Source organism: Leuresthes tenuis, unplaced genomic scaffold (assembly GCF_036924035.1).
Source record: "Leuresthes tenuis unplaced genomic scaffold, fLeuTen1.0.hap1 SCAF_9, whole genome shotgun sequence".
Taxonomy (NCBI): domain Eukaryota; kingdom Metazoa; phylum Chordata; class Actinopteri; order Atheriniformes; family Atherinopsidae; genus Leuresthes; species Leuresthes tenuis.
Genome location: NW_027325363.1, coordinates 13,609,375 through 13,681,463, shown reverse-complemented (window position 1 = coordinate 13,681,463; position 72,089 = coordinate 13,609,375). Strand labels below are relative to the sequence as shown.

General features: G+C 41.6%; 3 protein-coding genes across 3 annotated transcripts in view; 1 reads left to right on the top strand and 2 right to left on the bottom strand.

Moving 5' to 3' along the window:
* egln2 (egl-9 family hypoxia-inducible factor 2) overlaps nucleotides 1-3,792 on the bottom strand; it is a 13,982-nt gene extending 10,190 nt beyond the window's left edge. The window contains exons 1-2 of the mRNA XM_072392434.1: nucleotides 3,495-3,792; nucleotides 1,368-2,820 (exon numbers count right to left, since the gene is read on the bottom strand). Coding sequence (XP_072248535.1) covers nucleotides 1,368-2,591 — 1,224 coding nt within the window. The 5' untranslated portion in view covers nucleotides 2,592-2,820; nucleotides 3,495-3,792. The remainder of the gene's footprint in view (nucleotides 1-1,367; nucleotides 2,821-3,494) is intronic.
* An 11,271-nt stretch (nucleotides 3,793-15,063) lies between these two features.
* Nucleotides 15,064-21,622, top strand: tmem160 (transmembrane protein 160). Its single transcript, XM_072392433.1, has 4 exons — nucleotides 15,064-15,376; nucleotides 15,525-15,549; nucleotides 19,139-19,231; nucleotides 20,406-21,622. The coding sequence occupies exons 1-4, from the start codon at nucleotides 15,152-15,154 to the stop codon at nucleotides 20,720-20,722; spliced, it is 660 nt and encodes a 219-aa protein (XP_072248534.1). The 5' UTR covers nucleotides 15,064-15,151; the 3' UTR covers nucleotides 20,723-21,622.
* A 4,872-nt stretch (nucleotides 21,623-26,494) lies between these two features.
* npas1 (neuronal PAS domain protein 1) lies at nucleotides 26,495-69,265 on the bottom strand. Its single transcript, XM_072392432.1, has 12 exons — nucleotides 69,120-69,265; nucleotides 58,777-58,944; nucleotides 57,162-57,400; nucleotides 43,042-43,109; nucleotides 41,468-41,557; nucleotides 32,719-32,893; nucleotides 32,504-32,619; nucleotides 31,868-32,064; nucleotides 31,585-31,691; nucleotides 31,187-31,334; nucleotides 29,899-30,011; nucleotides 26,495-29,790 (listed from the first exon to the last, which is right to left on the bottom strand). Exons 2-12 carry the CDS (start codon nucleotides 58,869-58,871, stop codon nucleotides 28,691-28,693), a joined length of 2,448 nt encoding a protein of 815 aa, XP_072248533.1. The 5' UTR covers nucleotides 58,872-58,944; nucleotides 69,120-69,265; the 3' UTR covers nucleotides 26,495-28,690.
* Between the last annotated feature and the right edge of the window lie 2,824 nt (nucleotides 69,266-72,089).

The following is a 72,089-nucleotide window of genomic DNA, read 5'->3' as shown; positions in this document are numbered from 1 at the left end:
ATTCAAGAGCAGGCAGAGGTTTTTGACCTTTTTTGCAACATGAAGCACATACTGGCAAAGAAACTAGATCCTTACACCACTCTGCTCAGCCGCTGCGTTTGAGTGCTTCGACTTTTATGTTCTTTCAGACCTAGCATGACTCAGGTCTGGAATTAGCACAGTCATCCTAATTCAAAGAGAGCAAAGGCCGCTGATGTGCCTGTGTCTAAACGCTGCCCCGGGCTTATGTAAATGACTGGATGTGTGCACGGAGGGCAAGATGCCATGTGTGGCGTTGAACAAATGGGGTGAATGAGGATGTGGAGCAATCGCTTTAAAAAGAAAAAAGGGAAACATTTATATAATGAAAACAAGGGAGGGGTTTGTTTAGTTTAAACAGTGACGGGTGTCCAACATATAGCTCCTAACATTACTTTAAAATTCACATTCATAGCTTTGCTGATTAAGCAAAGACTGCAGCAGTAGACCTGTGGCTGCCTACTTGCAGGTGACAGCTTTTGCCAAATCTTTCCTTGGGGAGCAGTAACTGCTTAAATCAGACCTGACATGCATCAAGGGCTCTCCTGGATCTGTTTTCCCTCATGGGATGTCACATTTTACACAGTTTAAGAGATTAAAGGCCACCGAGACCGTTTCCTGTCCTGAGTTTCTAAGCAGCCCCCGCCCAATTGAAACTGTTTTTAAAGTGCCTGACAGAGAGATCAATCAGACAAAAAAAAAAAGAGTCAATTTACAACACGACACGAGACCCTTAAAAAAAAAAGAAACAAGCATTCTGACAGAACGCACAGCTAACACAGACTGAGATTGATACATAAATGGAAAGTGTGTGGACATCGATTCTTGAGTGTTTTAACTCTACTGTGATGTTTTCCACGTTACATTCACCTCACGTGGCATGAAATATCAGATAAAGGAAAGAAAAATAAACAAGAAGAACTCCCCCCTGCCATGCTAGCGTCATGTTTGTGTGGTCAAAGTGATGGTAGAAAATGCTGGCAGAGATAAAGTGATGGCAGGGGAGATACACCCTCAGAGTTTTCTCTTTTTTTTCCTTCCAGGTACCAGAGTTATGAAGGCAGGAACAGGGTTGGCAACCTTCCCCCTCCATGTGCCAGAAGCTCACATGGCTCATCTTGAGGGCGTGTTTGTCTGCATGTGTACGTTTGCCTGCCCACATGTTGGCCTTATAGACGCAAAGATAAAGCAGAGCAGACAAGACACAGCGTATAACCCGCCACCTTAATGATGTCATCAGACTGACGCTCCCTCATTGGCTTATTTGTCGGCTCTGTTTTGCCTGAGACGGAGCTTGAAAAACATCACTCATCACTCACAAACCCTCCCCACCCTGCGCCTGCTCTCACCTTAGTGCGTCCATTGATGACACAGTTCCCCAGCTGTCCGCTGGCGGAGCTGTACATGACGGCCTCGTCGATGCGAGCCATCAATGTCCCGATGTTCTTGCACCCGGGCTCTTGTCCCTCCACCCAGGCGATCTGGTCACCCCGGATGTTCCGAGAGGGAATGCTCTTCTGGCTCACCAGCTGCCCACCCCGAAATTTCCCACTGTGATTCAGCATCTCCACTTCCTCCAGAATCTTGTCGCCCAACTGGGGTCCCAGGAAGTCATCCTTCACACAAATACCATAATACTTCATGCAGGGGATGATGTACTGCTGGGCTATGCGCTCTCCTGACCAGCCGGTACCTGCAGGAGGTTGTGGGGTTAGCATGGAGTTTATCCCGAGGGGGGAGATCAGGCTGGGTGCACCCGGTGACTCTGATGATGGAATATGATGTCCTTTTTGCTGATTAGCATGAGAAGCCTCAGGGATGAAGTTTGGGTTTCTATGGGAACCGTTGCTGGAGTTCACGGTGGCTGTGAACGGGGCAACTGCTCGGGCCACTCTGGAAGCCTCAGGTAACAAACTGGCAACAATTCCATCGGCCAGCTTCCTCCGTTTAAAGTCGGAGTCTACAGATACAAAAACTGGGTCTGCAGAGCTTCCTAACCCAGGTGACCCCATCATATGACCATTGAGGATTTCCGAGCCTATATCCCTGTTCTCCCCACCTCTCCTTTTCTGTTGCTGTGTCTGTCTGACTTTTAGGTCACTATTGATCCTCCTCATTACTAAAGAGCAGTTCTCGTGAGCAGTCCTGTCCCCGTTCTCCATCAGACAGCCTCTGCTGGTGAGGGGGTGCGCAGGGGCCGCCAACCCGTTCACCTGTGCGGGATAGCCGGGCGTGTGAGCTGAAACGCTTGTCTGGTTATCTATGTTGGCAGAGGGAGGAACCAGCCCGCCGTTGTAGAGCGGCACGCCGCTCTTGGGCTGCTTTGTTGGGGAGGTGATTCCAGAGGAGTCGGTCTGAGAGGCCAGACCCACCAGCAACTCGGCGGGCGCAGGACCCCCGTTCGGCACTACGCAGAAACCTTTAAGACCCATGTCAATCTGGTATTTGTGGGGAATTTCCAGTCCTGAGACGAAATACTGTCCGTTCGTTCTTCTCTCCTGCGAGTCTGAAAATGCGACGTATCCGCGAGCTGAGCTTGGCTTTAAATGTTCCGCCTGTCCCAAACTCTCCATTTGATCTCGTCATCAGCTGGATGCTCACGTACCTCACGTACTCGCTTCATTTTCTAGCTGAGCCGCTGGTTTCTGTTACAACAAGGAGCTCTGCCACAGCCACTGGAAGTTTCATGACCCAATCCCCCTTTTAAGCTTTTCTTTCACCCGTTCACTCTCAGTTAGACACCTAAAACTGTGTGTTTGTTTCAATCCGCCTCGTGGACATTTTCTGGCAGTGAGGGGGTATCTGTGGAGAGTAAAATGATACACTTTAGCGCTATAAAAAGCATAGTGCAGACCACCTGTCACAGTGGGCAGAAGTAAATAAATCTAAAATATTCAATGGTGTGAAGAAAAAAAACCTAGTCTGTAGGCCAACAGCCATATGTCCTCTGATTTAAATTTAACGGGTCACCAAGATTGTAGGGTTGTGTCGTGTATTATCACAATAATAATAAGAGAACAGACACTTGTGAATCTACAGTAAGGTGTTCAGACTACAATGTTTTAATTGCAGCTAAATAGATAAGCTAGTTTTAAACGTTCATACTTAAAAAAAAGAGGATAAGACCGACAGCAACACATTAATTTACACAAGAAATGCCGATTAGACACTAAGTAGATTCATTCCGTGCCGCAAATATAAGCAGGTGCTGTTTGAATCCACATTACATTGAGTTTATATACCCATTAAAAACAATGTATTTCATCTTTGTCTGCTATCGATCACTAACTTTCCATCCTCATACTTAGGTCTCCCTTAAAAAGGACCAGCGCAACATTGCATAAATGTATTAATTCTGCTGAGAGAAACACGTTCCCTGTATGTAAAATGTGTTCAATATACAGACAATAACGCTTTAAAAAAAAAGAAGAAAGCATGTAGAATCTGTCCCTGGGAGAGCACGATCCTTTGCTTACCTACGGTAGCTATACAGCTATGCAAATCCTCAGCGAGCGTACGTGACAGGCTGAGAGTACGCATGTTATTTCCGGGATTGTCTTGCTCGGGTGTGCGTCCCATCCAATTTTCGAGGCGGTTAAAAATAATATCCAGGTGGTGACGGCAACCAACGCCGGTCTGACACGCTAAACCCAACCGAGGGACGAAGACAGATGTTCTGGGCCGGACACGGTCCCATCAATCCCCCAAAACAGCGTCCCCCGTTGTGTCTACGCGCACCCCCACTTTCGTTCTGCCTCCACCACCTCCTCCTCCTCCTCCTCTCACAGCACTCTTTCTCCTCTACCGCCCGTCATTTACATGCATACAAGCCATGTGACTTGCTACTACGGTCGACCTTCAGCTGCACCAACAGAAACCGCCCAGAATCAAAACAGAAATTAAAAGTTGGCTACTTGTACGTGACCTACGAGCGTAAACGTAGCGATGCCACAGGGGGGGAATTAGCAAATGAATTAAAAAATGTCACCTCAGCAGAAAAGAAGCCATTTCACGTATTCAAAGTAAAAGTAGCCCCTCAGAACAAAATGTTCTTTGAGAGTCTCTCAGCAAGGTTCGATTATATGGTGCATAATGCGATAGTGAAACGCCTCATGTGACCCATGTGCATATTCTGAAATGCATTGCATTGCATCGGTGTCCGCAACATTATCGTAGAACGCAATGGCTCCTTATATAAAATCCGGTTTGCTATTAGTTCAGTTTGTTTAGCTGTTTTGATCCAAATTTATGTACTGGATAAAGAAAAGAATATAATGCACTTTGAATTACACACATTTCTCCAGTGATTACCCATAATTGAATCTGTTTTTCACATAAGTCACAATTACAGACAAACATCTGTCTAAATTAATAGCAATTAAATAGCTGCGAATGAAATGGTTTGTCTCTATATCAGTAAAAAGACTCTTCTCAGTTAGGAGTTTTTGGTGTGAGCCATGGCTCAATGAGACAGCTTACATGTGAGCTTAGAAGCAGCGTCACAGAGAAGCAAAAAGATGTATGTAGACAATAAGACAAGTCATCGAAAAACAGAGGAAGTTGGGATTTTTGTAACTCTTCCAAGGAATACAGTAAGACACCAGTATAAATCTTTTCAGCTTAGTAAAGATTGTGTTCATGTGTCCATGCAGTGGCAAACATTGAATAGGAATGTGTTGAAAAAACAATTTAAAAGAAAATCCCGTTCTCAAAGTGGGAAAATGAAGATGCTCAAGATCTCAAGTTTACAAAATACCAAACGAACGTTCCACAACACTTCTCGGACAGTGTTCTGTGAATTTTTTCCTAAAAAAGGCCACAATGCTGTGCTAGGAGAAAAAAATTCATCTCTACTGTAAGGTATAGGCCTATAGGAGGGAGTCTGGGGCTTCTTTGCTATAATAAGGCCTGGACCCCATGCAGTTATGGTGTTTTTCCATTACATAATATGTCAGAATGGTTTGATGCTGCTCATTTCTGATTCAGACTATATAACAGACAGTTTTTTCTCACTGTTGGCAAGATCAGCTGTTTAACATTGTAAACTTTGCTCTGTGTGTGTGTGTGTGCATGTTGCAGCAGAGAGTTGTTCATGCCCACACCAAACTCTGCAGAGTTTCCACATCACCATATAATATTGGCTTGGCTCGTTTGGAACTTCCAACTGAGGTAGTACAAAACTATCAAATACAAGGTAGAAAATTCACCCATACAGGTATTATGAAAAAGGAAAAAAATAGAGTAAGAGGTGCAGACAACAAACATTGTGTTTTTGAAGTTCTCGTGAAACCAAATGTGATGTTTTAATGTCAACGTATTTTCTCTCTTGTACTAAACAGTATCTATACTCCAGTATCTGGCCCAACAAAGAAAAAATATATTTTAGTAGAGTCTCTTCTCTTTTCCTTTGAAAGCAACTTTCAAGTATCCATCGATCATCCTGTGCACAGTGCATATGTGCTCATTTTGTATCCAAACTGCAGGAGACATGATGTAGAAAGGTGGGTGGAGTTTGGTCAGACCACTTGATTTAACCAATCATATCAGACAAGGCTTTTTGGGTTGGAGGAGCAAGTGTTTTTACGTAAGATCTGTAAATATGTAAAGTAGAATATCATTGTATCATACGGTTGGGCTACTTTAGGTACAGTGAGAACTTTGATGAAATAAAAGTTCTGTGAACGCATTACAAATATGGTAAAGTCCATACAGAGAGAAATACTGTTAAAGTAAAGTTATAATATCAGCTTTGCAGCTCATAAGGACCCTAATATATACTACCAGAAGCATACAAAAGGTTACTCTCAAGACAGAAATGACAAAACTTATACAAACAGACGTAACCTTGTAGACTGTACTTTGTAAAGGAGAATTACAGTCAGCTGTTTGAGTTTACAGCCATCAGCAATTTTAAGAGTGAGCGAGTTATGATATTATGGTTGCCTCTCTTTGACGTCAGATTTAACCAGCTAACTATGCTTTGACTGAACTGTTCACTTATAGATTTGCATAGCTGGAGGATATGAGGTAATGTGCTATTATAAAGCCAGGCCAGGGGTTAGGGCACCGGATTAGCGCCTCACCCTGGGGGATTAGAGAAAGAGCGTATTGACCGAAGCAGGCCATAGTGCTTCCAGTGCAGCTTCATTTTAGCCTGTAGATGGATCTAGACAGAGGTGCTCTAAATGGTGTGCTTTTTATTTAAATGCACTTGCAAAAACACAAAATGGCATGTAAATGTTTACAAGTCTCCCAACTTCTACTTGTTTCCATCTTGGACCTCAGTCTCATGACACCCTTTAGACTGCTATAGCTTTGGTTGTGAGTGGCCACTAATCACAAAAATGGCAGTTTTTTCCTGAAGTGGAAGAGGCCCTGAGAGGCTGCTACGACACCACTGACAGAAACGTGCTGCTGGGTCCACATGGTGAGGACATGGAGGGGCTAACTCACTGTCTAACGGGCTACCTCAATTTCTGTGTTGATGTAGTGGCCCCCGCTAAGACTGTTAACGCTACAGTGTTACCCTAATAAGGGTGACGCAGGAAGTCAAAGCTGTCCTCAACACGAAGAAGATGGCCTTCAGGACCAAAGAAAAGGAGGAGATGAAATCAGCACAGCGGGAGACGAAAAGTTGCCTGAGGGGGGTTAGGTACTCCTACAGGAGGAAAAAAGGAGAATAAGCAGAACGAAAACAACATGGGGGAGGTCAGGGACCCTGTGAGAACCATCATAGGCCACAACACAAAGACCACACAAACAGACTGAACCAACCAGTTAAACCAAACCCCTCTCCCTCCCTTCCCTCAATTCACCCCCACTCCAACACCACGGCAGCCCCCCCCACTCCTGCCAGCACAAACCCCACTCCTCCCCCTCCAGCACTACCCCAACAAGGGAAGTGGCACTGTCAGGATCTTATTGTCTTTTTCAAGTGCCTTTAACACCATCCAGCCCCATACACTCCGAGACAAAGACACCAAAATGGAAATGGACCCCTGCCTGGTTGCTTGGATTGCCAGACCACAGTATGGTAATTATGTCACATCCAGAAGTTTGCAGATGACACAGCCATCATGGGGTGTATCAGAGACGACCAAGAGGAGGAGTACAGGAGTCTGGTGAGGAACTTCGTTTTCTGGTGCCTCAGCCTGCAGTTCAACACCTCAAAGACCAAGGAACTGGTCATAGACTTTGGGCGGGCCAAACCAAGAGGTGGAGGTCGTGGAGACCTACAAATACATCGCCCTGTGGCTGGACAACAAGCTGGACTGGACAAGCAACACAAGACAGTTGTATAAGAAGGCCCAAAGCAGACTGTATTTCCTGAGGAGACTGCAATCCTTTAACATCTGCAGGAAGCTCCTGTGGATGTTTTACCAGTCTGTGGTCACCAGCATCCTCTCCTATGCTTTGGTGTGCTGCGGTGGCAGCATATCTAAGGCAGACCTATCCAGGCTGGAAAAGCTGATCAGGAGGGCTGATTCTGTGGTCGATATGGAGCTGGACTCTTTGGTGACAGTGGCAGAGAGAAGAACACAAACCATACTGCTGTCCATTCTTGATAATATCATTCATCCCCTGCACACTGTCATCAGCAACCAGAGTTTAGCGACAGGCTGCTCGTCCCAAAGAGCAGGACCAGAGACTGAAAAACTCCTTTGTCCCCCAGGCCATCAAACTGTTCAACTCCTCACTGGGGAGTAATAATATCTTATTTATTATTTCTGCATGCAATAACAGCAATTGTCCATAGATTCTCCATACTGTTACATAGCGAATACATCGCTAATGTATATTTACTGTTCGCTTCCACTGTCTCCTTTATATCGCTTTTTTTTTATAGTGTTGATATTGTGTTTATTTTTGTTTTTTATGGTGCTGCACTGCTACTGGAGCCTTAATTTCCCAGAATGAACCTCCCGAGGGATCAACTAAATTGTGTCTATCTATAAATGTGTTTATCAGTGTCAGTATGACAGAGACAAAATCCTGCAGGTACAGAAAGCATGCACTCTAAAAAAATGTGTGTGTGAATGATTTGGTGAGAAAGAAATTGTAAAGCGCTCTTTTAGAACATAACTAAGGTTAAGGGGCAATTTGCTATTTACCTCTGTTAGCCGACTAATATCCCTGTGGGCAACTTTCAACCGTCTTCTCCAGGGTTATTGTTGTAAACACAATACTATTTTCTGCGATGGTTGTAGTTTGGATAGTGAGTCCAGCTGAGCTGCTGTGCTAGAATCTCTTTTGATTAGACTTTGTCTGTGAGCTGGGGGAGTCTACTCCTAACTGTGCTTATTCTGGCCATAGTTTCCATCCTAAGCTTGATGGATGCCATTCTCATGTGCTTTTATACTGGAAACACCGGGCTCAGGTGTTCCCAATAAACAATGGCTTGGCATCTAATGTGCAAAACACAAAGACTCAACCCAGTAAAGCAGAGAATCAGGGTCCTTACGTAATTAGTCTGGACATGTTTGTTGGTATGGACACAAATGCAAATGTGTTTGCATTTCAATGCTTCGATAAGTGTAGAAAATATTGCATTCTCGTAGGACTAATGAAATGATCCAATTGTTACAACTTTTCCACCAACATGGACCTAGTTCTACATCGCAGCATTTTGTACCACCAAGAGTAGTTTGACCTAAAATGAACTGGTTCTGAAACTTAAGGTAGGTTCGGTGCTGGACCCAAAACAGAGCGATGTTTCATGTGTGTGTGTGTGTTGTCCCCTTTGTTGAGAACACATTCTTTTGAGGGTTGGCATTACAATAGTTCCACTCAAAAGTGAAGATTTTTCGTACAAAGAGTCATGAATGGAACCAGATAAAGCTCATACTTACCATGTAATCATAAAAGCAGTACTGACTTCATCAAAATGCTTGGTAGGCTACTAATTTCCTTCCACTGAATGAAAAAATACAACAGACATAATAATTTAGTCTGTCCCAATCTATCAGCTCTCAACAAAAAAATAAACCTGTGTGAAACAATGTGGGGGATGCAGAATAAAAAAATCTTTGTGTTTTCCCAGATTACAAACAAACTACTCGTATTGAGAAGTGAAGTCTTAATCAGCTTAGAAACCTCGCCAAATTAAAGATTTTTATCTCACAAGAACCTGGAAATAGTAACTCATGCTTCTATCACCTTGTTGGATCATTGTAATTCTTTCTGGGGTGAACTCGGTTCTATCTTTCAGACTAGCTGCCAGACTTCTAACTGGCATAAAGAAAAGGCGGCACATTACTCCCAGAGAGATACAGGATAGATTTTAAAATGGAATAGTTTCTTTTGAAATTGCTTCCTGCTTAAGCACCACAGTTCATCATGAGTGACATGTTAATCCCTCTTTCCACAATCAGCTCATTTACTGTAGGTCGTCATCACTTTTAATACTATCAGTCCCTCACTCATCCCAAAACCAAAGGTGATTAATCTTTTTTTGGATGCTGCTTTCAGACTCGTCGTTAATATATTAAATCTTGCTCCACCACTACCAGTTTGAAGATGTAGAGTTGCATTGGCTTTAATTGTTTGTGTCACTGCCCTTTTGTTAAGTTAATTCTCATCTCTTTTAACAGAATGATAAGTTTTATTGATTGATTAGTTACAGTTTCTATTTTTACTCGGTTGTGTTTTGATTTTCATATAATTTTTGAATGTCAACATGCGTCAGATAATTCTTATTGAGTGAGAATGTATTTCTTTCATTGCCCTAAATGGAAAGCACATTGGGTCAACTTCTGTAGTCTTGTATGTGCTATATAAATAAATGTAACTTTTATATATTTTTGCAAGAAAATAAAATAAACAGAATAAGTGGGTTGCTCAAAAGAGATGCGTTAAACACTCGTCTTGGAGAAGAGGATCGACTTGGAGTAGTGGTGAAGCTAGAGCGAAAATGAGGTTTAATAAGATTTATACCAGATTCATCAGGCTTTATAATCAATGTGTCCGATTGCATGTTAGTCCACTCATTGAACTCAGCTGAGGGAAGAATGTATCACAGTCAAAGATCAATACAGGTTTGTAGATTGTACTGTTACTGCATCTGTGTAGGTAAAACCCTCTGCTCATAATTGTATCTCACACAAGCTTGTATTCATAGCTCTAAAGAGTAACTTTTTACTGTTTGTTTCTTTTGATCGGTCTTGAAAATATTAATAAACAGGTTTGAACAGGCCTTAAGTCCAGTAATCCTTTGGTTTCAGAGAATTTGTTTTGGTAATGTCCCTCATGCTGAAATGCCCATATATAAAAGTGGAGACGGAGAACTTTATTGACATTTTAATGGAAATGAAGCGCAGCCCATCGATTTGTTTTACTGCTGTTGACATGGAGATGTAACACATTTTATGGGTGTTGATTCTCAAGAACAAGACGTGATAGAACCTGTGTGACTCTGAAGCAGCTGTTCCTCAGGTTGGCCAAAGGTTAACTTTTGTTGTGGGCGAATCAATAGGAAGAGATAGTGGGCCTAACAAAGGATATACTTACAACTCAGTGTTTGAGTACGTGAGTTCGTGTCCGAGACATCCAGCCTACACAGTGCATAAAGATACCAAGAAATGATACACTCACTCCGAGCTTTGCCACTGTTAAGCAACCACAGCATCTACATTTTACTGTAAGGATACCATTGTTTCTACAGCAGTGAAATATGAATGATGATTAATTGTTTTGGATTTGATTGTGAGTGAGAGGCAAGTTCCTGCACTGCTCTCCCTTCAGGTAGAACCAGAACAGTACCTGAGGTGTGTAATATCTTATACAGGAATTTACACTGACTTGATCCCAGCCAACACAGGACGATATAATGCACGCTTCAAAGCACACATGTCCAAATGTTTACAAAAGAATTCCTTTCAAAATAAATCAGGGCTCCAGGACATCAAAAGAAAAAGCTGCTCTGACACTGAGGGCCAAAAACAGGCTTGGAAGCAAACGGCAAAAACAATCCTGAAAGTTTCCCATCCTGTATCCTGTGCAAGGTATTTTATTACTTACAACGCACTGTTTGCATTAAGCAATTTTGCAAAATCACACAATGAACTGAAACGACACATCTTGGTGCTCATTAAACATCTGGTGCGTTATACATTTATATTCTTGCCTATTTGTAAGGCAGAGCACCTACTTGTGAAACAGTAACCTTTCTCAGTTTATTAAGGTCAGTAAATCATTTGTCTACTGACCAGCTGACACTTGCATCTAACACTTGTTTGTCCCAGGGACTGAAAAAACAGTGTGCGCTTTGCCAAGGTCAGTGCTCCCAGTGCAGCTGGCTGGAATCCCCCAGACTATGTAACACAGACTAGTGCAGCTCTGCACGTATACACATCTCCTCCTCTGTCACTCTCCCTATCAGTCTCTCCCTATATTTCCTCTTTTCTGTTGATGCAGCAGAAGTCAAGCAGAGATAACAAGGAGTTAACACACAGTTGAGACCTAAAAGTAGACTTGCTTACACTGTTTTTTTTTTCTTTATTGTTGTTCTGTCTGAACTCATTAAAAGGCAGATGTAGTTTTTCAACAGTCTAGTTTAGTCTTGTCTTGTTCGTATGTTTTTACAATTTCATGGTGTTGTCTTATGTGTGTGTCAAGCCTACGTGGTGTCTTTGAATTTTTATTCGTAGCCTAAAACATGTTATTTTCATGCCAACTGGCAACCGAGGTCATGCCAATCAGATGAGCAGCACGAAAACAAGTGTCACGGAGAGTTAATTTCTTATTTATTTAAGAGGAAGTGAGGAAAATGTAGCTTGAGAGACAGTGATGAGAGAGCGTGTTTGGGAAAGGGAAGTTGGATGACACATCTGAAAAAATGTACTGACAGTCTTGAATGTGTGATGCAAGCCAGCCTTAAGACACAAAGCTAAAAGAGGACTAGCAAGATGCAAGACAGCTTGGAAAGCATTGTGCCTCACATAAGCAAACAAACGAAAAGCAGGACTTTAAATTGCGCCATATAAACCATCATAAGTTTCATTTTGACCTGCATAATGCAGAAAGCGTACAGTTAAAAAAGGAAAAAATGAAACAGCTTTGTTGAGTAAAACTCAAGAAAGGTAAAGAGCAGAGAGGACAGAAAGTGATAGGGGTTAGTGAAGTTGTGAACCTGGAGGCACAGAAGGTCAACAGTGTCTTTTGCCTTCCTTGAATTAGCTCACAGAATGTAATAATTATCTGTCTGTAAATGCTTAAACAGTTACATCCATGCTGTGCACTGTCAGAGCATCATAAGTGAAACTGGAATACATCTTAGGCCCACATATAAGGTTGATGTTTTCCACGTGGGACACAGAATCCGAATGTAATGTTTTAAAGTCTTGTTTCTCTTAAAATTAGGATCTTCTATTCACTTCTATTCAGTTCTAACAGTGCAGCACACCATACCCATCCGCATCTATGATACTTTAGATTGCACCAGTTTCTCATGCACTATAATTGAAAAATGTGAATTCTTATCACAAGTTTAAAATGTTAATAGGAGTTCTCCCTGTGTATGTGTGGGTTCTCTCTTCTTCCCATCATCAAAAAAACATGCATGTAAGGTGGATTGGTGACTCTGTGTACTCTGCCTCTCACCTGGTGACTGCTGGGACAGGCTCCAGCCCCCCTGTAACTCTGAATTGAATTAAACGGGTATAGAAAATGGATAGATGGATGGACAAAACTAAGTTGAGAACAGTCAGACATCAAAAGCCTCAGGGGCAACAATAATACGTCTGGTACAGAGTGTGCACATCCAGGTACTAATCTGTTATTGAAGAATAGCTGCCCAGATGGGGAGCCACTTGTAAGTCACCTTGAATAGAGAGTGTGCTAAGTAACTAAATGTAGATAAAAAAAACAATCCCAAAGATGTTTTCATTGTTCTACCTCTGGTACACCCTTTCTCATCTGAGAACTCTACACTAGACTGCTGTTGAATGGATTATCTTACCTGAAGTCTGTTCATTCATTGGCTGTGAATGCAGAGCCAGTCTACGCAAGCAGTCCTTCTTTGTTCTTGACAGTAGACAGAGTAAACTGATTGATCCTGATGAGTGGTATTTACAGGTGGCTGAAGCATCCAGGATTGCTCTGAAGTGCTCCCTGTAGTGAAACATTGTTGCTGCACGCAACTACGACCAGTGAATGACACGCTCACATGTCTTTGGGTTTTCTTTGCTTCGGCTAGGCCCCGGACGACAAACTAGCTCTGTTTCTTTGTGGTTTGGTCAGCTGAGATATCGTCCAAACAGAGAGAAAGATTTTATTTTTGTGGTCCTTTTATAGTCCTGGAGTTGTCAAAGCTTTTATCAGTGAAGTTTAATGAGAGAAATTTGAATGATTTCTCTGATTTGTCTTTCAGTAAACAGATATAGACCTCGATATCAAACATATTAACCAATATTTCTTTTATCTGAAACATGTTAGAGGCGTGTTTCCAAAGTCGCTGCGTAACTTAACTATTTCCTTCAATATCCTGTTACACAAAACAACTGAAGTAAAAACCATTGTATGCGAGCACGTGTGGGTGTGTTTTTATATGTATGTGCATACACAAACATCAATCTCCCATTGTGTTGGGAGCAGTAGCGTGAGAGTGGCCAGTAGGTCAGCTACGCCATCACATCAAAGAATTGGCTGACTGTAAAAGACCTCACAACACACACATTAACACAGAAACACAAGCACAAATATAAACTCCCATCTGTGCGGCCCACTATGCTCCTCACACCAAACAATCTACTGTGATGATAGGCGTGACGTTTTTGGGTCCCAGTGGGCTGAGAAAGACAAAAGACCACCCGGAAGAGACCGCCGCTCATCCTCAGCAAGTGCATGTGGAAGCAGAAATCCTCTCTCACTTGCACACATGTTCACACATTAACACACGTTCAGTGGGAACGCACACCACCTCACACAGTATCTGTGTCTGTTTGTTTTTGTCCCTTTCTGACCTTATTGGGATCAGTACTGGTGACCAAAGCACCATTCTAATGAGGCAAATTATCATTTCTGGGGTCCTTATTAAGATGGGGGGTAAAGCGTGAACTGAAATTAGTATTACGAATAATTATTTTATGATTAAGGATTGAGTTTGAAATGATTAGGCAGTCCATAATGGATAGAAGTTAATACCCTAATTAGTGCAGCTACACCGCTTGTGTCTGCACATATTTATTATAACCTTTAATTTAGTTAAAATTCATTATGAAGCTCCTCCAAGCTGATCCATATCAATTTCCCGCTAAGATCCTTGCCATTCTTTGTCAATGTCATTCCATCATTTGCTTGTAAAAGCAAATAATAGATTTTCTCAGTGGGATTTCTGAAATCAAGAAAAACTTTGTGAACTTGGATTTTATACAAAGCAAAGAAGCTTTAAATATCACAATTTTACAACGATGGACACAACCAAGTCAGAAATAAGGGCTAAATATATATAAAACAATGCTATGTCAACTATTTTTTTTCCAAACTCATAACAGTTAATGTAACATTTCCACCTTTCCATTTCCATCTTTGGTCAAGGCCTGACCAAGTAAAGTTTTTAGTTCAACACAAGATATCGCTTGTAAATGGAAGATACATAATACTTGTTTGTTTCTTGCATATTTTTTTCTTTTCTTTCTTTCTTCCTTTTTTTTCTTAGCATTGCCAATATCACGTTGCCTTTGTGATACATCTGATTCTATTATTGACTTGAAAATAATTCAAATTGTTAGCTGTTTGTGCTGGAAGTCAGACAAATTGGAAGTCAGACAACGTTTTTTTTATAGTAATTTTGTCCTCTGGCGCCCTCGTGTGGTGGAAATGTATAGTTGCATGTTTTGCACCACACCTATTTCCTGGAACAATTTAAACTGAGGAGGAATTTCGATACAAAAAAAGAGAGAAAAATTAAACAAAATTAAAAGCTAAGCTGCCGTCAACAGTATATCTAAATCGGGGCTACATACATTCAAGTTGTATTTGTTTTCTAATCTGACGCAGGTGGCGCTGTGTTAATCCTACCGGAGACTTTTCCGGGTTCGCGTTGACCACGTGAGAGTTCAGAGGGCATGCAGAGGTCGTGTTGTGTTTCTGCTTTGAGCTCATATTATTTTTTTAGCTTGCTGGCACTAGTGATGTGATGGCTTTTCTGAGTTTGTTTCTGAGAAGGCAGCTGCCGCGGGCCGCGAGCCACTTCGCCCGGGCAGTGAGGCTGAGCCGGCTTCCGTTGGCCGGGGCCCCGCTGAGGAGGCTGCACGGATCGGCTCGACAGCGGGTCGGGGAGAAGGGGCCGTGGGGGAAGAGCCGGGGGCCGGATCAGCCGCAGCAGTACCAGCTCACAGACCTCGACAAGGCGGACGCTTTGGTAGGTTCTCTCCAGGAAGACATGCTGTGTATTCAAAGCAAAAAGCGCTTCATTCAAGCTTTTTGTCTTTTCTTTCGTTTCTCCTCTGAGGCGAAATTATGTTTTTGATGCTGACAGATTCCTTTCTTTTCCCCCCCAATACTTGCAGATGCTGAGAAAGTCTCATGAAACAGGTAATTTCACTGCACCTTTTGAGTGTATTAAAACCATAAAGCCCATTGATCCACCCACACCTGTGTATGTAGGTGTTGTGTTGGGGAGAACTTCTTTCCCGCCCCAGGTTCTGATCCCAGGTTCTGATCCCAGGTTCTGATCCCAGATTCTGATCCCAGGTTCTGATCCCAGGTTCTGATCCCAGGTCAGACCTTTATGGGTGCTCAGCCTCAAATGAGGACGTGATTTGAAGACGCTGCTTTGCAAAACCGTTTTTCCTTTGTGCTAAATTGCACGTTTGGTAGGATAAGAATGATCGTTTTCTGTGTATGGGAGTTTTTAACAGTGATAGTCTTGGGAAATTAGCAGTAATCACTGCTACCAAGCGGGAAAACTGCTTCCAAAGTCATCCAGCACTGTTTGCCTATGCAAAAAGATACACTACAGTCATTTCATGTGACCCAATGAGTCAGTTTGGAGTATGGGGTGGGTTTTTATTTATTTTTAATGAATAATTAACAGATGTAAATGTACATCATCGGCATCAAAAAGATCAGGTCACGGCAAAGCAGATATGAAGAGAAATGCACAAAACATCCTTTATAGTCTGGCTCGCTTGGGAACAGTCAAACTATGAGAGACGCTTCATGAGACACTGCTGTCTTCAGTTCAGGCCGCGGCTCAAATCTTTACACCTGATCTGAGGCGGACTGTTCAGAGAATTCATCTCCGGCAAAAAAAAAGCAAGCGTGGAAATGAATCCCACTTTCTGAATTCTCTGCCTGTCGTAATGAGGAAAGCATCACCTTTACCCAAGGTGGTCAGAAATCTGAGCGACTATTCGGATTGAGAAGTTACCGACTGAGAGCTGTTGACTGGAACAAAACAAGGAAACCGAGCAGCTGAGGCCGTCTCTGCAGCGACTCTGCTGAGAATTCAGAAACGCTATCTTCAGGTTGAGTCCACGCGAGGTCAATCTGATACACCGTTGTTCACACAGTTGTGTCTAAAGTGACTTCCTGCTGAACGCGCTCGACCTGCTCATAGATGCGTTTCCTCCTATATGTCAGCTATTAATTCTGAGGCTAGAAGCCAACGCGGGTATCTGTGTAGGCCGCGGTGTGCTCTCGACTGCTTGTTCTCTCTTTCTCACATAAATCCTCAATCTGTCGGAATGAAAAATGTGCATTTTCCCAAAGTTTAGCTCATGGGCTGTGTATAAAGTTACCTACAGTCTGTGGAGCACCTCTTGAGTCAAAGCAATTGTCAAAAATAGCTTCATTTAGGTGTCGTCATCACTTTGATGATGATAGACTGACTTCTTTTTGGGGGGGTGCTGACATCAAACAAACTTGAGCACCCCCACACAAAGGGTGTGAAACTGTCAGTGTCCCCCACAGGTTGTCACGGTGATCGCCTCCCTGGTTCCATCCAATTCAGAAGCGAAAGAACACCACTTTTACCTGGAAGCCTCAGATGAAGGTTGAGCTGTAACCGCTGCATCTTTAAGGCCTAAAGTTGCACTTTCAGCAGGTGGTGATGGTGTGAAAGTGCCCTCAGTTGTAGATTTCCAACGATGAGACATGTAACCGGCAGACTGCGGTTGCAGTTATGTTAGAGTTTGGGAATTTTCTGACTTTGGATTTGTTTGTCTTGTCTTGTTTTTTGTGTTTTTGCAGAAAACTCATTGGTATGAATGAGGGTTCATTCTCTGTTTGTTCTGCTCTGTTCTGGTTTGCCTGGTTTCTCGTCGCTCTGGCGGTTTGTTGTTGTTGTTGTTTTCTGTTGCCGGAACTCTTTAGTGTTGCCTTGCCTCGGTTCTGTACTCGTGTCCTGATCTCAGTTTAGTTTCTGGTTTGCTCTGTACCCCAGTTTGTTCCTAAGCTCCGCCCCCTCGCCTGATGTCAGGCGGTCTCGGCTGCAGTCTCTCTCTCACCGGTTCCCAGCAGTGTTTCTGCTCCTCGGTTTGTCTCAGTCACTCCTTCGCCATCGCTGTCTTCTTGGTTGCTCTCTTTGGTTCTCTTCATCGCTCGTTTGTTTTCGCCACCTGTTTTTTTTTTTTGCATTTATTCATTTTTTTGGCTGCGTTTTGGCCCTGTTCTCTCCACCGTCACCACATCGGTTTGAGCTCTCGTTCAGCAACAGTTAGAATTAGACTGGATTATTTCACAGAGGATTCGAGGTGGAACTGTCCTGATTCTTCCTGATCCTTTCTCCCGCTTGTTGACACGTCGTTGTGTTCTGTTATCATTCTGTTGGGACTTTTATGGTAAAGCATCTGGTTTTTTTTTTGTTTTTTTTTGTAATGACCCTTCATCCAAAGCCACATAGTTTCACATTGTGATATGAAACGCTGTGTTTCTTCATGTTATCGTGCCGCACCTCAGGCCCACCTGAGTTTTGTCATTTGAAACGATCCAAACCTTCGTGGACGTAGGGCTTTTCTCCCCCTTTAGCCTGGATGCTGCATCAAATCAAAGCAGGGTTTATTGGTTTGTTACATCGGCTGAAACCAAAATGATGTCAAGTTTAACACAATAATTAGCGTCGCCGTGCTCGATTGTGCAAATGTGCAACTGTTGAAGGTCGAAGGGACAATAATTGTATAGATTTCTTCTCCTGTTCTGGCAAAATGCTTCATAATGCTGAGATGGAAAAACAGGATACCTTAATGGATACCTTAAGTGTACTCCTGCTAATTCCATCACTCCCCAGATGTTTTCGCGTTCAATGAGCCTTTCTTGTGTGTTTGTACAGACGGCTGATGTCCCCCACTTATCTCTGAGCTATGTTAACCTAACTTTAAGAACACTGGGACTGTTGTCTCATCCCTCTGTCACCTTTATCTTAGAATATTGGTTCCCGTATGACTCGACCCTCGTGATGCAGGCGGACCTTTGGCAGGATGGGATGAAATCGTACATTTCACTGCGGAGACGGGGTGGAACTGCCCTCTCCGTCCCGATTCTTCCAAGCATCCTTTCTTAGTTTTCTTGAACTTAACTTGAAGGACTACAGCACGCGTTCACACCACCAGCTTTGACTTGAAATTACAAGGTTTAATCTCCAGCCGGTTTGAACAAGGAGGTGGGATTGATTGTGATTTATGCGCACATGTGTGTGTGTGTGTGTGTGTGTGTGTGTGTGTGTGTGTGTGTTTGTGTGTGTGTGTTCATGTCGTGCTTTCAGCGGATAAGATGAGATGTTGTTAGGCTGTGGCGAGTCTCATGATGAATTTTTGATCAGATTCTGTGAAATTAAACATCTTTGTGAACAGCATTTGCTAACTCCTGCAGGTTCTAACTCCAGCTGTGCCGTTTTCTGTTCCTGCCACAGTTCAACGTTAAATGCTGGCCCGATGGCGATCAGAGGGAAAACAGCTGTATGGATGTGCACGGCCTTGAACTGACTTGTATACATTGTTATTTTATATTTGAAGAAACATCAGGGATGTAAAGTACTTGTGTTCTAAGTGTTGCTCCAATGACCCCGTCATGGCATCTCAGACTGAGGTGTGCTGGTACATTAAACCGTGCGATTGGCTCTGGCTGAATTGTGGTCGGTTTGTGATGTGTCCGCTGTTTATATGTGGCTTCCATTGTTTTTCAGGGTTCCTGTCATGGTTCAGGAATGGCCTGTTGGCGACTGGGATCGGAGTCATAGCGTTCGTCCAAAGTGAAGTCGGACGAGAAGCCGGATATGGTAAAAGCTCCTCAAATTTGACTCTTTTTTTTTTTTCTGTATATTCAGGCGCAAACAAACTCTGCGAAGTGTAGTAATGTGATGATTTGCAATCATTAAAGCACATTGTTTTTAAAAAATGGACAAAATCATGGACGCTACATCCTTTAGCCCATCCAGCTTAATATCAGCAAACAGTTGAGAAGCCAGCTTCTCTGATGGTCTGCAGGTGGACCTGGACGTCTACGAATATCACACAAATGCTGAATGACAGATAGAATAACGTGCTGATATCCAAACATCTTTTTCAGGAAAGGCTTTTGTATTTTTTTCAGCAAGCCGGTACGACAGCGCGGCTCTGGAGTTAAGAGTCTGGTTCAGAAACTTCTCATGTCAGTGTCTATAATGTTGGACTACAGTACAGTGATCCTAAAAGCATGAGTTGGAAAACCGTTCCACTCAGAACTCAATCTGTTACTCCGCTCAGTTCTCAGACACATGCAGAGTCGTGCTTTTGGGGGCTTTTTATTCCAATTAAAAACGTTTGCAAACGTCTGTTTTTATTGACATTTAAAAAAAAAAAACTTTTTTAAAATGGGGAGCGATAACTAAAAGGCGATGAAAGAGATGAGAAAGCTGCGTTTGCTTTAGAAAAAGAAATGATTCTCATAGAAAATGTCGATTTCAAAGAGAACCTTGTATTGGACATTTACTTTGATACAGCAGCTCTGAAATGAATAATTTCACAAGGATTTCTGCAACTGACAGAGCAAAATGAAGTCAAGGTCCTCCGTATCCAGTCGTATCCATCGGCATGGTAACCTGAGATGCCATATTGCCCATACACCTACTTTAAATCATTCAATTGGCATTGATTGACATCAGATGGAACTGAGTCTTTGAAAAACCACGACCAAGTAATGAGTGTAGCGATATTTAATAAATGATTACATGTTATTTATGTCAGATTGGAAGCTACTGCGTGCCTTTTTTTCCCCTTGGGCACAGCTTATGTCATTTTTAAGGACCTTCAAAGGAAACCAGACAAGAAAATATTCCATTTCCATCTGACTAATTAAGAGAAGGAGTAGATCCAGCCGTCTGCATCCCAGATTTAAGCTCAGTGAGTTGTGGGGAATTGAATTAGGTCTTTACAGTAAAACCCCGTCAATCTGTTTTTTTTTTTTTTCCTCAGCCTTCTTTATCCTGGGAGGTGTGTGCGTGTCGTTTGGTGGCGCCTCGTACATCGGCAGCCTTTTTGCCCTGCGGAGGCTGATGCTGCTGTCTGTGCCGGCTCTGCTGCTCCAAGGAGCCGTGGTGAGCAGCGCCGCCCTCTTCTGGCTCTGCGCCGTATCGCTCTACATCGGCCGGCTGGAGGTGGAGATCATCCACGAGGACGAGGAGGGGGAGGAAGACGGAGAGTGCCGGGAGTGCCGGGAGAGGCGCGAGCACCGGGGCTACCGCGGCTCCCATGACACGGAGGACAGTGATAGCAAGGGGCAGAACAAGTAGAGGTCTTAAAGGAGGGCGGAGTGGAACGATGTGTGTGCGTGAATGCGTGCGTGTTGCTCTGATTGTGGGTTTATGGTTCAGTTTTCTGTGTGTGCAAACGGCCTGCGTGTTAATTTGCAGACTGCGCGTGTGCACGTGTGTGGAAAGATGCGAATCTGTTATCTATTGTTATAAAGAGTATTATTCAGGTGAAGAAAGACTTTTGGACCCTTTGGAAAACTGGTCAGAGAACGTGCTGAAAATTGCAGATAATTTGCCCGTCGAACCGTTTTTGATGAATAATCAGCTTTTCCTTTTGTAATGGTGTGTATCCAGTGCTGTGTCACTGTGTCTGAAAGCTGTATCGATTAATTTTTATGATTATTTTCTCATCTCTGTGGCACTGCATGCGTTCACTCTTCTGCAGTCCTCCGACTGTTGTTGGAGGCGGCTTGTCTTATCAGCTTATTTGGTCTTATTCTGTTCATTTTACATTCAGTGTCTTTGTTGAAACATTTTGTTTTGTTTTAATCAAACGAGAAAGAAAAAAACCAGGGCTTTCTTTTTACACTTTTTTTCCTTTTTATTTGCTTTTACAATGGCACTTTCGTTTGTCTTTATAATTATAAACTACACTTTTCGGGAAATATTTTTTCACAGTTTTTTTTTTTTCTCCTGTGATGATATATTTGGTTCCGTATTGTTGATATTCATGTACGGTACCAAAGTGTGTGCATAAACCTCTGGAGTGAATTTCAAGCATCCAGGTTATCGCCATCATTTTTGTCTAAACGGTTGTAAAAAGTCGGGGATATTGAGTTTGTGTGTGGGAATGGGGATCGTTACTGTTTACTTTTTCTGCTTTTGTGCATCACTTTCAATACACACTGTTAGTACAGTAATAAAGCCAGAGGAAATCTGTCCTGAGTCAAAGCTTCCTTTTGTGCTTTCCATTGATGATCCCCACGAAAAGTTTCAGACATGAGTTTGAATCTATTAGCAGGATTTGCAGCTTTTTTACCAGAAAGAGGTTTGCTTCTCATACTATTAAATGCGCTTCACGGTATTAAAAGCTTGAGGATAAGTTTGACCCGGTCTGATTGATGACATGATGTAAGACAACACATAGAGATGGTCATATGTGCCCAAAGCAGCACCACTGCCCGAAAGTATGTAAGAAAAGGGTCATTTGAAGTGTCTTCAAATGCAAATGTGACCTCTAAAGAGCCGTTTGAGAGCTTATTGAGTTGAAATGAATTGGTTTAATTGCACTGCTGAGAGCGCAACTCGTGACTCGTTTCAGTGTCTTTAAGTTGAATTAGCCAATATGTTGCTGACTCCAAAAGGTTTATCATAAGATCAGTCAACTTCCTGAAGTAATATGTGGCTAAATCAATCCTGGTTGAGCATAGGGCTATTTGTGGTCAAAACGGTTCAACTGGAGGAAGTTGAAAGTTGTTTTTTGATGATATAATGTTGACTTATAATGCATTTGCCTGTGGCTAACATGAGCTAAGATTTTTAAATTGGCTGTCGTTTCTGTAAATGAGCTTTATACTGTGTTGCAAATTAGCATGCAATCAATAAAAAGATAGGCAACTAGAGGTCCTGAAGAGGATATGGCAGCCAGTAATGAAACATCGGTTTTACTTAAGCTCTGCTATTATGAACTAAGGGTTATCGAGCTTTTATTACTGGAGCAGCACCTTTCAGTACCGAGGCAGAGATTGGCCTTGGCTCATATTTTGATGTTGTTATCTTGAGATAACAAGTTGATTATTCTGTCTGAAGATAACAAAGCTCGCTTTGTGTGAGAACTAATTAATCAATGTAATTTCTTGAGAAATCTGTCTTTTGTTTTGTTGAGATCACAACACAGCCATAGTAACCCGTTACCTTGAGAAAACATGCTTTGGTTTCTCGAAAAACACTAATGAACGCCGAGCTTCGTCGTACGTTGTCCCTGCCACGACAGGAAGGGCGTACAGCAGTCATTGAAGGAATGCATGCGTAATTCTATTGGCTGCGCTGAGTTTAGTAAACGTCTGCTCTTATGTACAGACAGCATCTGTGGGCGTAGGTAAGAGTTTAACCAACTCTGATACACTTCGGCCAGTGGCTGAACTTCTGGCTGTTTGTGGCGACTGGAAAACTAACTTTACTCAAGCTACCAAACACATATTAACCCATTATCACAGGAAAACAAGCCCTGTGATCTCAAGATAACGTAGATTGAAACTACAACTACAACTGCCTTGTGAGAGGCTTCTTCAGCCCCACTGCAACAGAGATTGGAGGTCATTCTTGCCGACAGCAACGACTATACACGATGATTTTTTTTAAACGACGAACAACTAATATCTATTATTGATCTTTATGCTGCAAAGATAATTTCCCTCTTTGAGATTAATAAAGTAAGATTCAATTCAATTCAATTGTTATCTCCAGATAATGTCATAATTAACCCATTATCCCTAGCTTTGCTATCGTGAGATAATGAGATAATTAACTCACGGTCTGGAAATATGATCTAATTAAAAAAGAGAATTAATAAAATAAGCGTGGCCTCTCATGGCTTCCATATTTCAGAGAACAATATTGTAAGTGACTTCTTTTAAGTAAATTCATTGTAAAACGTTTGAAACATTTTGCTTTGTCTTAGATTTAACAGCATTTAGATGTAGGACTGAAACACCTTTCTGAGAACTATTTTTGAAAATAGTGCCAACATTTCTCCTTTCCAACCTTTTTTTTTTTTCCTGAAGTGTTCTGTGGACAAAGCAACCATTACAATCATCCTACTTTGAGCTTTGGGAAAGCCTCAATAATTTTCACAAACTAAGCAAGCAATTAACTGAGAAAATGATCAGCATATTTATCAGGAATGTATTAATTGAATGCAGACTGATGCGTCAAATGTGAGCCTGAAAATAAAACCTACTGCTTAATTCATCCACCGTCCCACTAACAGATCCATCCAAGCCTCTGCTGAGAGTTTTTTAGCAGTCAGAGATTTCATCTTGTGTTTATTCAGGTAACGGCTTTCCTTTATCTTAAGAAATATGCATTTCCCAAGGTATCAAGGCTGTTTCGAATCCTCACTCCTCCTTCGAAGTCTCACAGCCAGCCGTAAATTGGAGTTAAAGAAAACTCCTCTTTTCCTCTTTTCTTTTTACTTTGTTGTGCTTTCCTTTAGGATGTTTGTGGTCTAAAGTGGGTTTAAAACCAGTGCCATTATTCTCAATAACACCCATCAAATGTACATATAACATTAGGGCATGTTCCCCAATTTTGATGAAAGAAATAGCTACTTAAGATGTGACTTAAGCGTCTCCACCTTATGGTGGAGACGTAATGGGAGTTTGAAATGCTCACAAAGAACAGAAAAACACCAACATAAATACCTACAAATACTCTAATGGAAAATGCAGACAAAATGTGCAGCTGTCTTCTAAATAACAAGAAACAGACTACCTTAATCATTGCCCCTAAAAAGGTAGTCACATTTCTCAAGATTATGCAAACATTCCAATTATAATGTGTTAGTGCTGTCAGAGTCTGTAGTTAGTCTTCCACCAGAGAGAGTCAAAAGATGTACAAACTGCGCTTGCTGTACATGCATAATTTTTATAATGAGCTGCTCATGAGCATGCATGTATATGAGCTGAATGTAGCAGCGTGTGGTTGTTGTGTGTGTGGGAATGTTGTGATGGCAAGGCTTTGTCTGTGATAACTATCTTTGACTAGGATGGGGCGAAGGTCTGTGATATCTCCCAGCCATCGACACATAGTGTTGCTGTCGAGACTCACCTCGGAGTCACCCTCTCTTCCTCTCCTCCCCTCTCCTTTGCCTCCTCACGCCTTTCCTTCACTGATTCCCAAGGCGTTTCAGTGCAGTTGTGTTTCACATGCAGGGTGCGACTGGATGGCTGCTGCAGTGTGACCATCACCCCACCTCCTCCCCCTTGAGCTCCTCTCGGCTCTCTCCCTCAGATCCTCCTCTACCCTTTCACCCTGGAGTCTTCTCTTTCTGGACTCCACCTCACGTTCGCCTGTCCTCCCCTCCCTCCTCTCCACCCCTCTCCTCCGTGGCTGCATCTCACTGCACAGGTCTGTTTGGCATGCAGGAGGCTCCTGAGGCCTGGCGCGTCTAAAGGGCAGGGTGCCCAGAGGCAGGAGACGCGCCCTCACTGACAAACACCATCTATCCCAGACCCTGAGCAGCTATAGAAACCACAACACAGCCGACCCAAGTCTAGCCTCATGCATCTCCAAACCTCAATTTCACATCTTCACTCTCAGCCCTGAAAGTTGGAGTCGTAACCTCCTGCTTATTTTGAGAGCAGGGTGCTCATCTGCTCTCAGGTGTTAAATGCCATATGTACGGATCAAAGGATCTGCCTTGAGAATGGCATTAAGTATGGATTGGCCTTCTCCTGGCTGAGAGAAGAAAGAGAAGAGTGCGGAGAAACAATAACACAGATTAAAACAGTAAAAGTAGAAGAGGAAGAATAACGAGAGGAATAGTCACCAAGGTGAGGTGCAAAAAGTCTGTATGTCTCCCTCCATCCCTTTACTCTATCAATTCTTCTCTTATTTTGTAGCCTTTCAAATCCATTTACATGTGCTGAGGTATTTCCCCTGGGAGCACGACTCTAATTCAGGGGGTAAGATAAGCCATCAAAGTTAGTGACAGAGAGGGCGTATGGGTGACTCAATGACAGGCTGAGTAGAAGACAGTCAGGGAGGCTGTCATGACTTATGCTCATGCACAGACGTACACATAAAAAGTGCACAATGATTTCAATTGCTCAAGCCACACCTTTACTTCACTATACAAAGACATTATGAGATAAAGAGGAGAGGTTGTTTTGCAGCCTTGCTCCCAGCTCATCAGCAAACACTCTCACACACACACACGCACGCACACACACTCACACACACGCCCTCCTATACAGTGCATACGGTTTTGCACGTACAATGGCATTTTCTCCCCAACAACTGCTCTTGTTTAGTATGCACTTCCTTTGGTCTTGAGGAGGAATGATCCTCACTCTAATGAACTAGGGCCTGCCACTTGAATGTAAAACAGGATTTAACCCGTCTTCAATGTCAGAGCCCCTCCCTGGGGCTGCTTCAGACAACACACACAAATTCACAGAAATGCACGCACATGCATACACACGCACACACGCATTCGCAGACACACAGCCAAAAAAAACACCGATCGACACACACATATGATGTGACGCGCACCCGCATATATAGTCTCTGATAAGTGAGACGCACTCTCTGTTCTTTTGTGTTCATTTTAGATCAATTTATGTCTAAGTCATTTCTCAATCCATAACACTCAACTGTGTCCTGCCAGGAACGCTCTCACCTGCTCCACATGCTGATTTTTATTAAGGATTAATATTGTTTTTGTCCACCTCAGGAACATGCAAGATTGTCCACTTGCTCTGTTGATAATATGGTATCAAAACGGAGAGCTATTTTCAGTAGAAGAGACATTTTTGTATTCATCGTGCTTATGATTTGTCTAATTTGTTGCGGTTTTCCGTGGGTTATTCGAATGTATGTTATTCAAAGGCATGCATTAAAACCCTGCACCTAAATGCCTGCGAAATGCTCCAATAAAATGCATGCTGTGACGAATATCAAGAGCAACAAATAATCTGCAAATGTGAGGAACAGACCTGTTTCTCCTCCAAAAGTGCAAATGAAATCTCACGTGAACGGAATTTACATCCGTGAACAAGAAACGAGTCGACAAAAGCTTGAGTTGTGCTCCTCTACTGGAATATTTTTTATTATCATCATCTGTATCACAGTTTTTATTTTTACATTTGTTCATTTCATTTGATGGTTGGGTGAAGTATTCACAAACATGGAGGGGATAATGTTAGATTCACAGTGATGGGCAAGGGGTTAGCTGTATTATTTAACGACAACAACAACAGAAAAAACAGAAACAAAAGACAACCACAAACAAGTAAACGCACACTCGCCCATTCATACACACATTTTATACCAGTAAACACCCGAAAACACGTTTGTGCGCATACGCCCACAGCGTCTGTATGTGACAGCTACAGTACGGGTTTGTTGCACACACCAGATCTAAACAATTTTTTCCCCGTTAGACATAGGAAGATGAACAGTTTTCCACATAAAGTGAACCATCAGGTCAGACTATCGACAATAATCTCAATTTAGAGGCAAAGAAGAAAAAAGAAGAAGAAGAAGAAAAAAAAAGTGCCATCGACTTCAACAGACAACATAAACGTCCATGTATTTCATAGATTGGTTTAAAATACTTTATTCCAAAGTGCTAGAAAATTTTTTTTATATAATCTTTTCATCATTGTTAAACTTTACTAAGTTCTTAATAGTACGTCTGACTGCAGTCATGCCAGCGTTTTATTAAAAAGGGTCACTTTTTCAAGTTCTAATCACTACGTTTTTGGGATGAAAATTCTCCGTTGTTTGAGGATCTCATTTAATACCTGTTCTAATTTAAAACTAGACAATTTTTTTCTCAGTCTGAGAAGAATCGTAATGGATCGGTATGATGCAGAGATTTAAAGTGTTTCATATTTCCACTTTTCAAAACTTAATTTCCAATTGAAATCATTGAATTGAATTAAGTCTGTGAATAATTCGGTTGTTTTATTGACCTCTAATGGTCATATTTTATTGACAACATGTCGTTTGTTTAATGATCTTCCTTTTTATATGAGCACTTTTCCCCTCCGCTGTAGTTAGGCTATGATATTAGTGACCACTTCTGCTTTTTTTCTGTTTTAACAGGATCACACGTCTGAGTCATGAAGTGCTTCAAGTTCACAGCAGGACAGATTTCACTAAGTGCTCAGAAAAACACAGAGGTCCAGGTGACAAAAACACTTCTGTCCAGCACCATTTCCTCTCCTAAAACATTCTCAGTTTCAGAGTTGAAAAAACAAACAGAAAAAAAAAGGATTCGGATGATAGTGGACATCCAATAAAAGTATGCTATTTTCGTCTGTTACGACATATTTAAGACCCTTCGTCCATGTGTTTGAGCTTATAAAAACAAAAAAAATAATCAAAAACCATAAAAAACAATTATATGGCTTGCATACACAAACACAACTGCAGCATCGTAAAGAATATACTGTAATTAACACTTATTTCAACAAACTACCATCTTATGATCAAACAAGAGAAGTCACATCCTGCCTGCATTGCATTTTGTTCCCTTATATATACTGGAATGTCTGGGACTACATTTCTCATACTCTTGTCCCAACAGTGTGCTTTAAGTATGGCTGACAGATGAATGCTTTTTTTAAAATTCTCTGTTATTATTTTGAGTCTTAATACAAAACAACAAAAGGCTATCTCCATCTATTTTAAAGGAAAGCCTAAAATCAAATTATCATCTGGAGCACAGTGTAAGAGATGTTCTGTATAATACTGCAATGATAAAAAAAAAAAAATCTTTTTATCCCAAAGTCACTTTCATCTCCACAGACAAGTGTCCATCTCTTTCTTCTGGTTTTTAGGGTTAATTGGGTTAATTGGAGTGAAGGTAACGAGGATGTGAGCTGAGGGGTTTCATGGTTTTGTCTTTATATACAATATGGCTTCTCTGAGTGGAAGAGACACATAAATCAACACAGTCATCTAGAGAAAGACACAGAGCAGAGTTCATTATTGTTGTGGAGACGAAAAGTCTTGAGGGACAGCCAGTCAAAGTTTCCATGTCCTGTTTTCTCTGAGAGTTGCTGTCACTTGTCCACAGGAAATTCCTATGGCAGCAGCTTGTCACATGCTTTACATCGTAGTTATTCAACTCATTGTCCAATTAGTATTGTCCTTAGAGGCTTAATGTCCTACCATTTTCTGTCTCTCTTGCCCTTTTCAACGTCTCTCTGTCTGTCCTGTCACGTCACATAGTCCTTCATTTTTATTTTTACCTCTCACCTCCTCCCCCTGCAAGACTCAGTCCTCCTCCGTCCCTGCAGCCCCCCTCAGTCCATTCATACAGAAAGGCAGGCCAGAGGAGAAAGGGCTGTCAGATGGGGAGAAACCACTGAAGGGTGGCAGGCCGGCCAGCCGCTGTAGGTGAGGGAAGAAGGCCGGTGGGGGTCCCTTGTGGTGGTCTGAGCGTAGCTGCAGGCCATCACTGTGTCCCGCACTGTGGTGGTGAGAGGGGGGTAGCTCAGGTGGAGCGTAGCGGATAGTGCTCGGGGCATACAGGCTCTGAGGGCCCTGCGGGCCGAGAGCAAGGGGGTGGAAGAGGACCCGCCCTGCTGCACCGCCTGCAGCCAGTCTCTGGAGCAGCTCAAAGTCGGGGCTGTTACCTGAACCGGTGCTACCACCACTGCTGCGACTGACCACCCCTGACACAGGCCTGTCCTCACGGGGCAGCGGGGAGGACACAGACATGGCAGGGGACATAGCAGGGGAGGGAGGGGTAAACAAGCCTTTCGGCGGGGCTTCGCTGCTGGATGAAGAGTCGGGGATCGGGGTGGTGGGGCTGTCGCCGTTCAGACTGCTGGCAGGTGTGTGGGGGTGTGACGGCTGAGGCTGGGAGGTGTGTGTATGAGTGGAGGAGGCTTGTGTGTGTGATCCCCAGCGCCCTCCAGTGGTCAGGGCTTCATGTTCAGTCTTGATGCTGGGGCTGCCGGGCAAGGGAGACGGGGTCACTACACTCTTCAGCTGTTGGATCACTGCCCGGCCGTTGTGCATCCTCCCTGCCCTCTCCCCTCTAGTCGGGGTGTCTCCTCCTCTGCTCTGTTTACCTCCTCCCCCACTGTCTTCCTGTTTCAATCTGTCGCTGTCTCCCCCCTGGTCCCACTCCCCCTCTTCATCGTCCTCACCCTCGCTTTCGCTTGCCAGGTCAGAGGAGGCCGATACCGCCTCCTCTGTTTGTCGGAGCTCCTCCAGTCTGCGACGGCTTTCGGGAGGTGCACCCTCAGGATCGGACCTCAGAGGACGCTTCCTCTTGTCTTCTGACGGGATGGCAGTGGTGGGGAATTTCTCTCTGCCTTTAGTGTCAGGGTCATTCTTTCCCACTGAGCCCTTCACTGGCTGTGGGCCTGAAGAGGAAGGGAGATTTTAATGAGAGGAGAAGGTGTTCACACGCATAGGTGTTCGCATTTGTCAGGAGATATCATGGGAAGATAGTAATGTGTAAGGTTCAGTACCTCGAGTCTGTGGGGAGCTGTCAGTGGGAGACGAACTAACTCGAAGTCGCTCCGCTCTTATGCTTTCTGGTAGCTGGAGCAGATCCAGGGGAGTGTCGGGCAACTCCGTTCGACTGGATGGAAAGATTTGAAAATGGAAAAGGGAGGAAGAAAAAATAAATGTATACACAAATAATCATCAACCACTTAAAGCCACTTACATTAAAAATAAAAAATAAATAAAAAACTACTAGTGCTGTCCTGGCTTGAGTGAATATTTAGAGATGGAAACAACATATAATCAGCCTAATAACAGCCTCCAATAGCCAAACTGCCTCACACCCTATAACCTTCAGCTAACACGCATAAACCCCTCAAACAGCCCTTAACACAAAAACGCAAGCATTAGCACATGCAAATAAACGCATTGAGTAGACTCCACCCTTCAAGACAAACAAACACACATAAAAAACACACGTACACACACTATGCCCCACTTAACAGCCCACCTATACATAGTTAAGCTCAGACAAGGAGGAGGCTGTTGGAGAAGTTAATGAGCACTTGTAATTACAGCACTAATTAACTAAAACACCATTCAGACCTAAAATTCTGACATCCATTTGTACTAATTATATAGCTTCAGTCTAATTAGCACTGAAATTCAGCCTACTCCTCTTGTTTTTGTCTGATTGCTCTGTTGTTGAGTGAGCATTTTGCTGTATTCTGTGTGCAGTGTGTGCATATATAAGCCAGCTTTGTAAAGGTCTGTGCAGTAAATAGATAAATACTGATCCAAGAATAAAGCAACATTTAAAGTGTAATGTATGTATAAAGCCACAGTGAAGGGATTTTAAACGTCTTATGCCAGTTTCAAAGCCTTTTTTTGGAGAATCAAATCAGCATTTTAAAGATGTACAGTGGAAAAGATTACAGTTTCTTACTGTAAAACTTTGACTTCATCAAAGACTGGACATACAAATAACTAATTCATATTACTAGATTTTTTTTTAGAAAACATACATTTAAACAAGTTAGCAAACATATATACATATATACAGTATATATGTGTATTTAATTTCTTAATTCAACCAATTCTTTTGGCTTTAGCAGACAAAGGGGATGTCCTTTGCTGTGATGTCAGTTATTCTTACTAGTTTTCTCACGTTCAAAGCAGAAAAACTCTCCTCCAATGATCCCATCACATTTCATCATCTATCCCTTTATGGCTCTTTTGTACACAGACAGTGTGGTGTCTGCATATCTAAACTGGGCTCATAATCAGACAACAGACTGTGTCTACACTGACCTCAGGACACAGTTAACCCAGATGACGTTGCGTTCATGGGGGGCTTTATGGTTGATGGAGACAGTGGCGGTGGACTGAATCCACAGGTAGCCTCCTCTCCTCTGCAGCCACCGGTAGTAACCCGTCACAACCTGGCCTTTCCTTAGCACTAATGGGGAGACCGGTGGAAGGTGGGAAAAGAGGGTGTACAACAGGAGAAGAGGGACAGAATAAAAACAGCCTGTTATTGGTTTGGCAGTTCAGGATGATGGCAGCAGAGGGCGCCTACAACAACAGAACAGTTAGACTCTTCAACAGGCTTTCCAAGCCCTCCATCCCCCTCAAGTTCACATACTGTGAGGAATAAGGGGGATATGAATGAATAACATTCACTATATGTGCATATGGATCTGACTCACAGTCCTCATGACTCTGCCGGAGATTTTCCAGGTCTTCTACATGGATGAAATGATAACAGGTATGTCCCACCACCTCTGCTGGGGTCAGATCCATATACTCTGAGATCCTGTGAAGCAATGCAGAATGAAAAAAAAAAAACGATGTGTCTTCTAAACTCATCAAGTGGCTGGGTACTCTGCCAGCTCAAGAAAACATTTGAATGTGGGAGCACTCCAGAAAACTTCGCACATTTTAAAATTGTGCCGTGACACTTGTTATTCGTACAAAAAGACAACCCCTTACCTGTTCTCACAATATGTGATCTGCAGATCCATGTTCACTCGGAAGACAAACATGTGGCTCTCCATGCGGACTTCATTAAGTGTGGAGGGCGGAAGCGTGTGCGCCAGAGCGACCAGGCCCATTGGACGACGGACTGAGCGCGTGGCGCCTGGAACAAGTGCAGGGCGGCAGCGGATTCGTCCTGTCACGTGGATTACCTGACAAGCAGAGTAGATTAATTCACGCACAAACCCGATTTGCAGGAAGATAACTAATTACTACATCCATTTAGAATTTCAATTGATTAATGAACTGAGAGACAATAAAGAACTAAAGGGAGAAAAGGAAAAAGGAGCTCAGAAATCTAACATTCAACAATAAACATTGAACATAATAATGAATGCAAAAAAAGGAAAAGTAGCAGCTCTGGTATTACAACAGAGAGTGCAGTAAAATGTGTTATGTGAGGTGGTTCGGTATAAAATAAGGTCACAACCATAAAATGTGACGGTGCTATGAAACACTGGCAGCACAAAACAAAATAACAAGGTTCTACTTGTTATTTGATCGTCAAAAGAACAAGCTGGTAAATTAAAGTATGCATGACTCCGGACGCCATGTTTTTAACTACAAATGGTACATCATTCCCTCAGATACCTTGTATCCAGAAGACTTGACATGCAGGCCTCTCTTGGTTAGTGTGGACTTCATGCGGATGAAGAAGCCACGGTCTGGAGACTCATCAGCAGGAGAATGAGGACTAGATGGAGCCGCTGTGGAAGACAAAAATATCCCTTCTATTTCATTCGTCTTAAATTACATTAATTGAATTAATGAAAAAACTAACTGCTTATATTACAAGACAAAAGTACCAGGTTCAGGGGTACCAGCATGGGACGAGGCAGATGCAGAGCTGGAAGCGCTCTCGGGGGCTGTGTGGCAGCCAGCCTCAGCCCGCAGGTGCGGCCTGATTCCCAGCCGCTCAGCCATCTCAACGTGGTCCGCTGGGTGAATGTAGTCAAACACGCTGCTGCCAGTCAGCTCCACCTGAAGAGCAGCATATACACCAATCAAAACCAGACCCTTAGAGCAGAGATAACTGCATGTGAGCGAGTACAGTACACACAGGAAAAATCAATATACGTTATGACAGGAAAATGAAAGCACCGCTCTGGGTTACAACTCAACAAGGAATGTGGAGGTTGTAAGACATCCCCCTCTCCAACACACACACATTTCATTCTCAGAGGACCATGTCACTACAGTAGTACACAAATAAAACCAGGGGAGATAAAAATCAATTGTATCTGCTGATTAAAAACAGGTGAACTCCAACAATCTCCAAAGGTCACATTACTATTCCTCTTATTCTGTGTCCCTTCCTGCTCATTCATTCAGTTAAAGTCTTTCTCAACAGACATGAAGAGCAGTGAAACAACTGTCTATGATTCTATCATCATAATGCATCATAGTCGCATCTCTAATCATTTAAAGGTAATAATGGGGCTGTTCTTGCATGCCATCCATAAAAGCAGCACAAGCTGAGGAGGTGTTTCCATGTGAAGCCGTATAAATGAGTGTGTGTGTGTGTGTGTGCACATATGCGTCAGGGAAAGAAACAGAGAGGGGGGAGCATGCATGCTTACACACACCTATGCAGCTTCTATTACATCTGTGAATGTTTTCCTGTGTGTGTGTATGTGCAGCAATACCATTCCATCAGATAAAACCATAGCTGCAGCAGCCTCACACCCTTGTCTGTAGGACACAGCCATTTATTACCGGATTAGAGCCATTTACTGCAGGCTTTATGGGAGCTTCAGCAGGCTCTCAAGGACATCACAGCCGGGGAGAGGAAGAAAAGGAACAGGGAAAGTGGGAGCAAGGCAATGAGAGTGACCAGTGGTGGGCAGGAAAGATGAAGGAAACTCCTCAGAGTGAGGGAGGAGGATAAAAGGGTGGAGTTTTTGAAGTCCAAGAAATCTTGGTCTCAGTTTTTTTTTTTGCTCTGCGTTTAGGAATTGGGCCACCTGTAAGATACTGAACCATTCTAAGGGAAGTTTGTGAGACTGACACAAAGCAGATTTTATGGATTTGTCACTTATAAGTGTCAGCTGCACCTGAGCCAGGAAAACTAGGCGTTGCAACTGGGTGTCAACTGGGTGTCACTCTAGTTTTATGAGAAGGACCAGGACCTGTTTTTGAGAAGAGAATGTGGAAGGACGTTTGGTGTAACCCACATATTTATCTTTCATTATTAAGAATAAGTCAGCAAGGACACACGGATTCCTTTTTCTGACCCTTTTCTTTATCTTTCTCAAATTTTTTAGTCAGTACAGGAACTCTTGTGAAGCATATATATACAGACTGATAGCAACTGCAGCAAGAGTGAAGCTACATGTGCTCCCTTAAAGTGTTATTCAGTTTTCTCATGCTAACTTGAAAGCCTTGAATTAGCCTTCAAGACATTTTCACACATACACTGCAGCCTTGACGTTTTACAGACATTTTCAGGATGGGCTTCATCCACAGTACTGATGAAAAATGCTGGCTTCAGAGGCACCAGACTTTTCACAGTAAGAATTCCAAGGAAGCAAAAGAGGACAACATTTCCCTTTTGTACGTACGTCGTTTGCTTCTGTTGTCAATATATACATGCAGTCTAAATATCAAAGCAAATCAAATAAGGACCCTAATCCACCATCCTCAATGTGCTTTAATGAAAATCTAATATCATTTTTTGCATCATGTCCTGCCGTCTGCACACTCTACCCAGCTCATTTCTCAAGACCAGTTAAACAGACAGTTAAAGACATGTGACTGTCATCCTATCATCCCGAGCTCATCTCCCATACAGATGAGTATATTTTACGGTTCAAGTAACATATGTATGACTAAACTACTATACATAATGAATTAAGTGAGATAGTGTGGTCAATGCAGGCGTGACTGGTGCTGTGGATGGTTGCGGTTTAGCCCCGCTGAGTCAGTGAGCCCTAAACACTGGAATTGAAAATTACAATAATGAGCAATATTCTTATTTTTCTAAAGAAAAACAGTCATCAGGAAAAGGAAAACTGAATTTTCAAGCCTGCTTTTCATTTTTACCACAAGGAGAATGCAAGTAACAAAGGACTGCAAAGCATTACACAGTTTTCATTTATATTTTGTTTATGACTTTTCACTTACTGCTTGCTTCTACTTTTATGCAGCATTTGTTAAGGCATGGGTAAACCCATTCGTTAGGCTGTCCTGTAGGCTATAAAAGCAGTGTCAAACATCGTTTGGTAGTACAAAAGATAGCAACTATCTATCTAACTGTGGTATATTAGTTTAAAAGTCATGCTAGGTATCACAAAAATGCAAAATTCATGCCCATACCCCTCCCATAGGGAAAGTATAGATAGATAGATATGCTAATACTAATCCCACTACACGTGATGGCCACCATAAGAAATAATAACTTGGCATACATTCAGCAGACTTTAAAAACATGAAAATGGTTGCCTGTACTAATGAATGTAGACCACCTGTAACAGCTCTCTCATTTTATATGTTTAAAAAATGTTTTGCATTTGCGAGGTGGAGGCAAAAATACAAGCATAGAGATGGTATAATGGGAAAAAATTGGAAAAATAAATGCAAAATAAAGGAAAGGAAGCTTTTTAATTCTCTATCAAAATCAATTTTTTTGTCGCACGTCGGTGTGTTTAGATGCCGTATTGTATTTAGCGAGTTCTGAGGCTGTTTTTTGCAAAGTCAAACGTATCTCAGACCGTTTCTATTCCTAATAAAATGTGTTAAAAATGTCTGTCCACTGCAGGAAATAACAAAAGACATTTCTATTGAGTTTTAAGTTCATCATTATTATTGTGACTTGTCAAACTGCATATGACAATACAAAACACACAGCTGGATGCATATGGAAGCCTTACAGCAAAATTGAGAGTTGAATTTTTTAGTGGGATCAGATTTTCGGCACGATACCGACTTATCAATAAGCAGTTCTTACATTCAGAGGCATGTGTCAAATATTTCGGCTAGGGCCACCCTCTCTTTCCTTTTCTTGTCTCCATCTCTTCCACCAGATTTGAAAGTAATTAGTCAAACACAACAAAAACTAAACAGACAACAATATTGGCAGTCGGCATAGGTAACGGGAGAGCTATTGTGACATATCCTCAAAATGTTTATTGAAAATTTAAAGGATTATATTTTCTTATAACCTATTTTCATTATTAGGTGTCAAAGCATCAAGCTGGGAGATATCCGGAAGGACTTTAGCTCATCCTTCCCTTAACAAAGGAGCATTTCTGATCGTAGGAGCTGCTTTGCTAAAGTAAGTCTTAGAGAGCACATAGGTGTGTGTTTGGAACTCAACTGCAAAAACTTTGCACGTTTCACCGTTGAGGCCTAATTTATTTATTTCTCCCTGATGTCTTCTCGATGTTGTGGAAACCTCTTACTTGTTCTAGCAGTAACAAAGTGTGGTAAATGTGGAGACTGACTATCAGCTACCCTTCAAGATCATTAACAAATTCTTTCTAATTTCATAGAACATAATTTCAGTGTAATAAGACCCTAAAAATAATGACCCAGAGAAGCTTCACTACACGTTTAATCTACAAATGTGCTTTTTTTTTTCCTTCTGATCCTTCTTTGCCCCTCCATGCAGATGCAACATGAACTGTGTAATTACTGAGCTCCATCAAAATGGATTCACTCATTAGTTTACTTTAAAATCAGCATTAAGAGACAATTAAAATTATGGTGTTTGGACCCCTAAACTTTGGCTGAATGAACCGTACTTCGAGTTTTTGAATTCTTTTTTTTGTTTCAAATCATAAAAGAATCACAAAAGATCCGTACATCTCTCCGTCTGTCGGCTAAAATGTATTTCATGAATAGCAAGCAAACTGTCATTTTCAAACAAGCTCTAAATTCACCTCTGCCCAGAACACTGGACCAGCCATTTGAAAGGGACACGGTCCCCATGGCCCCGTGCTACTGGAAAACAAGGTAGCGAGACAAATAGGTCCTTATGGGCTTTACAGGGCTTAAGACCTATCCGAATAATATCACTCCATCAGAGGCAGGGGGGAGGGATTGAAAATAGATCAGATTGAAATGAGAAGATGAGAAAAAGACGGAGCGATTGAGAGGATGAGTCAGGCTCAGACATAAAAACAGGTATAGAATGTGGCGCAAAGGGAGACGTGAGGAGAGACCGAGATCATTCAAATTTCTGTGTGTGAGTGTGTGTATGCAAGCACACGGCGCGCCTCTGTTTCTCTGTGTATGTGACTAGACTGTCTGTTTTTATGTCTCCCCGTGTCATTGTGTGTCATTGTTTGTGTGAGTAGTCGTCTGTTAGTGCCTGTGTGTGTGTGCGTGTGTGTGTGTGCAGAGATAAACGTGCATGTATGTATGGTTGTGTGGAGGGGATGAGGGGCAGCAAGCAGGGGAAGGAGAGACATGATATAAATAATAGCAGGGGGCTTTAATATGTATGAGGCATCCGGGCAGTGGTCCACAACATACTCTCAGCCCTCACTGACTGATGGGAGAGGAGAGAAGGAGGGAGGGAGAAGGAGGGATAGGAGGAAGGGGGAGCGGGGGCTGCATACTAACCATTCGCAGATCAATTCTCTCCTCCCTCAATCTCCCATCCTTCCTCCCTTCTCTTTTTCCTATTTATTCCTTTTTTACCCTCCTCCTGGCCACTACTTTTACTTCTTCATCCCTTTCATGTCTCCTCCCTCTGATTCCTCCCCATTCTTTGTCTCTCCATCCACTGCTTCCGAGCTCTCTGCCCATCCCACTATATGTCATTCCTGGTTTATTCCTGTGCTTCCAGTCTGTAGATCAAATGAGGGGAAAAAAATGATACCTGTAGGTGCCAGGGGAGTGGGCGGCGGGCTGTGCCCTTGGTCAAGGTGCCTGACCTGGGCTAAGCCAGCTAAGCAACCCCACTGTCAGGGGAGCCGCCCAGGGTGTAAGCCAGGGCAGAGGGGTCAGATGGAGGGAGACAGGAGATACAGGGCAGGGGCGGTCCACAGGGGCGACATGCCCTCCAAAACAAACCACCAGTTATACTTTTTCACTCAGAGCATCGTTTGTTTGTCTGTCCTTCTCCTCTCCCCTGTGACCGCTTCCACTAGCCAAACAAAGCACACCGAAGTGTTTTCCTTCTCGCCCTCTCACCTTTCCTTTCTCACTTTTTGTATGTTTTTCTTTCTCATCATTTGTGTCCATAAACACACTGTATACTCCGTCTCATATATTCACCAACTCATTCTCCCTATCCTTTCTGGCTGTCTCTTTCTGATCATAAACCTCCTCTGTAGCCGCCTGTTCCCATCTTTTCAGAAAGGTAAACGCAGAGTTGTGTGTTCAAGGTTTTGAATGTAATCTTCGATCATAAATAATTTCATTAGAATGCTGATGGCTTAGGCCCTGTTTGAGTAGATGTGATGGGTTAGGCCATCTGCTCAGCTGATAAGAACAGCTCTGTTTTATTAGCATCTCCACCAAAGCCTCGGCTGCCTTGTTTACCAAGGCAATCCCAAGGCGAATTTCATTCCTACAGCACATTTAAGCTCTATTTACACACTCACTGTCTCACACTGTCGCTCTTCCTCTCTTCTATCCCATTGCTTTTTTTCCTTTTTGTCTTTTAATTGTCTGTCTGGTTCTCTTTTTTACTCTCTTTATCTCCCTTTCGTGTTCTGTCTTCTCGTTGCTCTTTCTGTTGGCTCGTTAATGTTACGCCCTCACAAGTGAGTGTCAAAGTGTGGATTTTAATGTGTTTTTGCAGAGGAAAAACTCAAAGTTCAGCAGCAGGTCCAAACAACCCTACGTTTTATCTGATGTATTAACACAATTCCATTTGAAGAACTACTTTTTTCATTTATCTTTTTTTTTCTTTACTCTGTACTTTAAAGAAATTATTGACCACGATAAAACCATCCACGTCTCCGTTGCTGTGAAGAGATCCCCACTGTGGTGCATGTACCTTGTAGCTGCTTTTCTTTGGATGATGTGCTACTTTGCCAGGGCATACGGAACTAGGAAGATATTGCATGGATACTGCAAAAGCAGTAGACAGCCAGCTTTTGTTTTTCCTATAAGTTTCTGATTCAACATTGTTGTTCTTGCTGCTCCCCGTGGGTTTAACTCCTCACCTTGCTGTAGTTATGTATGAGTGTACTTCAGGACATCAGATTTGAGTTTGGCTACAGGTGAAAGACAGCAGATTTTGGGATGAGATCATCAACAAATGAAAAGAAACAATTGACAATGAAGCCGAATAGTGACAGGAGTCTTGTTACCCCCTTTTTTTTTATGTGTAAGAAAAGTTCAGCTTGAACACACATAAATCGGGTAATTTCTGCTGCTGAGGTCTCAAAATTAAAACAATAGTAAAGAATGTAATTCGATGACATTGTGAATTATGGGGAATGACAAGAGCTGCTGTTTTCATCATAATTTTTTATGAAAATCTATCTTTCATGAGTCTGGTAGAAAATCAGATATTATCTCAAGGTAGTATTCACATTTATATATTCATTTTTATGTATTCATTCTCAACTTTTTATTGAATCATAGGGAAGCTCCCTACTGCTATTCAGGTCAAAGACATTAAAACTGAAATTATTCTATTGTTGAATGTTAAGCTGAAATCAACAAATGAGCTCTATACTGGACAACTATGTTCCCAAAATTAAAAGAAAAACTTATGCTATGTAGCAATATAACATACGCTATTGTTGTTAGTGAATGTATTTCTGTGAGCAGAAAGGGTAAAGGAGATATAGCACCACTGACAAGCAACCACAATTATTTGCAGTATTAAGTTGAATAAAACAGTGGATCTGTCAGTGTTTGCACAGCGTTGAACATTTGGTATATTGTAAGTGCCATCTGTGTCTGTGTCGCTGTTATTGAGGTATGTAGCTCACTATTGATCTGCTGTTCCCCTGTAACATCTCATATTTGAGAATTCTAGCAGTGGATTCAATTAGACTGATAGTAATGAAAAAAAAAGAGAACTTCTACTCATCCTTGATATTAAGGCAATGCAGCTGAAACCCCAAATACCAGATCTGCACGCATGCACAAAGGCCAATTATGTTGCTGCCATGAATGCAGGAATCTATGCTTCAGTGTGAAAGCTACAGTCAAGGTTAAGTTATGATAAAACAACAAAACCAAATTAAGTTACAATTTATTACAGAGAATTTATGATTATTTTAATTTTGATTATAGTGTAAGAAACTCAAAATGGACAGATGGGGAATAGACAATTTTGTCTACTTGTACATAATGAAATCATATAAAGCACCATTTAACATTTGGGAACACCTTACTATTCTAAATAAATACATTAACTCAAATAGGTGACTCAAGTCTTGAAGGACAGCTTATTTTGAAATTTTGTTTTCACTTAGTTTCTTCTTTTCTTTTCTTTTCTTTTGTTATTTGCAGGGTTTGACTTATTTTAACTAAAACACATACATAAATACCACCATGATGGTATTTCATTTCATCATTTTGGTTTTGACACATCGCAGTGGTCATGATCGTGGGACAAGTGAGACGTCGGTTCTGCAGTGAGAAGCCACATAAACTGCAGAGTCCTGTAAACAAACTATATGCAGCAAAATGAAGAATCTCTCTGACATGGCTTACGACCAATAATACATTCCTTAATTATGGTCATGTCATACAAAATGACTAAACCTGGACTTTGCTCGACTCAGCAAAGTACTTTTACGCATATTGTGAACTTTTTTGCGTATTGTGAACTCTGAAATAGCTGTTATGTTGGGAAGGGGTTACTATGGAGTCAATATCAACAAGCGATTGACTAGCAGTGACCATAAGCTTCACATTCTACATATGGCATGTGAATAGTTTTCTCAAAGAGACTATTGTATGAAGCAGAAAAAAAGCCCACTTAACCTTTATTATTGCCAACAACAGCTCTCAGAAATACACTCAATTACTTCTGTTATTGTTACAATAATTATTTTTTATGAGTCTCTCCCTCTCTCTTGCTGTTCAGTCCCTCGTCATCTCCTTCCTATTCCACCTCTTCTCCTTTCCTTTCCCTCTCTTTCCCTTGCTGGTTGTCTCTATCTATCTTCCCATCCCCCTTGGTGTTTTTTCCCCTCCCTACAATCAATGTGGCTTTTAAGATGCCTATCGATTTGTTCCCCTAGACAGGCCCAGTGCGCTGGGGCGACACTTTGATTGCTGGGCCAGTAATTACTGTTATTATTTATGCATCTGGGCAAAATGGCAGGACTTAACATTCACAGTACAAGAGGCCACAGGCAATCAACAGAGGTGAGCGCCTGGAGCGGCTGGGAGAGAGAGGTACAAGGAGGCAGAGAAGGAGAGAAGCATTGCCCCTGTGAGAGTTGCACTCCAGAGATGAGCGCAGAGTGCAGTCAAAGATATTCACACTCACACACATAAACACACACACACTCTTGGGAGATTTGAAAGTGTGAGCAGAAGACAGGCATATATGTGCAAATGAACTTGTATACAAAGGATTATTCTAGTATGCAGGTGTGTGTGAGAAAGGATGAGAGGAAGATGAGGTAAACTTACCTGTGAGAGCCCCAGGTAGATAGAAACTGTCTCTGAGATGTAGAGGAAACGTCCCTCCTGACTGACCACAAACACAAAGCCATCTAGAGACTGTGCACACACCACACAAACCAACACACACACACACACACACACAGAGACATAAAGGTAAACAGAAACAAGACAGACAAATTAGAGCAATTAGCATGTATCGAACAAATTACAATGAGCAAGAGAACAAACAACACGTCACCCTTCGGCCCCTTCTCTCAATTCACAAGTGCACTTACACACATACACATGCATAAATGTGAACAGACAACTCCTGTAGATGCAAGCTGCAGCTGCGCACAACAGCTGTGAGCAGGACCTGCATTATCAAACAGAGGGATGAATGCGCACATGTCCACAAACACACACAAGCATGCATAAACAAATTGAGTAAAGAGGCATGAGAAACTGAGCTTATAGACCAGGCCTGTTTCAATCAGCTGTAATAAACTCAGAGTCAAATCCTCCTCCTGGATCTCCAACCACACACACACACAGACATAAACACACTGGTGAAGGAACAGATAAAAACCAGAATCATTATGGGCTGCACTGATTCTAATGAGAAGTGAAAGGTATACAGCCAGCCCATTAGAGGGGACTGCTTCAGAGAATAATATTAATCGTCATAACAGGCATCCAGGAGTGAGTCGACACAGCCTCAGTCCCACACACATGCACACAGATCGGGCCACTTCGCACGAGAAAAATGATTGCTATTTTGGCGGCCCAGTGCTGGAAGTGGCGGCGGTAATTTATGCAACTGACACATCCAGTATGCAAATGTGGCCGGGGTGTGGGGCGTCATGTGTCGCGGCGAGGAGAAACCAGCCGCATGAATGTCGGAGAACTAAAGTGCAATTATCAGGCTATTACGGCGGGAGGATGGCTGGGAGGGGAGAATCATACAGTTTTTCTGGAGCGTTAATTTGATTTCTATCAGCGCCATTCTCTAAGCCTCCCATCCTCTTTAAAATGCCAGAGGAGAGCGGACACATGTGACATTTCTTTGTTTTACCACAGCCTTCTTACCTCTAAATTCTCAGCCTCTGCAGCCTTTTACCTTTTCCTACCTTTCCCTCCTTTTGTCCGTCCATCTCTCCTCCCTCAAACGCCTCCTAGTCTTAAGTATAATCTGCACTACTTCCTGTGAGTTTTTTGACTGTACATTCTGCATTTCATCACCTCTGTAGCTCTCCTGCCCCAGAATACCCCTCAGGCTCCATTCAGTTGTCAGTGCAAAGGGGAGGCTCTCTATGGCAGTCAACAACCACGTTCGAGGATCTGAGGTTTATCAGATGTGTGTACCTGTGTATGTGAATGCTCTTGTGAGTTGTCCTGGAGATATAAGAGCGAGATTGTGGATGATACTCGAGCATCGCAGTCCAAATAAACAATGTATGAGCAGTTTAAACTTTTCCAATACACATGAGGACCAAGAGTTCCTTTACTGTATGGTTTTGTGGGGAAATTAAACTTTGTAAAGATACATTAGGAGATTGGATAAAATGCATATCACAGAAGGAGGAGGGTGTGGCTGTTACCTGAAGGAGGTGTGCCCCTAGGTGCTGCTCAAACATGTCCGTGGCCAAAGAATGAGATGATCGTCTAACTGCAGATAGAGGGAAGACAAACATGCATCAAATACAGACAGAAATGAAAGTTTCCTCTTGATATTTTGACAGTAAAAGAGTCTTTTTTTTTTTTTGGTTTGCTTTATCATCAGTATTCATTCTTCTTCGCACACATTTTGACTTGCAATTGTTGGAAAAGGCACAGGTTTTAATAATAATGATAACAAATGACAATGGAATCCCAGTGAGCCATGGCAGTGAGATAGCAAGACAGTGTATTCTGACACTGAGGCAGCTAAATGGAATTCATCCATTATCAAATTTATCATTCACACCTGTTTTCCCTGCTGTGGCATGTCAAGATGTCTGCTGAGGAAAACTCAATAATTCAGACAAACTTCTATAATCAGGATTTGACAGTATTAATTAGATTCTGACATTGTAAAAGCTAGGCAAGTTCAATTATATAACGCGTTTAATGTAAAAAGTTTAATCTTGGGTAATGAATATGAAAAAGACATTTTAAAAAGAACAAGATAAAACAGCAAATAAAACAAAGAACACACATAATTTGCATTTAAATTACAATAAAAACAGAAGCAAATATGTGAATAGTTCTTCCCATTACACATCATTGCTTCGACATTTCATTAGAATTCATGTTAAAAAAAATCCGTTCTACATTTAATTTGCTGGAAAACCACAACAGAAAGTGATACTTTAAGCCCAAAGTTTAAGCTAGCTCCACAGGTGTAAAACTGCTTCACCATGATCAGTTTTGATCCTGGAAGCAAGTAAACAAGCACCAGATGACCTGGTGAGCCTAGATTCTTCATAACATCCGGTACATCAGGGGTTCATTTAAGCCGTGGAATGTTTCAATCGCTGCTTTGTTTCACAATTTTTTATGTACAGATTTTAGACAATATTTATGAAAGTAGCACAATACATGCAGTATAAATATAAAGCATAAAGTTAAAAGATATCACAATATCTGAGAAATCCCTTTGAGGACTTTGAGGCAAATCCTAGTTCAAGTTCAACTGTGGACCAGGAGTGGAATGTAATGCAGTGCATCTGCTCTCCAGACTTATTCACTTATTCACAGTTTTTAAGTGCCTGTGCTCAAGTACTTTACACTCCCACTCCACTACATTTCAGGGACAAAAGATTTCTATTCAACTACAGACTACTACACTAACTTATTTACAAATAATTACTATAAAAAATGTTTTAGTGCAAGACATTTCAAGAGTTTAAACTGGGGTTCCCAACGTATTTGCCAACCTTTTATCGAACAAAAAGCAATGCTAATAGTACCACCAAAACGTATTTTCTGCCTCTAAACTTACTCCCATGGTTTATTTCAATAACTGTTCAGAAGTTGCAGCATTTTACCAAAAATTACAGATTAGTGAAAATACTTAAACATTTTCTTTTTATTCTTTCCTCTTCTGTCAATCTGCTAATGTCTCATAAGAGGAATCTAGCATCCTGTATTGCAAAACTGTACATAAGGTTTTTTTTAACTACTCAGTCTTTCTGCAGCTGCTTCACCTTGATCATTTCAATAATATATATCAGTAGAGTGGCCAAACCTACTTCTACCATAATATTACTATAATAACATTAATTTAGGTGCTGTTTACTTTTACTTCAGTTGGATATTCCATGCTAGACTTTTGCTTTTAACTGAGCATTTTTACTCTGTTGTATTTGTGCTTTTATTTAGGCAAAAAATACAAATACCTCTTCGATCACTGGCATGCACTTTTTTTGTCTATGAATTCCATCTTTCTCCTCACTGTCATCTCTGTTGTTAGCTTTAAAAAAAAGCCACAAAGTTAGAGTTAAAGATAACATTAGTTGGTTTTATTTGTATCCTTCGAAAGCATAAAAATTACAACAAGAGCTGAAAAAGTTTCATGGAAAGCTGCTTATTTTAACTCAGACAACAGAAAGCAAAACTTTAAAGTTGAGTAAAGCTTAGACTTATAAATAATTATACAAAATCCAAGTGTTACCAGAGGTTTTGTGATAATGTTGCATCTCTGTTATGTTTCTGAACTAATCTTGTCTGAAATCGACCGTATTGAAAAAAGAAACCTGTGCCTAAGGAGGGGCGGTATGTGACGCACACCACTCAATCTCTGCCAGACACGCAAACAAACACACGCACACAAACACTCACACACCCAAAGTGTCTGCATCACCACTCTTAATGCATCCCAAATACAAGCTATCAGAGCTGCTTCAGTGCCAAAGTGGTGCTGTTTACCAAGGCAATTACAATACAAATAGAGTTGGAGGTGGTTAGGTGGAGGGGGGAGGAGGAGGGTAGGTGCGAGAGGAGCCGAGAGGGTGGGGAAAATGAGAAAACACTAAGAAAGGCAAGAGTGATCACTTTCTCCAAAGCAAACGTGGGCACAGGGAGGTTGCAGTGACGTGGAAGATTAATTTAGCAATCAGGCGTCTTTACTGTTTTATGTCAGAAAGAGTATGTGACGTGTGTGTGTGTGTGTGTGTGTGCGTGCGCGTGCGCCTATGAGCGTGTGATTGCAAAAGTGGGGACCATATGTGAGAACTAATCTCACTCCAACAGGGCTGCTTTTGAACACAGCATTCCCTATCTGGCAGAGACAAACTATGTGTGTGAAATGTGTGTACACAAGAGCATATGAATGAGTGCACGTGTGTGAGTCCGTGGGCATGATTTTAAGGATCATTGGATATCAGTGTATGCGTGTTTTGTGTGTGTGTCGCTGCAAGGCTGAGGGAAATCAATACACGTTATGACAGGAAAATGAAAGCGCTGCTCTGGGTTACAACTGAACACAGAGGGAAGCTTGAAACACACACGCACACCCAGGCGTGCACACTCACACACAAATATACCATCATGCACACACACACATATATATATATATAGGTATATATATATATATATATGTATATATATATGTGTGTGTGTGTGTGTATTGCCCAGTTTTCTGCCTGTGATGAAGGTTTGGTGAATAGAAGAGGGAGGTATTCCATTAGAGCTATAGACACACACACTTCAGAAATACACACAGCAGCGAATTCTCATGCACAGACTACACAGCAGCAACATGCCCTGCGATTAAACAACACAAATACCCCCCCCCCCGCCTTCATAAACCACACACAAACTCTCTCTCTCTCACACACACACACATAAATACAGAGTTGCTGGACAAAGCCACAGTGGCATTGTGAGATTGGGGTCCCCCTGTGTGACAGAGTGTGAATATAAATAAGGCAAGTCCATTCAGGGCAATGAAAAGGGGTCTGGTGCTGGGACTCTTCAGCCTAGTCAGTTGCTGCCTGGAGGGGGGATGGGGAGACCATCGAGCTCTTTGCCTGCCTGTCAGGCTCCCCTCTGAGGCAGCGATCCAGCTGCAGCGCAAGGAAGCCAGGAGGAAGCAACCCCCATCATGACCACACAAGAATGAATCTAAAAGGGCTAACCCGCACACCTTGATATACACTCAAATGAAGCCAAGTACTTGAACTGTATGTGGGTGTGTGCGTGTGTTAAGTTTCCAGATCCTTGGAGGGGTGAAGGTGATGGTGAGTGATCAGTTGTGCTGAGTAGTGTCAGCGGGAAGAAGGAAATGCTGGATGTGACATGAGGCCAGCGGAGCTGACAGATGAGTCACACCCATGCACACACACATTCACACACACTGGCAGACACAAATACACAGAGGACCATTTATTAAAGACTGCCATTGCACAATAGGGCGGGCCAGGAAACCAAAACACTGGACAGGGTGAGTGTGTGTGTGTGTGTTCTTGCACACATGTGAAGAGAGAGTCTCACAGCAGTGTTGGTATCTCACCCTGAGAACAAAGATCCCTCTGTAGTGGTGATGTGAACCCCTACTTCTGTGTGTGTGTGTGTGTGTAGTAGGGATTTGTATTATTCTGTGTGTAAATATTATCACTTCTGTAACATATGGTGTAATTATAAAAGATTCATTGTTCACAGTCGTTTAAACATTAATTTGGGTTTTAGTTCCAGAGTTTTGGCTCTACTTCCCGTCAGGAATAATATTGTCTTGCAAAGACCTGGGACATCATCAGAACAACAAAGTGAAAGGGAACAAGAAACAGAACACAGTCAGACGATCAGACGTGCAGAAAGTCCGACAGTGTGGCCAGATTACCCAAACAAAGTCTTTAAGAGTTAAAACTGCAAAGGGATGTACACAAAGCGTGAAGTCCTTTGTCTGACAAACTCCATAGTTTCTTAGTTTCTTATAGTTTGGGAAGTAATAGTTCACTGCACTGCCTCACAACTCAACTTTTGGAGGCATCAGTGTAAATCTAAACTCCTCTGTGTGTCGTTTCAGCATCCTGTACCACACATGTCTACACATTCCCCACGCTTGCAATTGATTTAATCAGAAAAATGTCTCATTTCACCTTTGCATCTACATGTACAGCTGTAGAAAATGAAGACACCCAGCAGCAAGTGCGAGTCCTCTGTCAGACTCTTTGCCCGTACCAACGGACCGACCATCTCCCTTAATGAAGCACGAGCACAATGGACTGATTACCAACTTACATCTCAAACAGACAGCCTGACCTCACCAGAAAAACAACAATATGGATTTTAACATCTTTCTATGAGGGCAGCGGCCATTGCCGATGGGATTCTTTTCTGTTCAAACTCTTGGCTCTAAGTTTCCTTCCATGTTGTTCATTGAGAGATTCATTCTCTTTCCTGCATTATTTCATTTCATTCTATTATTTTTCATCAGTGATTTATACTGCAACAAAATATTTTCCCCATGAGGATTAAGTAAGCATTATCCAGTTAAATTTAACATTAAAGGGGGCCTTTTAATCCAAATATCTAATTCACTCTCTTATTTAACTAACCAAATTGTCTAGGTGCCTTAACCGAACAAAAGAGCTTAAAAATGTATTTACTGTCAAATGTTCGATGAAAAGAAACAAAATGAAAGTAATAAAACTCAAGCCTTAATCTTTTGGTGGAAAGTCTCACACTCAGGTTTCACCACAGCCTCCACAGGAAAGTTAGGTTTAAGTTGAGATAGATTTTGTCTTTGCTTTTTCAAATATAGCGTTTATGTTTTTTGGGCAAACACTCATATATGTGGTTTTAGGGATTAATTACATTCACTTCATTACAGTGGCTTAAAGGGTTCGACCTAAAGGATTACCAGAGAAATGATTTTTAAAAGACAAAACAAAAGAAAACAACAAATTGAATCAACATCAGCAACATCGCTCTCAGTTGTTTCCTATAACCCACATGATGAAGTGGTGGCTCATATGTCTCTGCAGAAAACGCTGTCTTCTGTTTGTATTGCCAAAATTTTCTTATTTTTTTGGTTTATTCTTTGTCCACAGCCTTTACGCTGTGGCTAAATATTACTGTTAGTTTGTTCATTTTTAGTTTGCTTCTACCTTGGAATTCAACTCTCTTGAAACATTTGGGAAATTAAGTCAATTTTTCTTTATTTGCTGCTTTGTTCTGAATAAATCTGCTGCATTTGCAAACAGGAAGCGCTTTGTTTACCTTTAACTAATTCAAATAGATTAAACAAAAACAAATGAAGCAGATATCTTCAACTATTTGACGATACATGCCCTGCAAATATTAGCAAAAATATAAAACACTGTGAATTATAGCACTACCAGCAACCAGACAAGAGCACCGCAACTAATGAACATTATCATAATAGGATAACTGGCAGTAGGGAGGACAAATTAGCTAAAATCTATGGATTTGCACATGTTCTGTCTATTAACAATCCACATTTTCTTAAGATAAAGCACCCTGAGTTCTCACAGGCACAATATTTTGGCAGCCAAACTATTCTGCTGTTGAGGTATGAGCCTGTGTTGCAAATAAAGTCGCCTAAGTAGTCTGGATAAAACGCTGGCTTCTTTATAACCTGTCTGACTGCCTGATGACTCATTCCTTGCTTTGTCTGACATTGTCCTTGCGTTGTTGCCATGCTCCCGGATCTTGGCAATTACTTAAGGGACAAAAATGTTACCACAGAAATGGTGGACAAAACCATGAAAATAAGACCCAAATAGCAACAATTCCTTTTAAAATAGTAGTTCAAAATAAACATTTTAAGAGTTTTACTTCTGTGAGCATGCATGCAGTATAATCACATTCATGTGTAGACCTGATGGTCGACCTGTGAGTGCAACCAAGCTCTTTGATCGTTCCGTTCTGTCGCACTTCCTTTTCATTAGCTCCCCAGGACTCTGCTGTGAGGTTTAATTTCATTGTGGGAATAAGAGACAGAATGGGACAGGGTGCGATCGGACACGTTAATTATGGTCTGACTCGCAGGTCAATTCTCGGGGTCTCCCCTGCGCCTCAAGAAGAAAAGATTTGAATGACTGAATGAAAAATTTGAAGGATTTTCATTATTCCTCTGTCTAATACATAATTTAGTCCCAGTTAAGTCCATGAGTAATGGCTGTACATACACATGAACACACTCACCCTTACACACACACACACACACTGTCTTCCTTTCCACCCCCACCGTGTCAACCTTTTTAACCAGGTTAGAATGTTACCATGGAAACCAAACAGATAACACACACCGAACTGCTCTTTCAGTCTCTCTCAACCTCATCTCTCTGTCTTCTTATTCGTCTTTGTTTCTTAAGTTAGGCTCCTTGGACTCATCCTTTCAAAACAGGAGCCTTATCACATGCCAGGTTGTTTACCACCATCCTAATGTGACGTTTTGGCCGTTTGACAGTGTGAGTAAGAGAAAGTGACCCTAATCGCAGCGTCCTTCTCTGGCACAATTATCTTCTCACTCTGACATCCATCCCTCCCTCCTTCCCTCTATATCTCTGTCTCTTCTCCATCGCTCCCTCGCTTCTTTTGCGGTCGAACATAATTTGAGTGCAATTAACTTTCCTTAAAAGCCCCGGCTGCTTTAAACGCTGTGAATTAGAGGGGATTCAGACACAGGGAGATGGTGAAGAGGTGGGGGAGACAGGAGGGAGGTGGTTGAGATGAAGGCAATGAAAGAACGGAGAAGAGGGGAACGAGAAGAGGCAGAATGAAAGTCAATGTCATCAGTGTTGGGTGGAGAGAGGTGTGTTTGACCTCACTAACCGAGACAGTAAAACACTTCAGCTGGCCCTGTTGCTGGCAGAATTGTCATTGTACTGTACCTTGTAAAAGACTTAGGGGTTCTCCCACTGCTGTCCTGCACCTGTTGTTTTCTGTCTCTGCTTCATTTAAGATGAAAAACTGTAGGAAAATGTACCTTTACACAGGAGATCTTTAAAAAAATGGTTATTTTCATTAAGTTATCTTAGCATGGCTTTTATTATTGGTTGTAAATATTTGCTTATTGTGGATATCTGCGTATTAGCTCATTTGTAAACTGATGAGTAAAATTAAAACCGCATCACAATGAAAACATATATTTGAGCCAATTAGAAAACAATCTGACAATGCAACACCCATCTTTTTTCACATCCTAGTCAGTTACCAAATTAAAGGTACTCTTTTCAAATTTCTTTTATTGTCTAGTCCTCAATTATCACTTTTAAATTGGGAAATTTCAACAGGAATCACAAATAAATCTTTCAGATTTTAATGAGCAACTTAGAGCAGCTAGGATACAGCAGGTATACTCTTAATCTTTCCGAGGTCAACAATAGGAGATTGGAGGTAAAATGTGAAGCTGCTATTCCTTCAAACACCAGGTTTTAGCGTAAGATTTTTTTGATTCTCCAGTAAGAGGACACTTGGGTTATTTAGGCAACAACACTGGTCAAGTTTGAGAATCAAAATAAGTTATGATTATTCTTCAGAAAATATTGAAAATGAAATGGCAAAAAATACAAGCTTTCAATACCAACAGTAGCTATTTACAACAAAATGTCAGCATCTGATCTTTGTGTTGCATTTAAATATTGAGATGACACACATTTGCGGTTTCCAGAAACATTCAATGTCAGTAAAATTAACACCTCATTAAAACTCATGGTGTCTGTTTGCAGAATAACTCCTAAAGTTATGTTTAACTTCCTGGAATATCACCTTTTGAAAGGATGATGCAAGTGTGAAAATATTTCATTCAGACGCTTCCTCAAGCTGGATTTTGGCCATTCGCAAATAAGAGTTATGCACTTAAGTAGACATGGAAAGCAGTCCCGATATTGTGATAATTTAACCTGCATGACTGTTTGCATAAGCAATCAGCTGTTTCTGCTTCCAGAGAACAAAAATATGGTCAGTACAACCTGACAGGAAAGAATAATTACGCTGCTCCATCTGAGAAAGAATCCTGAAGGTTACATTAATTTAGCAATGCTTTGATTCTTGCTAGTTTTTTAAAAAAGTGAGGAACACTAAGAGTAATGTGGGGTTCAGTATCAAGCCCAAGGACACTTTAACATGTGAGTTGGGGAAGCTGGGGATCAAAAAAGCAACTTTTTATTTAATGGATGACCTACTGCAGCTGATTTCTTCTTCTTCATGGGTTTGTTTCCAGTTAGTAACCCACATTTCATGGAAACATTTACTTCAAAACTATACAGAAACACAGCTATTGTACGCTTGTTTGATTACTTGTGTTTCTAGTTTCTAGTGTTGTCCCATAGCTGGACCAATCTCCACATCACTGTCTCAGCAGTGGTTTGTCAGAAACACCTTAACATCATGTAATGGGAATAGAAAAAAAAGACTAAAGAAAATTACAACTGACTTGGAAGTTGTTGAAAGGATCCAGCAGAGGTGCATCTATAAAAAAATTGTCAAGTGGGAAAATGTTTTGGTGGAAAGGATAAGTAAACTGGCAAAAACATCCTTAAAAATATGAGAAATGTACTATTTGTATATCTTAACCTATAAGCATTTATAGCAGTCTAGTGTTATTGCTCAATTCAAATCTTTGTCTCACTTGCCCTTTTTAGTGTGTATGCTGCAGCTCGGAGGTTGTTGTTTCCTGTGGGGAAGGAGATTTTATAAGAATAACACCCAGATAGCCGAAGGAAAAGAGAATACCATGAGTGGTCAAGGAAGGTTTATCCCAGATGTCGACAGTCAGACTGGCTCTTTAGTGATGCTGCTGCAGTTCTCTGATCTCAGTAATCAGTGGGGTGAGTGCAGCCCTTTCACAAGCAATAGAAATCTAAGGGATAGTTCTGGTTAAGACAAATCTGACTTATCTTTTAACAGAACATTTATGAAGGCAGACAAATAGAATAAAAAAGTGTCCCGCAAAGCAAAATTTATTCAATAAAGTGGTATTGAAATATAAATGACTTCAAATAGTCCTTGAATGTGCTGTGCAAATAAGAGCACCCCCACAGAATCACAAACACACACCAAACAGGAATGTACATCAACGGTCATTTTACTTTTCCTGCCTTCAGCCTTTCCTTTTCGTTCGCTTCTTCCATCTGCTCTCCTCCATCTTTCTCCCTTTGCCGCTCTCTCAATCTCTCCTTCTGTCTCTCTTTCTCTCTGTGAAGGTCATGCAATTGATTTTCCTCTGTCTATTCATTTTTCAAGACTGGCTTTGAAACGTGGGAAGCAGACAAAAGCCACTCCGGCCCCTCCCCTCCGCTCCATCCCTCTCCTCTCCTCCACCTTCCACCTTCCTTCCCTCTCTGCTGGCCCTCGTCCATCTGAAAACCCTCATATGAGAGGGAATGTGGAGGAATGCAACCCCCTCCTCCACCTCCCCTTCCTTCCCTCACTCCTCTCCTTCCTCTCCTCTTTTTGTCTTTATTCCCTCTACATTTGGCCCTTCCCCTCCTCTCCAGCCTCCTCTCCCTTTCAGCCACATCTCCGACCACATTCCACTAACGGAATTAAAGTCATGCATCACACTTAAAACCCTGCCAATGCATTGTGGGTAGACTCGTTCAAACTGATGTCCAAATTAGTATTGCATTTTCAGTGTTGGCTCTGTGGAGGCTGTGCGAGCTGCTTGAATAACTCTTTAAACATTGAAAAGATATCGGATCCTGACCTGGTGGACAAAATGTTAAAGTCCGACTATAATATTGTCGACAGCTGCCATTTTTTGCTGTTGGGCGTGTTTGTCAAGTGCCTGACAAACCCATCACCTTCACCTATCCACTGCAATTTATTTACAGGTACTGTTCACATCTGGACAAGACGTGCCACTCACTCTTGTCTTTGTTTTTAACCAAGGTCAACAAAAACCTGAAACACTGAGGAAAAAAAAGTCCCTACGTGTAGAGTGCAATGATGGCCACAGAAAGAGTGTATAGATATTATTCAGATTACCCAGACATACAGACTGTGCTGCACAGCATGAAGGATTAGATATTGATTGATTATAGGGGACTCACTATGGACAATATTGCAGTTATGGTGGCTTTAAATCAAAGTTGACTATGAATGTGTATTATGCAGTTTAAATCTACTTTACTAGTACCTCTAAAAAGTCAGATAGCCACAATCATGGCTATGAATCAAACCCTCGCTACATTACTCCTGAAGGGACGTACTGTGAGGTGAGATTAATGACTTAGCGAGGTCTGTTGAGAGTAACGTCAGAGTTTTCAGTGTCACAAAGTTGGCTCTTATTAACCTGACAAGATCACTGTGATAACTTAGGCTGAACATATAACCTGCTCCAAGGCCATCTATGTTCAGAGTTTCAGGTTACAAAGTCTAAAAAGAGCTATCCTTTCACTGAATCTTTTCTTGATGATATCCCAGACAGCAACATCACATTGAAGCTACATTTAAATGTCATCATGCAGAACTACTGAATCTATATTGATGCCTGACATTATACACAAACTGGAAGCACTTGACTGACATTGAATAGACAATAGATTGTTCAAAAAACTGACAGAAAGTCAATATTTCAACCTTCTACTTAACAGCCAGTCAGAGAATTTAGACGTTGATTAAATGTCGGCATTTTGATCAGCAAATTTAACCATAATACAATGACAACTTCACTGCATCTTGAATGATTCTCAGCTGAAGGAATTTGTTATATAAAAAAAAATTGATTATTTATACGTGGTGTTAAGCTACCAAAGAAGCTTTGCAGGGCGTGCATCATGTTGCCATGGGACCCATGCGTTCGGTTGGTGAGTCAGAATAGGCTACATGTGGTTCCATCAAACACAGATTAGAAAATAAGGTTGATTTAGTCTATGAATCCACAATATTCAGTCAACGCACTTCTGGAGTATGAAGTTGTAAGTTTAAACTCTAACTATAAATGGTAGTCATATATCAGTATTAATACTTTGCACAACTACCATGTTGTCTCCCGTCTTAATCGTAGCAACATTGTTGCTTGTTGATGTAATGATTTATATAATGATTAATAATGATTAATAAGGCGGGTGCCTTATTTTTACTAAAGTTAGTGGAACGGTGGACCATGGCCAGTTGATCTAAAATTGCAAAATATAACATTTTATTACAGCAGAATGTGTAATTTAAAAACTTATATTCTAACACTTTGCAATTTCATCAATAATAATAATAATAATATAATACAATAATAATGTAATATCAAAACATGCATGAAAGAAACTTTCATACTATATGTTTAAAAATCGAATGTATTTAATATCACGAGGGGTTTAAGTGTCTGGCAATGGTTTCGTGATGTTTATGAGTTATTATATTTTAAATAAAGGTATGCCTCATAAGAAGCAGAATAAAGAAGTTTGGCCTGGATAAACTCAGGCTAAGTCCTTATTATGTTCCAAGGTTTCAAATAAGCCAGATGATAAATTTCCCATATTGTGTCATCTGACCCTTCTAACCCTTTAATGTCTGCACTGAGGGAAAAGCAAAGGAAATAATTGTTTCTTTGTATTTTTAATTCCTTGGGGCAATTTCAATTAGAATCTGTTTTTTTCCCCCCCAAATGATTTTGTGCGTGCGTCACAGTAAAAGTATCGAAACCTGAAAAAGTAATGACATTACATATACTCCCTTTAGCACTACATGCCTAAACCAAGTGGTAGAGATGGCTAAGGTAGGTTAACTTCCTCAGATTGACTTTGAAATGCGCTCTATCAAATGAGAGCAGGGTGTTAAAGGGTTAATTAAAAAAAATCCCTTTCTGGTGAATCCAAAACTCAGACGTCCTGTTATAAATTGGTGGTTTTCATACCCAACATTAGGTGATATATGACTAATTGAATAGGATGCATAGTTCTTCACATGACAACAAAACTCACCTTTGTCACAACTCTGCTATTGGTATTAAAACTCCTACTACTTTTAAAACCATGATATGATATCAGGAATGTGCTGCATCTAAACACACAAGTTTAGAAGAGGCACAAACACACACTCACAAACACACATTTCTAATTGTACTGTCAATACGTGCTTTCCTCTCAGTAATGGTAGCAATTAGACAGGCAGTATAATTACACTGTCCTCGTCATATAGTTAATTTCTGTAATTATGAATTACACCAATAGTTTCCTCCCTTTTTGTGTGTCATCTGCTTTCTCTTGTTTTATTCTGTCTCTCTTTCACACACACACTTATTATTGTCTTTGGAAAGTCTGTATGATTACATGAACATTTGCGTCATGTCTGCAGACTTGTGAAAGCGCACATGATTGTGTGCTAGCAAAAACATCAGCAATAATCACAGCACAGTAGCATGCACAGTTGGTGCAAGCTACAGCAGCACTTCATTTTAACTGGACTACTGTTTCTGTCCCAGTATACATGCATGGGAGCACAATCATATCATCAACTGAAGAAAGTCTGATGCAAAGACACTTTGTGTCCACAAAGTGGACTTTGTGAGAAAACGTAATTTTGCCACCTCTAACTTTGTCAGTGGGAGATTATCATACATGTAGGTATATTTGAATTCACTACACAGTTGTTGTCTTTAGGTTTCTTGAATGGTGATTTAGTCAGATTACACTATGGTTATAAAATCAGGATTTTATTAGAGCAGAGCGACTGGAAATGCTTTAAGAGACTCTGAGATGTCACTTTGACTCAGTTGGCTGCTTTTCAAACAAAGTCTGAGATGTTTAGCTGTCCGACAAAAGAAAGACAAAAGTACGTAAAAGAGAGCAGCTTCGTTAGAAATTCTGCTATACTTAAGCTTCACTGTTTTTACAAAAAAAACATACACGCAGAGCACCTTGGCCCATTTGACTCTAGCTGCATGTATACATACAGAGTGATTTAATCCCAGATCCCATCTCTGTGTGTGACATACAAAGTTGGCTGGACTAACACGGCCACAAACATTTTCACAGTCCACTTTTGGTCGGACTAACACAATAATTTTTTATTGTAAATGCGCTTACTAATAAGAAACTACACACTTGGACAGGTGTCTCTGTAAGTATGTTTACATGACAAGTCTTTAATCAAATGGCCAAATCAAAATGTAACCATGTTGAGTGGCTGATAGAACATCAACTGATCTAACTGTTCATGACTGCCAAGAGAAAATTGTGAGCTAAAACTTGGTAGCTGTGTCTTCTGGCAACAAATCAACACATATGGACTTAGATGTTTGACTATGAAGCACGCTTGATTAGAGAGTCTGCATACTCTTAAACTATTGTCAATATCAACATTTGATGGCAGATAAACCTATTAAATCTTAAAATAAAAAAATCCATAAAAAGTACTATGAAGTAATATAAATTGATCAAATGTTTTTCTCCAAGGCTTTAACCAGAATTTATAAATTTATTTTTTTCTTAGTCTTGCACATTAACTCTCTAATGTGACAATGTCACCAAACCTGAAGAACGAGAAAAGATTTCTATCCCTCTCCAGGTTGTCTGAAATGAAAATCTTTCAGAGGGTAAAATGAATCTATTTTAAGGACATATAATCTGCTAACGACACTCGATATCAAGATCAAATAAAAACAAACAACAGATTTGTGGGCATGAGATATGATGAGAATTTGTTTCGCTGTGATTCAACACTGTTAAAATCACTGTTGGTTTCGGTAAAAATTCTCTTCAACTATAAAAAAAAAGCAGTGTTACGAATGCCAAAAAAGTGCTCAAAAATTTCAAGTGGTTTGCCTTGCGCTCACCTTTGTTGCAATTGCTGTCCCCCTCCAGCAGAGGGCTCCACGGCGGGTCCCCCTGGCTGGCAAAGGTGCGCATGTGCAGGTAGCTGATGGTCAGGCGGATGACCGAAGCCTTGTCCAGCTGACTCGTGATGGCCCCAGGAAGCGGTAGCATCTTGGCCAGCTCAAAGAACTCAAAATTCTCCTTACCACGGCGAGAACGAGCCGCATTGCGAGATTTCTCTTTACGCAGGTTCTGGAGACTGAGAAATGGACATGAAATGGTGCGTTAGGAGTTGAAATAACAAGAGCGGGACAGATATAAGCCAAACGAAGAAGCAGGTGTGTGAATGGAAGCGCAAAAAAGATCAAAAGGGCAAAGAACATGGTCTAAGTGTAAAATGGAAGAAATTAGAATAAGTATCACTTTATGAGAGAAAGTGGCGTTGGTATCTCTTAATGGCCATTTACTGACCACCTACTGATTGATTCATGCTCTGTATAAATGACCCCAACCCCAATCTAGAAAAAAATATTTGAAAAATACATATAATGGTAATGGTTAAGCAATTAAAGTAAAAAAAAAGAACTCCATTCTGAGCCATTTCTTGCAGCTCTATCTGATAATTGCAGAAAGACTCCCTTCTTTTATCTGGTATAGCGGAGTCCTAATAATACTATTTGCTCCAAAAATCCATACGTGAACACATGCACACGATCTCTCACTTTCCCTCCCTCCCTGCAAGCCCTCTGACTTTCCCTCATCTGGTCCCGGGCTGGTGAGCTGGAGCCGTGATTGAGGGATCAATAGTGGAGGGAGGGGCAGAGTGACAGAGGGGGGCCGGGGCTCAGGTAGCCTGTCTCTGTGATTGGGTATTGACTCTCTTCAATGGGGCCTGAGTGGTGGAATTATGTTGTCACAGCCACTTCACAATTTGTGTCAGTGCTGCGCTGGAATAAAGTGTGTGTGTGTGTGTATATGTGTGTGTATGAGACATTCTCCCTTGTGTCTGAGCTGTTTTCATCCTAAGAAAGACCACCAGTGTTGCGTGTGTATGGTTGCAACACGTGTGTGATAAAAGAAACGAGCAAAGAGAAGAGTTGCACATAGTGTGTGCACATATGTTTATATCTTAATCAGCTGACACAGCTGTTGTAATTCTCCCTGTTAGTCTCCAAGAAGTGAAATCGGTGTGTCTCTGCAAGTGTGTGTGGACTCATGCTGCCAGCCTCTGTAACATCTCATTATTATACTGCCTCGACCCCAGCCACCGAGAACAATCAATACACACACATTGATTCTGCTTAGTTTTTATATCCGGCTGTAAATGACTGCCCATTAATAATTCCAGCCAAATTTACTTAATCTCCTTTAAGGGGAGGGGATTCACAGTTCTGACAGGATTGGCAGGTGAGCAACAATACAAGTGAAATGTAGCACGGATGAGAACAGACTTATGTCTTCTGGTTTGTGTTTCATTGATGGGAAACCCTTCATCAGGCTGTCAGTGTGTGCAAGGGTGTCAACCCATGGATTTCACCTTGCAGAGATTAATTCATGGGCATGCACACAGGCTTATACAGTATTGGCCTGTGTGCGAGTGTGTGTGTGTGTGTGTGTGTGTGTGCGGTGTCTCACCAGGGTAGGGTGGGAGGCTTGGCGAGTAGTCCTTGTAGGAAATCCCACTCCACACTCACACATTTCCCCTCGCTGACAAACGGCATAGTCGCCATCCTTCTTCCAATTGTGGGCCGACGCCGCTGTTAACGAAGGCTATGATCGTCTCGAGATGTGACACACTCAGACCTGGAGGTTCATGAGAAACAGCAGAGCCACAAGAAAAAAAAGCAATAAATCAAGTGACATCGGTTCAGTCACCAATAACAGCCATAAAATCATCACAAACTTAACAGGGGAGGCTACATATATAATCACGTCTTAAGAACCTAATGTGATATTAACAAATGTGTTTCCATCCCAGTGTTAAGGCATGTGTTTAATTAAAATTCCATCTAAAGCTTTGAGATAGCATGAAACCTCTTTTCAATAAAGACAGCGTTTCTCTTTTTACAGTTTCCCTTCACTTCTGATCATTTGATTGGAATAATTCCTGTTTTTTCCCGATGTTTTCTTTCTACATCTATATGAAAAATTAATTCACGCTTCTAAAAACCACAGATATGTACAGTCTCTGTATTTCTAAAGAAACACTCTGGTGCATGTTTTACACATTTTTTAACTGGCAAACCAGACTGCATTGGGAGGCAGGAGGGAAGATGGTAGAGGTTTGCCAAACATTTTTCCAATGACAAGATCACGGTTTGTTGTTAAATACGACAGTGCAAAAAGCCCTGCATCGATCAGAAAGTGAACGTGGGAAGAGGTTAGAGCGACACTTGGCTTTTTGGGCTTATAAAACAATGCGGTTATAGCTATCAGTGGTTTGTAGAATTAAAAATTTCAGTGTCTTACATTGGTGACTGTGCTGTCAGGAAAATGCTGCTGGTGTATCAGAAAAAAGGAAAGAGAAAGAAAGAAAGAAAGAAAGAAAGAAAGAAAGAAAGAAAGAAAGAAAGAAAGAAAGAAAGAAAGAAAGAAAGAAAGAAAGAAAGAAAGAAAGAAAGAAAGAAAGAAAGAAAGAAAGAAAGAAAGAAAGAAAGAAAGAAAGAAAGAAAGAAAGAAAGAAAGAAAGAAAGAAAGAAAGAAAGAAAGAAAGAAAGAAAGAAAGAAAGAAAGAAAGAAAGAAAGAAAGAAAGAAAGAAAGAAAGAAAGAAAGAAAGAAAGAAAGAAAGAAAGAAAGAAAGAAAGAAAGAAAGAAAGAAAGAAAGAAGAAAGAAAGAAAGAAAGAAAGAAAGAAAGAAAGAAAGAAAGAGGTTGTGTGTGTGCGGGTGGCAGGTCTGTTAGGATCTGTATATAATTGCCCACATTAAGGTCAGGGGCTGTTCCCAAGGTAATAGACATAAGATACAACACTAACCCTCTTCTGAAGTCACAATTAGACTGAAAATCACAGATCTGTAAATGTCTCCCCTCATCCCCAACAGATTATCCAAACCTGTGACTTGAGTTTAGACCAAATATCTCTGAAGACAAAACACACCGTCCACTGTCTATTCTCCTTTTGCTCCCTTCTGCTTGCCTCCAACCCTCCTGCAGTACAAGTTGCCAATATTCTCGGCTGTCCTCAAACAGAGCCGCGCTCCTCACCAGTTTGCCTCCCCTCTGTGCTGTGTTGACATTTAAAGGGCTGGTGTGGCCCCGAGCACCTCGGTGTCATGCCCTTGGGCCTGAGATGCCCTCTTTCTCTCTCCGCATCTCCCTCTCAAACTCTCTTTTCGGGCCGACTGGGTCAGCACAATCGTGTCAGTAGAGCTTTGCCAGGGCAAAAGAAAATGGATTATGTCTCGAGTTTAAGCATGGCTATGCTGACCTTGGCTAAGAGGGGTCAGCGAAAGCTGGGCAGGTTTGGCAGATATCATTTCACAAATCTGGGCTCAAACAGCCAACATTAAACGCATGCAAGAAAACTTCTTGGACTGATTCTAAAGGCAGAAAAGTCAATAATAAGTTCAACAAAGGAAGACCGAGAGATCAGGTCATCTTTCATAGTTTTATTCTGTCTTTAGGCAGCAGCAGGGAAGCACAAATGTGAGCTAATGTAGCCCCGGGTCAGTGTCAGGAAAGATGGCCAAGATAGAGGAAGCTGATGAAGTGGATAAACAAATGGATAAATATTTAAATCTCAGCCATGCCAAAAGCAGGCATTAATAGATATTAAAAAACAATACTTGCTAAAACCTAAAGGAAATGTATATAGATCACCTGAGTCAAGTAAGCTTAATTTTCTGAGAGTCATGAATGTTTTGCCCATCCAATTTCCATCTGATATTTAAGTATTGAGAAGTGTAGTGGACGACAGACGCAGCCTAACCACACTCTGTAGATCTTAATAAACTGTCACACTGACAATATTCCTGCTGTTGAAAGATAGAAAAGTGTGGGGTCAATAGAGGGGACTAACTTTTATTCTTTTTTGAATGCACTGTAAATAGACACAAACATGAAGCGATTTCTGAGAAACTGTCACAAAAGTAATGTTCACAGGTTTTGATGGTCAAAGAAGTCTAAATTAGAAGGCAGGGAGGATGTGGTGGAGTTAAATACCAATGTTATCATGGAAACTTTGTTTGAACCTAAACTTTTAGCGCTTTGTTTTGTTTTTGACTTGCTGCTTGGTCGGGATTAGGCACCTAAACCTTGTGGTTAGGTTAAGACATGAAAACCTACTTGGTTAGAGTTAGGAAAAAAATAGATCCTCTCACAACATCTACCAGATGTTGGAAATCTTCTTCTGTCAACAGCTGCTATCATGCCCGTCGCATTGGTCATTCAGCGAGCAAAATGTGACATCAACACTGTGACATAGTTCAATTAAATTCAGTTTTATTTATATAGCACCAAATCACAACAAATGCCATCTCACGGCATAACCATTTAAATCAGCAGTTGAGGCAGGCTGGAGTCACTGCTGTGATTCTGCACAGTAGGACAACACAGATATAACACGACAAGTCTCAAGAAACATAACTGAACCGTTTAACTTATTTGCTTTACTTTTAAGCCGTTTGTGAAGCAGCTTTGTAACATTTGGAATAAGAGTATATTCTTGGGTTTGAATATGTCGTATAGCTGTCTATAGAGTCAGACCCAATCTGATGTCTTCTCTGCAGCTCTTCTCAAATGCACTACTTGTGTGTGGCATGTAGTTTACAAAAATCAGGGGGCTGCATGACTGATTGAAACAACACCAATGCGCCTGCAGCACCAGGTATTGTGAAATCACTTTAGGTGTGCGCCTCTGTTTGCAAGGTCAATAACTATAAAGAACCACACAGTTTTGACATCACAGAAATCTAGCATCATTTGGATGATCAAAAAATTACAGCTTGCAGAATGAAAAAAAACAGGTGTGGGTTGGATACGTCCATCTGTACAAATAAAATGATTTACTTTCAAGCGTTCTTGATGATTTATTGCCAATGTTTCTGGACTTCCATTGGCCTGCTTTGAATCAACTGTTGAATGTCTGATAGGGAATCAGCTTTTCTGTTGTATCTCTTGTTGTTTCCTTGTGCAGTAAGTACATTTAAGTCAGTAAGAGGATAATATGTTTGCTAATTTAATAAGTTAATAGTAATTTAATAAGTTATTTTCTAGCATTAAATTCACCCTCTTCTCTGAGCATTTACATCAACATGTCCACAGTTTAGGGTTTAAGGACAAGTCTTCTTTCATCTATAGAAAGCCTGAATATTTGACTTTCAAGCAACAAGCCCGCAACATTGACAGTACTCATCTCAGAGAATCTGGTGAAGAGAAGACAGGGTCAAGAAGAGAGCAGCACACCTCTGTCTAACAACTTCACCTTTGTCACCTTCTCTGCCTCACCTGGATAAATGCACTACATGCCAAATTAGGCTGTGTGCGGTAGGACAGAGAGATCAAAAGGAGAAACAGACAGGAAACAATTTTCACTGCCTCAAACACACACATACACAGCTTGTGTCCAACCCATACCTGTATGTTTATCTCTTAATTGACCCTATCTGTGCTGATCTAATCTCTCCTCCCATCTTTCGGTCTCAAAATATCTCTCCATCTCTCTTTGCCGCTCCCTCTATCTGAGCAGACACAGGGCCGTAATGGACAGGAGCCTCCACAGTAATTATTCAATCAGCCTCATAACCTTGTCGCAGGTTGGTCGGCCTATTAATGCACTCACCCAAATGGACCCCGCCACTTTGACTGCTAATGCTCTGGCTAGTGAACAGAACAACAGGCTGAATGTCAGAAGTGTCATCCACACAGAGTGTGAAACCCACTCAACGGGACTGAAACGCCTTATTCTTAGTCATGGCACAGTGGGAAATATATGGAAAAGGAAGGTGTGACTTCTGAGAGCACTGGGAGTAAAGATATACTGTGCTCACAGCTGTGGAGATCAACTTGTATCAAGTGTGACCGCAGGTGTTCAGATTGTGCTGCTGCTGTGCTACATATTCATTAGTGTTGTGTATGTGTGCGCGTGTTTATCGGAGTGTGTGTTTGAGACCCCTACCCTATAGAGCCGTGCTCTCTTGGCACGGTCTCAACTGCAACAGAGAGGAGAGCACTGCAGCGAGCGCTCACAGCCGCTGTTTGCTGCTCGCTTGGCTCCTGCTCTATTTATTTTCAGAAGGGACGTTTAATTAGGGCCTCCAGCTGTCAGAGGTTCGTTAGCGCGCCCCTCCTCTCCCAGAGCCGCCCCTCCCCGTAGGGAGTAAGGGGCATCAGGCAAATGAACACATTTAAGTCAAACTGCACGCCGACAGACAATAGCTCCACTGCCATGCCACCAGCTCCCCTAGGTAGAAACATGGTTGTTTTATGCCTCATCTCCACAACCCCTGGGGCCCAATACAGAGTCTGTCCAAGACTGTGAATATGGAGGCACAGGAGCTCTCATAGCCCACCAGAGACTTACATGCACACTGCAGTCATGCTAAGGTGAAGAGCAGGACCATGCCTGTGCTGTGTACAGCATGGAGAAAAACAAATGTAAACAGTTCTGCATCAGGGTTTTTTTAAAACAAATTCTGCCAGATTACAAAGATGTGTAACAGTTTGAATTAGGATTATATATATATATATATATACAGCTAAATTTATATGTGTTTTTAAAGAAAAAATAAAGCGATTCTTCTTCTTTTTAAAGCCAAGCACATTCTGACTGATAACCTAAACAGCGGTGAGCCTAATACTTCATTGTGTGATTGTCTCTGGGCTTTGTTGCACCAAATTTGTAACATGGAAACGGCAGTTCTCGATAATTCTCCCCACATCTGTCCACAATAATCAAACTCCCTTAAATGAGCCTTGCAGCGCTCGTTAATCTTCCTGCAATTTTAAACTGACAGACATTTGTGACACTATACTCTCGACATTTATCATGGGAGCCTGCTCCAGGGTTAAGCCAAGGACCCCAGCTCTAGCACTTCTTCTCCTCCTTTGTGAGTTTACTACTAAGTAGAATAAATACCTGTTCCCCAAAATGAAAAGAAGAACCAAAATGTTGTTTTAAGATTCCGTCTTTTGAGTCAAATTCTATTGATAACGCCTTTTAGACAGATCCCTCTGGTTCTCCAGCACCCACTCTTCTTTAATTATCTCAGACCAAAGGTAAAAGTGAAGCACACATACAAAAGCAATGTAAGATATTCATGCGAATAATATTTTATCAAATAGAGAGCGTTCGATATCATAGAAGATGTCGAAAACATGGTTGGAAATAACATGAACAGAATATTTGATGTAGCTAGTTTTCTATCTTGCCTTTCATGTTGTTGAGTAGTTGTAAATGAGTGTCTGAGGCGTCCAGGGAGATGAAGTTTGGTATTCTGGTTGGAGGGTTGAAAACTACTTATCATGCATTACGGCCCTGGTTGGACCTCAGGATTTGGAAGTCAAAAGACTTTTTAATGTACAATTTCTCAGCCGCTGATCAATCGACAGATGCAGGACATGAAGATCTCTCCCCCTCCACTCCTGCTCCCCGTATTCCGACTCACTCGGCATTCTGTTTCCGTATCGAAGCTCCGGCTGCGATTGACCTTGACGACTCTGGATCATTCCAAACCCAAGGTTCTCCCCAACTCTCGAGGGCCTTGTCGTCCGCCACCCCTCCCATACTCATACCCCACACTCCCTTCGTTTTTTCCATCATCCCCCCATCCTTCTTCTCTAACCCCCTCTTTGCTCTTCCATGGCCCTTGCCTGGGTCATTAATTATCTGATGGAATCAATACACCGTTAGATTGGACCGTTGTGACCCCGCCCGCCCCCAGGTATCTCTGCAGTGATGAGAAGGAAGAGGAGTTCGGGAAGGGTGTAAAGGAATGATGATAACAGCCGGTACAGTCACGCTGGACCGTCCCTAAACTGAAAGAATACAGAGTAAAGAGATCAGCAATAAATAAATGATTAGAGAGAGGGATGGAAAGGGGGATGGAGCATATGGGGGATGGAGGGAGCATAAGCAGGGGCGGAGGAAGGCAAATCAGACAGTAAAAGAGATTCAGAGGAAGGGAAGTGATGGACAGATGAGGACATGGATGAAAAAAGGAGAGAGAAAGAGATTTGCTAATGTTCACCCTTGGTAATCAATATATTTCTCCTCCTCCTCTTTTATTACAGAGAGCTTTGGTGAGCGTGCTTTGATGTCCACTCTTCACAGGCGTGCAGCTATACAAAATCCAATCTGTGTCTGTCATAATTACCATCTACCTTGGCCTGAGTATACACAAAAGAAACTGCACCTTCACTGTGTTCCACACAGGGCCAAACAATCAGCACGCAGAATCCTGTTAATCAACAAGAAAAATTATCTATTCTCAAAAGATTGATTTGCAGATGTTTTTCTCTGATAAACTAGACTTCATTCATGACTATATAATCAAAGTAATTAAAAGCTCCACAAGTTTAACAACTTGAAAAACATAAACTGCACATTGTGTGCAGCGTTAAAAGCAACAAGGTTATATCTTATTCATTGCTTCTGAAAGGAGCCGCGACTGCATAATAAGCCAAATAGAATATGTAAACATGTTTAGTTGAATTACAATTCAAATGACAAAATATTCCATCTTAAATTGTTTTAACCCTTTGTCCACTCTAATATCTTACACTCTCGGGTTAAATTCTCTTCCTAGTAATCTTAGTCTGAGCATAAAGGGGATAACATTTATCCGGAGCAAATAAAAGGCAGCATATAAATACAAGATTTAAGCATTGCAACTTTGGAAAACAAAACAAAACAAAACACATCACAACTCAGGGCATCATGAAGCTAACCATCCTTGACTTTCATGACAACTATGCTGGAAAATGCTGGATCAATAAAAGTGCAAAAGTCTAAGTAATAACTGGGGTTAAATGCCCCAAGCTTGCTGCCAGCTTTGAAGTGAAGAATGAGGACTAGAGAAAGAGCAAATGCCCCTCATATTTGTAAAAGGTAATAGTGACTGAACACTAAAAGGAGAGAGAAGACAGAAGCATCTCTCTCTGACTGTGGAGGAGTCAGCCAAGTAGATTCAGCCCTCTATCCGGGCCGATGATGGTAAATCCACTCCCGCAAGCAGCACCGCATCAGCACTGACCTCCAAATAACCACGGGCCAAAGAACAGCGCACTGGGGCACTCTCTCACTCACTCATGACTTTAAAGCACAGCGGCATGGAGAAGTCCACATGCTAACATGGACATATTAATGAGCATGGTGCACATGTCAGAGTTCAGAATGGTGTCAAACTCTTGATAAGTGCTGTACAGGCTCTGTAGGTGTCCAGCCTTTTACTTAATTCCATACCCAATGTTCGGAGCTTCAAGCTATGTTTGAATATTTCTGCTTATATTATCAATATTTCCAACTTCTGTAATATGTTGAAGCATGAATTTAAAAATGAGAAACAAAAGACATCAAAGTGAGAATGTGAGGAAGATTTAAGTTTAGCAAACAGCAGCCGATGTGATTTTTGATTTAGTGGGAGCATGACTGCGATCGTGGATGTCTATATGTTACGTGCCTATCACTAAGTTTCTGCATGTGTGTGTGTGCGTGTGTGTGCAAAGGCTGGTGGATCCCTTCAGGCTGGTTTGTGAATGACAGCAGGGGTTATGTAAGGAGCCACAGCGGGGCCGGAGTGGACAGTCCGACCGGAGATCAGGTCAGCAGAGTGTGACACTAAACACATCTCCCTGACACTGCGCTGACACCCTCTGTCACAGACCCACACACTGTCTGTCAGCGCTCTTCACACACACACACGCACGCACAGCAAGAGCAAGAAGTGTGTGAGCGACTGTCTGTCAACACCCCATACACTGACCATCTCAGTGTGAGTGTGTTTGAGAGCGAAAAAGAGACAAAAATATCAAGAGAGCAATAGAAAGAGGAAGAGGTGAAGTGAGGTGTCCGTCTACATGCAAACTTGTCAGTGAGTCACAAAAAGTGACATGTCTAAGATAAGATGCAGTGCTACTGCTGAAATTAATGACTTTATCTACTTGTGCGGTGATTCTTTATGCGAAATGAGCTGAAGAAAAACCTGCATTACCACAAAAACGCACCTCCCCTGATCATTCGCGGGCAGAAAAATTTGTGACAAAGAACCCAAACTACCTTTAATCACGTCTCCGTCTGTTTTATTTTGTCTGCAGTCGGGCAATATTTCACTTATACAAAGTATTCCAAGTCAGAGTCTGTCATATGGTTGCTTGTTGGCATAAACTGCAGCTCATTAAATGCAAAAGCCAAAGAATTACCCATGTCTGGGTCTAATAAAAAAAGGCCTAAAGGGAGGTCACAACCAAAACGTCCTGCGCATGCCAAATCTGAAACGGATGGAGAGGCTCAGTGGCTCAGAGAACCAGGGTATAAACTGTACCATGCTCATGCAGTGACTTGGTCTGACTCTCGTTCATGCTGGTGTACTTATCTAATCTTGGCAGAAGCAACCGTTGAGTAAAAACATACAATTTATACAACGTAAAATTTTTTAAAAGGAGGACAAAGTGTAAAAATACCGTTCCGTTGGCTGTAATTAAAAACGATTCTGATAGGTATTCAGTTCACTCATTTTATCCTGGCACCTGAACAAGTGACTCTGTACTTAAGGTAGTTGTTTGGTGGGAATTTATCTGCAGCACCTGCAATCTCAGCAGCTGTGAGGGCAAACGATGTTGTTGGGGATGTATGAAAAAGAGCACATTTTCCAGTAAACACACATTTGGGGGAGTATACAAAACCAAACGTCAAAATATCTACATATGGACCAAAGCCCTCATACAAACAGAATCTGGCAGGAAATATTAGCAGATGCAATCACACAAAAGCGTTTATACAAACCTGTTCCACTGCTCTGATAGTCAGACTTTCACTTCAAATGACAAGCCTCAAACCCAATAACAGAAATAGTACGAAACAAAAAAAAATTTAAACCTGGCTTCACTGTGAGAAGGTTTGATGTCGTTATTTACTTTACAGCAACAGTGAACACTGCATGTTTGTCACAGTCATTCTGCCAATTTGGACCACCTGCTGCAAGCACCCTGAAGGGAGTGAATTTTACCCAGCCAGTAAACTGTGACCAATTCTGCCTCTGCAGGTGGAGACGGCACGCATGCCGCTCACTCTGTATCTCAAAAACAGCACACACTTTCAAACATGCACACAAATTCCATCAGAAATCGGTGCACTTAGAACAGAAGACAAACATACAGAATTATTTAGCTCCACTGTTGAGCGGCGGAAATTGCTGCCAGTTCAAACTGATGAAACGCAGAAAGAACTTTGTGTGAAAGCAGCTCATGCGTCTTTGAGGGACAGCAAACATTTGGTCTCATTATCTGATCAGTTAATACACGTCAACGTTAATCTATAACTTCCATGCACGTGTACATTTATCCATGCATTTTTTTCTTCTAATCAGCCGTGCATTGTGTTTAAACGGTCACATAATACTAAGTAAGAGCGCAGTTAGTGGAGAACAAGTCAATAATCTTTACTTATAACATGAGAAAAAAAATGTTTCCGCGTCACTAATATTGTAGTAATTTGGTGACATTAACCATCCGTAACATTTCTACTATGTCTGTCTACCAACAAGCGTGTTGATCAAAAAGAGTAGAAATTGCTGTGGAAATACAACAAAGATTTTACTGGATTAAATCTTGATATCAAATTTTTAAAACAATTCCGGAGACCAAAAATCATTTTGAACTGACATCAAAGATCTGATTAACGGAAATAACTGCTTAAGTGTGTGTCCGATGTGTGTGTGTCCGGTGTGTACGTGTAAATATCCTCCAACAGAGTGTGGAAACTATGTGTACGGTCATGCATGTGCATGTGTGTGTTGAAGTTGTTAGATCCATTATCTACTCACCTGACGGGCATTTCCAGTCTGCTGCCGTTGATCTGATCCACTTTGTCTCTGCCTTCCTCTTCCTCCTCCTCTTCGGTGCCCCCGCTCTGCCCTGGCAGTGCCCACCCCACCACACCACCTCCGACACCTCCACCACCAGCAGCAGCAGCAGCACCTCGAGCTTAAACACAGCAAACAGACACCGTGTGTGTGAGCTGGGGAGGGGAGGGGGGGCTGGGACAGGGGCAGCGCCAATCGCCCTCACTTTCACAAAAGCCGTGGCCGCGCAGCCGGACGCATCGTGGACTCCCGTTGCAAGAGTGTGTGTTTGTGGAAGGAGAGGAGAGGAGAGGAGAGGAGAGTGTGTGTTTCTCGTGTGTGTGACTGTGTGGAACTAGGTGATGTAGCTCTCCGTGGCTCTCAGACTCACTTCACTAACACTCTGCTCCGCTGCTTCTTGGAGATGGACTCGGATTAGGACACAGCCAGTGTGAGAATCTCTTTCTCTCTGTCTCCCTGCCTCCTTCCAGCCGGCATGCTCCCTCCCACCCTTCCTCTCTCCCGCTCACTCATTCACTCTCCTCGCTGAGCTTCTTTCTTTTCATTTCCTCTTGGGAAAGCCGTGCACACCAGTTGTCTCTGCCTTCAGCTGCTCTCTTTCTCCCTCCCTCCCTCTCAGTCACTAGTAAATATAAAAGGCATGCTTGTACAGCCCCTCGCCTCAGTCTCTCTCTGGCTCTCCCTCCCTAACTCGCTGTGTCTCATGCTTTCGTTTACCCCCACCTCCGTGCACCCCCCCCCCAACTCACTTTCTTTCTCACTGTCAAAGCTGCCTTTCAAATGCTGATTAGCAGCCAGAAAAGAGGGAGGGAGACACAGAGAAGGAGAGAGGATGCCTGAAACAAGTGGGAGATTCCATCACATCCAAAACATATTGTAAAATGTGACTCCCATCCTGCACACACTTGTTCTTGTCACTTTGGGGGACATGGCGCTGACTGGACACAAACCCCAACTAAAAAGGAAGTTTTACCCCCAAACTGTAATATTATCGTGTAACATATTGTTATCCACAGAGTCTACCAAAAATGCAAGAAAACCACAGAAATGAATGTTATTTCTTCCAATATAGCACAAAGAATATCAGAAAGATTTGATTAAGTTATTTAACTAAAAAAACAACAAAAAAAAGAACAGAAAAGACTGTCCTTGGCAGACTTTTTTTTAAGACGTAAAGCATGCAAATCACGACTTTCTTCCAAATGATCAACTCTACAACCACACTATTGTTAATATATGTGCTTTGGTGGTTTATAAATATATGTAATACCCACAGTGTTGGAGAGTAGCTGGTTACATGTAACAGACTTTACAGATTGCATTAAAAAAATATTTTAATTGCATTTACTAATACAAATGTGGTGATAACAAAAGGATTGCATCTGAATACGTCATTTTCAGTTAAAACATTCTATAGACAATATGATATTATTCTGTTGCGTTGTGTTATTTTGCCATTCAGCAGTGTTTGTCAGCAAAAGGACAAATCCGAGTGTCACACTATTAAGGGCAGGAAGGAGCAGTCTCTACACTACACAGTGACAGGCTCCATTCATGTGTGCAAATATTGAGTGCTTTTGATTGGTTCTCCTATTTGAATTCACAGTATTTCTCCTCTGCCAATTAAATTAAAGTCCATTGCTCTAAGCAACCTTGGTCTGCCATGCCAGTGACCAGTGGATCCTGCCAGGACCATAAACTGGGGCCAAGATGGATATCCACGTGGTTGGGTAACAACACTTTGCAGTGCTGGCAATTCAGAGCTCCTAAAATCGGGGCTCTAACTCTGCACAGTGTAAAGCTTGCAGAGAACTTTCTGTCAAACCAAAAATGTCAAATCAGAGGAAATATCTGCATTCTACAGAGAGTAATTGCAGCATCAAGACCAGGCTTAAAACATTACAGAAGTAATGAAAAAGTAATAAGGTAAATTACTCAGATAAAGTAGTTCAAATTAAAAGATAATCTATTGAATAGACAAATGAGTAACCCATAGCATATTTCATTTCAAAAGTAACCCAAAAGAGCAATGCACTGAAATACTTAATTACATACTCTAGGAAGTAATTCCTGCACAACTCCTTACATAACTGTTGTGTTCATCTTTGACATTGCTTTATATATGTTCTATTAGCATCAAGTGACATCTTACATAGCAACTCACATTTCTGGACACAAACATGATCCTTCTTTTGTGCTTGTTATTTAAGTATTAACACTAAGCAGCCCATAAAGCTGCTGTGAACATTCCCAAAGACACCCACACAGAAAAAAACATGGGGAAAATAAGGCCGAATGGCAAACAAGGAGAGTCTAATAAGTACTGGCTACAATGATTGTTTAAGGTTTAAGGCAAATCAGAGTTAGGGAAGGTCCTTTTTCTTTCTTTCTTTTTTTCTTTCTTTCCCATGACCACAAGCAGCTTGTGCCATCTATCATGGTAGAAAACTTCCTCAACAAATACTTTGCAGTTATTGAGAATCCATGTAGATGGAGACATAAAGTAGGAGTTAGCATTAGCATTTTTGCAAGTGTCAAAGGAGCAATTCATTGTTTGCCAAGTCAACAATATTTTATATGCTCATAAATTCTGTATGCCAGGAAATCCTATAGCAAACACTACCGTTTAAACCAAAACTGTCAAATAACTGTCATTGTTGTCTAAAAACTAGACATATTTACCTGTGGAATGGAAGTAGCATAACACTTCATTGTCTCTGCAAACTGTGGCAACAGTATGTGGCAACTTATGTTTGTTTGTTTTTTTTCTTTCTCATATAAATGTATGAGATATAGAGATGTAAAAATGAACCGTTACAAATTGGAGCCAGATTTTAACTTTAAAGATGAAATTATCGGTATGTGGGCCTCTGGGCTGAATAAAGAATACAGTTTAAAGTCAGTTTACAGAGATTTTTCTGCATATTCTAA

Coding starts and splice junctions, on each gene's coding strand:
- tmem160 (XM_072392433.1), top strand. CDS start 15,152: ATGGCTTTTCTGAGTTTGTTTCTGAGAAGGCAGCTGCCGCGGGCCGCG. Junction 15,377..15,524: donor TCGACAAGGCGGACGCTTTG/GTAGGTTCTCTC, acceptor CAATACTTGCAG/ATGCTGAGAAAGTCTCATGA. Junction 19,232..20,405: donor CGGACGAGAAGCCGGATATG/GTAAAAGCTCCT, acceptor TTTTTTCCTCAG/CCTTCTTTATCCTGGGAGGT.
- npas1 (XM_072392432.1), bottom strand. CDS start 58,871: ATGGCGACTATGCCGTTTGTCAGCGAGGGGAAATGTGTGAGTGTGGAG. Junction 32,894..41,467: donor TCTACCTGGGGCTCTCACAG/GTAAGTTTACCT, acceptor GCTGCTCTTCAG/GTGGAGCTGACTGGCAGCAG. Junction 31,335..31,584: donor CCGGCAGAGTCATGAGGACT/GTGAGTCAGATC, acceptor TCTCCCCATTAG/TGCTAAGGAAAGGCCAGGTT.